Genomic DNA, 67,796 nt, shown 5'->3' with positions numbered 1-67,796 from the left:
GGCCGTTGTGGGCTGGGACGGGCCCTGGTGGGCTGCGACAGGCTGTGGTGGGCTGTGGTGGACTGGGAAGGGCCGTGGTGGGCCGTGGTGTGCTCTGGTGGGCCATGGTGGACCGTGGTTGGCCGTGGTGGGCCGGGACAGGCCGTGGTTAGCCGTGGTGGGCTGAAACAGGCTGGGACGGGCTCTGGTGGGCTGGGACGGGCTGTGGTGGGCTGGGACGGGCCGTGGTGGGCTGGGACGGGCTGTGGTGGGCTGTGGTGGGCTGGGACGAGCTGTGGTCGTCTGGGATGGGTTGTGGTGAGCTGAGACGGGCCGTGGTGGGCTGAGACGGGCCGTGGTGGGCTGAGACGGGCCGTGGTGGGCTGGGACGGGCTGGTACTTGCTGTGGTGGGCTGTTACGGGCTGTGGTGTGCTGTGAGAGGCTGTGGTGGTCTGGGACGAGCTGGGACGGGCTGTGGTGGGCTGGGACGGGCTGTGGTGGGCTGGGACAAGCTGTGGTGGGCTGGGACGGGCTGTGGTGGGCTGGGACGGGCTGTGGTGGGCCGTAGTGGGCTGTGGTGGGCTGGGACGGGCTGTGGTGGGCTCTGGTGGGCTCTGGTGGGCTGGGACGGGCTGTCGTGGGCTGGGACGGGCTGGGACGGGCCGTGGTGGGCTGGGACGGGCTGTGGTGGGCTGGGACGGGCCGTGGTGGGCTGGGACGGGTTGGGATAGGCTGCGGTGGGCCGTGGTGTGCTGTGGTGGGCCGTGGTGGGCTGGGATAGGCTGTGGTGAGCTGAGACGGGCTCTGGAGGTCTGTGGTGGGCTAGGACGGCTTGTGGTGGGCTGGGACGGGCTGTGGTGGGCCGTGGTGGGCTGTGGTGGGCTTTTGTGGGCCGTGGTGGGCTGGGACGGGCTGTGGTGGGCTGGGACGGGCTGCGGTGGGTTGTGGAGAGCTGGGACGGGCTGTGACGGGCTGTGGTGGGCTGCGACGGGCTCTGGGACAGGCTTGGACGAGCTGGGACAGCCTGGGACAGGCTGTGGTGGGCTAAACGGGCTGTGGTGGGCTGGGACGGGCTCTGGTGGTCTGGGACATACTGTGGTGGGCTGGGACGGGCTGGGACGGGCTGTGGTGCTCTGTGGTGGGCTGGGACGTGCCGTGGTGGACCGTGGTGGGCTTGGATGGGCCGTGGTGGGCTTGGATGGGCCGTGGTGGGCTGTGGTCTGCCGTGGTGGGCTGTGGTCGGCCGTGGTGGGCTGTGGTCGGTTGTGGTGGGCTGGGACGGGCTGTGGTGGGCTGAGATGGGATGTGGTGGTCTGGGACAGGCTGTAATGGGCTGGGATGGGCTGTGGTTTGCCTTGGTGGGCTGTGTTGGGCCCGGATGGGCCGTGGTGGGCTGTGGTGGGCTGGGACGGGCTGTGGTGCGCTGGGACGGGCCGTGGTTGGCTGGGACGGGCTGTGGTGGGCTGTGGTGTGATGGGACGGGCTGTGGTGGGCTGGGATTGGCTGGGATAGGCTGTGGTTGGTTATGGTGGGCTGGGAAGAGCTGTGGTGGTCTGGGACAAGCTGTGGTGGGCTGTGGTGGGCTGGGACGGGCTGTGGTAGGCTGCGATGGGCTGTAGTGGGCTGAGGCGGGCTGTGGTGGGGTGGCACGGGCTGTGTTGGGCTGTGGTGGTCTGTGGTGGCCTGGGACGGGCTGTGGTGGGCTGTGGTGGGTTCTGAAGGGCTGTGGTGGGCTGTGGTGGGTTGGGACACGCTGTGGTGGGTAGGGACGGGCTGTGGTGGGCTGTGGTGTGTTGTGACGGGTTGGCACGGGCTGGGACGGGCCGTGGTGGGCTGGGATGGGCTGCGGTGGGCTGTGGTGGGCTGGGACAGGCTGTGGTGAGCTGAGACGGGCTCTGGAGGGCTGTGGTGGGCTGGGACGGGCTGTGGTGAACTGTGGTGGGCCGTGGTGGGCTTTCGTGGGCTGTGGTGGGCTGGGACGGTCTGTGGTGGGCTGTGGTAAGCTGGGACGGGCTGTGGTGGGTTGTGGAGAGCTGTGACGGGCTGTGGTGGGCTGCGACGGGCTCTGGTGGTCTGGGACGGGCTGGGAGGGGCTGGGACGGGCTGTGGTGGTCTGGGAGGGGCTGGGACGGGCTGTGGTGGGCTGGGACGGGCTGTGGTGGGCCGTGGTGGGCTGTGGTGGGCTTTCGTGGGCCGTGGTGGGCTGGGACGGGCTGTGGTGGGCTGGGACGGGCTGGGAAGGGCTGTGGTGGGTTGTGGAGAGCTGGGACGGGCTGTGACGGGCTGTGGTGGGCTGCGATGGGCTCTGGGGGTCTGGGACAGGCTTGGACGAGCTGGGACAGGCTGTGGTGGGCTGAGACGGGCTGGGAGGGGCTGGGACGGGCTGTGTTGGGTGGGGACGCGCTGTGGTGGGCTGGGACGGGCTGTGGTGGTCCGGGACGGCCTCTGGTGGGCTGTGGTGGGGTGGGACGGGCTGTGGTGAGCTGAGACGGGCTGGGACGGGCTGTGGTGGGCTGGGACGGGCTGTGGTGGGCTAGGACGGGCTGTGGTGGGCTGGGACGGTCTGGGACGGGCCGTGACGGGCTGTGGTGGGCCGTGGTTGGCTGGGACGGGCTGTGGTGGGCTGGGATGGGCCGTGGCAAGCCGTGGTGGGCCGTGGTAAGCTGTGACGGGCCGTGGTGGGCTGGGACGGGCTGTGGTGGGCTGGGACGGGCTGTGGTGGGCTGGGACAGGCTGCGGTGGGGTGTGGTGGGCTGGGACCGTCTGCGGTGAGCTGTGGTGGGCTGGTACTGGCTGTGGTGGGCTGGAATGGGCTGGGATGGGCTGTGGTGGGTGTGGTGGACTGGGACGCGCTGTGGTGAGCTGAGACTAGCTATGGTGGGCTGGGATTTGCTGGGACGGCTGGGACGAGCTGCCGTGGGCTGGGACGGGCTGCGGTGGGCTAGGACGTGCTGCGGTGGCCTGGGACGGGCTGGGACGGGCCGTGGTGAGCTGGGACGGGCCGTGGTGGACTGGGACGGGCTCTGGTGGGCTGGGAGAGGCTGTGGTCGGCTGGGACGTGCCGTAGTACGCCGGGACGAGCCGTGGTGGGCCGGGACGGTCCGTGGTGGGTTGTTATGGGCCGTGGTGGGCTGGGACGGGCTGTGGTGGGCTGTGGTGGACCGCGGTGGGCTGTGATGGGCTGTGGTAAGCTGGGACGGGATGTGGTAAGTTGGGACGGGCTCTGGTGGGTTGGGACGGGCTGTGGTGCGCTGTGGTTGGCGGGGACGGGCTGTGGTGGGCTGTGGTGAGCTGGGACGGGCTCTGGTGGGTTGGCACGGGGCGTGGTGGGCTGTGGTGGGCTGGGACGGGCTGTGGTGGGCTGGGACGGGCTCTGGTGGTCTGGGACATACTGTGGTGGGCTGGGACGGGCTGGGACGGGCTGTGGTGCTCTGTGGTGGGCTGGGACGTGCCGTGGTGGACCGTGGTGGGCTTGCATGGGCCGTGGTGGGCTGTGGTCGGCCGTGGTGGGCTGTGGTCGGCCGTGGTGGGCTGTGGTGGGCTGAGATGGGATGTGGTGGTCTGGGACAGGCTGTAATGGCCTGGGATGGGCTGTGGTGCGCCTTGGTGGGCTGTGTTGGGCCCGGATGGGCCGTGGTGGGCCGTGGTGGGCTGGGACGGGCTGTGGTGGGCTGGGACGGGCCGTGGTTGGCTGGGACGGGCTGCGACGGGCTGTGGTGTGATGGGACGGGCTGTGGTGGGCTGGGATCGGCTGGGATAGGCTGTGGTTGGTTATGGTGGGCTGGGAAGAGCTGTGGTGGTCTGGGACAAGCTGTGGTGGGCTGTGGTGGGCTGGGACGGGCTGTGGTGGGCTGGGACAGGCTGTCGTGGGCTGAGGCGGGCTGTGGTGGGCTGGCACGGGCTGTGGTGGGCTGTGGTGGTCTGTGGTGGCCTGGGACGAGCTGTGGTGGGCTGGGACGGGCTGTGTTGGGCTGTGGTGGGTTCTGAAGGGCTGTGGTGGGCTGTGGTGGGTTGGGACACGCTGTGGTGGGTAGGGACGGGCTGTGGTGAGCTGAGACGGGCTGTGGTGGGCTGGGATTTGCTGGGACGGCTGGGACGGGCTGTGGTGGGCTGGGACGGGCTGCGGTGGGCTGGGACGGGCCGTGGTGGGCTGGGACGGACTGGTACTTGATGTGGTGGGCTGGGACGGGCTGCGGTGGGCTGGGACGGTCTGTGGTGGTCTGGGACAAGCTGGGATAAGCTGTGGTCGGCTGGGACGGGCTGTGGCGGGCTGGGACAGGCTGTGACGGGCTGTCGTGGGCTGGGATGGGCTGGGACAGGCTGTGGTGGGCTGTGACCAGCTGTGGTGGGCTGTGGTGGGCTGGGACGAGCGGGGGACGGGCTGGGACGGGCCGTGGTGGGCTGGGCTTGGCTGTGGTGGGCTGGGACGGGCCGTGGTGGGCTGGGACGGGCCGTGGTGGGCTGGGACGGGCTGTGGTGAGCTCAGATGGGCTGTGGTGGGCTTTGGTGGGCTGGGGTGGGCTCGGACGGGCCGTGGTGGGCTGGGACGGGCTGTGGTGGGCTTCTATGGGCTGGTACTTTATGTGGTGGGCTGGGACGGGCTGTGACGGGCTGTGGTGGGCTAGGATGAGCTGGGACAAGCTGAGGTGGGCCGGGCCGGGCTCTGGTGGGCTGGGACAGGCTGTTGTGTGCTGGGACGGGCTATGGTGGCCTGTGGTGGGCTGGGACGGGCTGTGGTGGGCTGGGATGGGCTGGGACAGGCTGTGGTGCGCCGTGGTAAGCCATGGTGGGCTGTGGTGGGTTGGGACGGGCTGTGGTGGGCTGTGGTGGTTTGGGATGGGCTGTGGTGGGCTGGCACGGTGTGTGGTGGGCTGGAACAGGCTGTGGTGGGCTTGCACCTGCTGTTGTGGTCGAGGATGGGTTGTGGTAGGTCCGGGACGGGCTGTCGTGGTCCAGGACAGGCTGTGGTGGGCGGGGAAGGCCTGGGACGAGCTGGGACGGGCTGTGGTGGGCTGGGACGGGCTGTGGTGGGCGGGGACGGGCTGTGGTGGGCTGGGACAGGCTCTGGTGGTCTCAAACCGGCTGTGGTGGGTTGGGTATGGCTGGAATGGGCTTTGGTGGGTTGGGACGGGCTTTGGTGGGCTGGGACGGGCTGTGGTGGGCTGGGACGGGCTGTGGTGGGCTGGGACGGTCTGGGACAGCCTGTGTAGGGCTGGGAGGGGCTGTGGTGGGCTGTGGGGGGCTGGGAAGGGCTGTGGTGGGCTGGGACGGGCTAGAACGGCTATGGTGGGCTGGGACGGGCTGTGGTGGGCTTGGATGGGCTGTGCTGTGCTGGAACGGTCTGGGACGAGTTGTGGTGAGTGTGGTGGGCTGGGACGGACTGTGTTTAGCTGGGACGGGCTGTGGTGGGCCGTGGTGGGCTGGGACAGGCTGTGGTGAGCTGAGACGGGCTGTGGTGGGCTGTGTCGGGCTGGTACGAGCTGTGATGGGCTGGGACGGGCTGTGGTGGTCTGCGGTAGGTTGTGGTGTGCTGTAGTGGCCTGTGATGGGCTGGGTGGGGCTGTGGTGGGCTGGGACGGGCTGTAGTGGGCTGGGATAAGCTGTGTTGGGCTGGGACGGGCTGTGTTAGGCTGGGATGGGCTGTGGAGGATTGGGACGGGCTATGGAGAGCTGTGGAGAGCTGGGACGGTCTGTGGTGGGCTGGGACAGGCTGTGGTGGGCTTGGACCTGCTGTGGTGGTCGGGGACGGGTTGTGGTAGGTCCGGGATGGGCTGTCGTGGTCCGGGACGGGCTGTGGTGGGCTGGGAAGGCCTGGGACGGGCTGTGGTGGGCGGGGACGGGCTTGGACGAGCTGGGACGGGCTGTGGTGGGCTGCGGTAGGCTGTGGTGTTCTGTAGTGGTCTGTGGTGTTCTGTAGTGGTCTGTGGTGGGCTTGGACGGGCTGTCTTGGTCTGGGATGGGCTGTCGTGGGCTGTGGGGGCCTGGGGCATGCTGGGGTGGGCTGGGAAGGGCTGGGACGAGCTGTGACGGGCTGTGGTGTGTTGTAATTGCCTGTGGTGTGCTGTAGTGGCCTGTGGACGGCTGGGACGGGCTGTGGTGGGCTGGGACGGGCTGTGGTGGGCTGGGACGGGCTGTGGTGGGCTGGGACAGGCTGTGGTGGGCTGGGACGGGCCGTGGCGGGTTGGGACAGGCCGAGACGGGCTGGGACGGGCCGTGGTGGGCTGGGACGGGCAGTGGTGTGGTGGGACGGGCTGTGGTGGGCTGGGACCGGCTGCGGTGGGGTGTGGTGGGCTGGGACCGGCTGCGGTGGGGTGTGGTGGGCTGGGACCGGGCTGCGGTGGGCTGTGGTGGGCTGGATTGGGCTGGGACGGGCTGTGGTGGGTGTGGTGGACTGGGACGCGCTGTGGTGAACTGAGACGGGCTGTGGTGGGCTGGGATTTGCTGGGACAGCTGGAAGGGGCTGTGGTTGGCTGGGACGGGCTGCGGTGGGCCGTGACGGGCTGCGGTGGACTGGGACGGACTGCGGTGGGCTGGGACGGGCTGGGACGGGCTGTGGTGGTCTGGGACGGGCTGTGGTGGGCTGGGACGGGCTGTGGTGGGCTGGGACGAGCTAAGGTTGGCTGGGACGGGCTGGGACGGGCTGCGGTGGGCCGTGACGGGCTGCGGTGGACTGGGACGGACTGCGGTGGGCTGGGACGGGCTGGGACGGGCTGTGGTGGTCTGGGACGAGCCGTAGTAGGCCGGGACGGGCTGTGGTGGGCTGGGACGGGCCGTGGTGGGTTGTTACAGGCCATGGTTGGCTGGGACAGGCTGTGGTGCGCTGTGGTGGACCGTGGTGGGCTGTGATGGGCTATGGTAAGCTGGGACGGGATGTGGTAAGCTGGGACGGGCTTTCGTGGGCGGGGACGGGCTCCGGTGGGCTGGGACGGGCTGTGGTGGGCTGGGACGGGCTGGGGTGGGCTGGGAAGGCCTGGGACGGGCTGGGACGAGCTGTGACGGGCTGGGACGGGCTGCGGTGGGCTGGGAAGGCCTGGGACGGGACGGGACGAGCTGCAACGGGACGGGACAGGCCGGGACGGGCTGTGCTGGGAAGGGACGGGACGGGTTGTGGTGGGCTGGGACGGGACGGGCTGTTCTGGGACGGGACGGGACGAGCTGGGACGGGACGAGACGGGCTGGGATGGGCCGGGACTGGCTCTGGTGGGCCGTGGTGGGCCGGGACGGGCCGGGACGGGCCATGGGGGGCCGGGATGGGCCGTGGTGGGGTGGGACGGGCTGTGGTGGGCTGGGACGGGCTGTGGTGGGTGTGGTGGGCTGGGAAGGGCTGTGGTGAGCTGAGACGGGCTGTGGTGGGCTGCGATGGAAAAGATGGTGGAAGACCTGGTAAGGAGGTCTGCCTGCTCTTCCCTTCTACGTGCCTGGATAACCCTGGGGCAAAGCAGAGCTCTACTGGCTTGGGTAGAGCTAAAACACCTCAAGAGGAGGGAGCTGTCGGCGCTGTTTTGGCTGAATGGAGGCAGGGGGTAGTACCTGTTATGGGAAGGCTATAGGGGAACGTCCTTGCCTTTGTTTAGTCTTACAAAAGTCCCTCGTATAGAGAACTTCCTTGGGTCTGTTTTCAAAAGCTCGTTTATCAGAGCTCCTGAAGTCGGGCCTCCCTTGCCACGACAGTGTAATCTTCAGGTCTCCCTTCCTTTCTCCCTTAGGTTGAAAACAGCTTTTCTATTTCTGTCCCCATCTGCAAACAGTTCCACAAGAACATCATAGCGAAAGGAGGTGCCAAAATCAAGAAGGTGAGATACTGTTCCTAACACAGGTGAGCCGGGACGGGCCGCGGTGGGCCGGGACGGGCTGGGACAGGCTGTAACCGGCTGTGGTGGGCTGTGGTGGGCTGTCGTGAGCCATGGCGAGCCATGGTGGGCCGTAGTGGGCTGTGGTGGGCGGGGACGGGCTGTGGTGGGCGGGGACGGGCTGTGGTGGGCGGGGACGGGCTGTGGTGGGCTGGGGCGGGCTGTGGTGGGCTGGGACGGTCTGTGGTGGGCTGGGACGGTCTGTGGTGGGCTGGGACGGGCTGGGACAGGCTGGGATAGGCTGAGACATTCTGTGGTGTGCTGTGGTGGGCTCTGGTGGTCCGGGACGGGCTGTGATTGGGCTGGGACGGGCTGTCGTGGGCTGGGACAAGCTGTGGTTTGCGGGGACAAGCTGTGGTGGGCGGGGACGGGCTGTGGTGGTCCGGGAGGGGCTGTCGTGGTCCGGGACGGGCTGTCGTGGTCCGGGACGGGCTGTGGTGGGCGGGTACGGTCTGTGGTGGGCGGGTACGGTCTGTGGTGGGCTGGGACGGTCTGTGGTGGGCTGGGACGGTCTGTGGTGGGCTGGGACGGTCTGTGGTGGGCTGGGACGGTCTGTGGTGGGCTGAGACATTCTGTGGTGGGCTGTGGTGGGCTCTGGTCGTCTGGAACGGGCTGTGGTTGGGCTGGGACGGGCTGTGGTGGGCTGGGACAAGCTGTGGTTTGCGGGGACGGGCTGTGGTGGGCGGGGACGGGCTGTGGTGGGCGGGGACGGGCTGTGGTGGGCGGAGACGGGCTGTGGTGGGCGGAGACGGCCTGGGACGGTCTGTGGTGGGCTGGGACATTCTGTGGTGGGCTGGGACGGGCTGGGAGGAGCAGGGACGGGCTGTGGTGGGCGGTGAAGGGCTGTGGTGGGCTGGGACGGGCTAGGATAGGCTGAGACAGGCTGTGGTGGCCTGGGACATTCTGTGGTGGGCTGGGACGGGCTCTGGTGGTCTGGGACATACTGTGGTGGGCCGGGACGGGCTGTGGTGGGCCGGGACGGGCTGTGGTGGGCCGGGATGGGCTGTGGTGGGCGGGGATGAGCTGTGGTGGGCAGGGATGGTCTGTGGTGGGCGGAGACGGGTTGTGGTGGGCTGGGGCGGGCTGTGATGGGCTGTGGTGGGCCTGGATGGGCTGTGGTGGGCTGGGATGGGCTGTGGTGGGCCGGGACGGGCTGTGGTGGGCTGGGACATTCTGTGGTGGGCTGGGACGGGCTGGGACGGGCTGTGTTGGGCTGGGACGGGCTGTGTTGTGCGGGGACGGGCTGTGGCTGGCGGTGATGGGCTGTGGTGCGCTGGGACAGGATGTGAAGGGCTGTGGTGTGCGGTGACGGTCTGTAGTGAGCTGGGACAGGCTGGGAAGGGCTGTGGTGGGCTGTGGTGGGCTGGAACGGTTTGTGGTGATCTGGAACGGGCTGTGATGGGCTGGGACGGGCTGGGACGGGCTGGGACGGGCTGTGGTGTGCTGGGAAGGGCTGTGGTGGGCTGGGACGGGCTTGGACAGGCTGGGACGGGCTGTGGTGGGCTGGGACGGGCTGCGGTGTGCTGGGACGGGCTGTGGTTTGCTGGGGTCATGTGTGAATGGCTGGGACGGGCTGTGGTGGACTGCGATAAGCTGTGGTGCGCTGGGACGGGCTGTGGTGCGCTGGGACGGGCTGTGGTGGGCTGGGACGGGCTGTGGTGGGCTGGGACGGGCTGCGGTGGGCTGGGACGGGTTGTGGTTTGCTGGGATCATCTGTGATGGGCTGGGACGGGCTGTGGTGGGCTGTAGTAGGCTGAGATGGGCCGTGGTGGCCTGTGGTGGGCTGTGGTGGTCTGTGACGAGCTGTGGTGTGCTGGGATAAGCTGTGGTAGGCTGGGTTGGGCTGTGGAGGGCTGTGGCGGGCTGTGGTGGGGTGTCGTGACCTGTGGTGGGCTGTGAAAGGCTGCGGTGGGCTGGGACGGGTTGTGGTGGGCTGGGACGGGCTGCGGTGGGCTGGGACGGGCTGTGGTGAGCTTGGACGGGCTGCGATGGGCTGGGACGGGTTGCGGTGGGCTGGGACGGGCTGGGACCGGCTGCGGTGGGCTGGGACGGGCTGCGGTGGGTTGGGACGGTCTGTGGTGGGCTGTGGCAGGCTGGGATGGGCTGTGGTGCGCTGGGACGGGCTGTGGTATGCGGGGATGGGCTGTGGTGTGCTGGGACGGGCTGTGGTGGGCAAGGACGCACTGTGGGGGGCCGGGACGGGCTGTGGTGGGCTATGGTGAGCTGGGACGGGCTGTGGTGGGCTGAGATGGTCTGTGGCGGGCTGTGGAGGGCTGGGACATGCTGTGTTGGTCTGGAAGGGGCCGTGGTGGGCCGTGGTGGGCTGTGGGTGGCCGTGGTGGGCTGTGGGTGGCCGTGGTGGGCTGTGGTGGGCTGTGCTGGGCTGGGACGGGCTGTGCTGGGCTGGGACGGGCTGTGCTGGGCTGGGACGGACTGCGGTGGGCTGTGGTGGGCCGTGGTGGGCCGGGATGGTCTGTGGTGGTCTGGGAAAGGCTGGGACGGGCTGTGGTGGGCCGGGACGGGCTGGGACGTGCTGGGACGGGCTGTGGTGGGCTGTGGTGGGCTGGGACGAGCTGTGGTGGTCTATGGTAAGATGGGACGGGCTGGGACGGGATGTGGTGGGCCGCAATGGACTGGGACAGGCTGGGACGGGCTGTGGTGGGCTGGGACAGGCTGGGACGGGCTGTGGTGGGCTGGGACGAGTTGTGGTGGGCTGGGACAGGCTGACATGGGCTGGGACGGGCTGGGACGCCTTGGACGGGTTGTGGTGGGCGGTGACGGGTTGTGGTGGGCGGGGAAGGGCTTTGGTGGGCTGGAACGGGCTTTGGCGGGCTGGGCCGTGCCGTGGTGTGCCGGGACCGGTCTTGGTTGGCTGGGACGGGCCGTGGTGGGCCGGGAAGGGCAGTAGTGGGTGGGGACAAGTTGTGGTGGGCGGGGACAAGTTGTAGTTGGCAGGGACGGGCTGTGGTGGGCGGGGACGGGCTGTGGTGGGCGGGGACGGGGTGTGGTGAGCGGGGACGGGCTTTGGTGGGTTGTGGTGAGCTGGGACGGGCTATGGTGGGCTGGGACAGGCTGCGGTGGGCTGGGACGGACTGCGGTGGGCTGGGACAAGCTGTGGTGGGCTCTGGTGGGCTGGGACGGGCTCTGGTGGGCTGGGATGGGCTGTGGTGGTCTGTGGTGGGCTGAAACGGGCTGTGGTGGGCTGGGATGCGCTGTGGTGGGCTGGGATGCGCTGTGGTGGGCTGGGACAGGCTGTGGTGGGCTGGGAAGGGCTGGGACGGGCTGTGGTGGGCTGGGACGGGCTGTGGTTGGCTGTGGTGGGCTGTGGTGGGCTGGGACGGGCTGTGGTGGGCTGGGACGGACTGTGGTGTCCTGGGACGGGCTGTGGTGGGCTGGGACGGACTGTGGTGGGCTGGGACAAGCTGTGGTGGGCTGGGAAGGGCTGGGACGGGCTGTGGTGGGCTGGGAAGGGCTGGGACGGGCTGTGGTGGGCTGGGACGGGCTGTGGTTGGCTGGGATGGGCTGTGGTGGGCTGGGACTGGCTCTGGTGGGCCGGGACGTGCTGTGGTAGGCTGTGGTGTGCTGGGATGGGCTGTCGTGGGCTGGGACGGGCTGTGGTGGGCTGGGACGGGCTGTGGTGGGCTGGGACGGGCTGGGACGGGCTGGGAAGGGCTGGGACGGGCTGTGGTGTGCTGGGACGGGCTGTGGTGGGCTGGGACGGGCTGTGGTGGGCTGGGACAAGTTGGGGTGGACTGTGGTGGGCTGAGACGGGCTGTGGTGGGCTGGGACGGGCTCTGGTTGGCTCGGACAAGCTGTGGTGGGCTGTGGTGGGCTGAAAAGGGCTGTGGTGGGCTGCGACGGGCTGTGGTGGGCTGGGACGGGCTGTGGTGGTCTGGGACGGGCTGTGGTGGGCTGGGACGGGATGCGGTGGGCCGTGGTGGGCTGTGGTGGGCCGTGGTGGGCTGGGACAGCCTGTGGTGGGCTATGACGTGCCGTGGTGTTCCGTGGTGAACTGTGGTGGGCTGTGGTAAGCCGTGGTGGGTTGTGGTGGGCCGTGGTGGGCTGTGGTCGGACGTGGTGGGCTGGGACAAGCTGTGGTGGGCTGGGACGGGCCGTGGTGGGCCAGGACCGGCCTTGGTTGGCCGTGACGGGCTGTGGTGGGCCGGGCCGGGCTGTAGTGGGCGGGGACAAGTTGTGGTGGGCGGGGACAGGCTGTGGTGAGCAGGGAAGGGCTGTGGTGGCCTGGGACGGGCTGGGATGGGCTGTGGTGAGCGGGGACGGGCTTTGGTGGGCTCTGGTGGGCTGGAACGGGCTCTGGTAGGCTGGGACGGGCTGTGGCAAGCTGTAATGGGCTGTGGTGGGCTTGGACGGGCTGTGGTGGGTTGTGGTGAGCTGAGATGGGCTGGGACGGGCTGGGACGGGCTGTGGTGGGCTGTGGTGGGACGGGACAGGCTGTGGTGGGCTGGGACGGGCTGTGGTGGTCTACGGTAGCCTGTGGTGTGCTGTAGTGGCCTGTGGTGGGCTGGGACGGGCTGTGGTGGGCTGGGACGGGCTGTGGTGGGCTGTGGTTGGACGGGACGGGCTGCGGTGAGCCAGGACAGGCTGTGGTGTGCTGAGACGGGCTCTGGTGGGCCGGGACGGGCTGTGGTGGGCCGGGATGGGCTATGGTGGGCCGGGACAAGCTGTGGTAGGTTGGGACGGGCTCTGGTGGACTGGGACGGGCTCTGGTGGGCTGGAACAGGCCGTGGTGGGCTGGGATGGGCTGTGGTGGGGTGTGGTGAGCTGAGACGGTCTGGGAGGGGCTGAAACGGGCTGGGCCGGCTCTGGGGGTCTGGGAGGGGCTGGGAAGGCCTGTGGTGGGCTGGGACGAGCTGGGACGGGCTGGGACGGGCTGTGGTGGGCTGGGACGGGCAGTGGTGGGCTGGGACGGGCTGTGGTGGGCTGGGACGGGCTGTGGTGGGCTGGGACGGGCTGTGGTGGGCTGGGACGCGCTGTGGTGTGCTGGGACGCGCTGTGGTGGGCTGGGACGCGCTGTGGTGGGCTGGGAAGGGCTGAGACGGGCTGTGGTGGGCTGGGACGGGTCGTGGTGGGCCAGGACCCGCCTTGGTTGGCCGTGACGGGCTGTGGTGGGCCGGGCCGGTCTGTAGTGGGCGGGGACAAGTTGTGGTGGGCGGGGACAAGCTGTGGTGTGCTGGGAAGGGCTGTGGTGGGCTGGGACGGGCTGTGGTGGGCTGGGATGGGCTGTGGTGGGCTGGGACAGGCTCTGGTGGGCCGGTACGTGCTGTGGTAGGCTGTGGTGTGCTGGGATGGGCTGTCGTGTGCTGGGAAGGGCTGTGGTGGGCTGGGACGGGCTGTGGAGAGCTGGGACGGGCTGTGGTGGGCTGTTACGGGCTGGGACGGGCTGTGGTGGTCTGGGACAAGCTGTGGTGGGCTCTGGTGGGATGGGACGGGCTGTCGTGGGCTTTGGTGGGCTGGGACTGGATGTGGTGGGCTGGGAAGGGCTTTGGTGGGCTGGGACAGGCTGGCACGGGCTGTGGTGGGCTGGTATTGGCTGGCACGAACTGGGACGGGCCGTGGTGGGCTGGGACGGGCCGTGGTGGGCTGGGACGGGCCGTGGTGGGCTGGGACGGGCTGTGGTGGGCCGCGGTGGGCCGTTGTGGGCTGGGACGGGCCGTGGTGAACTGTGGTGAGCTGTGGTGTCCTGGGATGGGCTGTGGGGGGCTATGACGGGATGTGGTGAGCTGGGACGGGCTGTGGTGAGCTGGATCGGGCTGAGACGGGCTGTGGTGGGCCGGGACGGGCTGGGACGGGCTGTAGTGGGCTGTGGTGGGATGGGACGAGCTGTGGTGGTCTATGGTGGGATGGGACGGGCTGGGACGGGATGTGGTGGGCCGCAATGGACTGGGACAGGCTGGGACGGGCTGTGGTGGGCGGGGACGAGTTGTGGTGGGCTGGGACGGGCTGACATGGGCTGGGACGGGTTGGGACGCCTTGGACGGGTTGTGGTGGGCGGTGACGTGTTGTGGTGGGCGGGGACGGGCTTTGGTGGGCGGGGACGGGCTTTGGTGGGCTGTGGTGGGCTGGAACGGGCTTTGGTGGGCTTGGACGGGCTGTGGTGGGCTGGGACGAGCTGTGGTGGGCTGGGACGAGTTCTGGTGGTCTGGGACGGGCTGAGATGGGCTGGGACGGGCTGGGACGCCTTGGACGGGCTGTGGTGGACGGTGATGGGTTGTGGTGGGCGGTGACGGGTTGTGGTGGGCTGGGACGGGCTTGGGTGTGCTGTGGTGGGCGGGCACGGTCTGTGGTGGGCTGGAACAGGCTGTGGTGGGTTGGGATGGGCTGTGGTGGGCCGGGACCGGTCTTGGTTGGCTGGGACGGGCCGTGGTGGGCCGGGATGGGCCGTAGTGTGTGGGGACAAGTTGTGGTGGGCAGGGACGGGCTGTGGTGGGCGGGGACGGGCTGTGGTGGGCTGGGACGGGCTGTGGTGGGCGGGGACAGGATTTGGTGGCCTGTGGTGGGCTGGGACGAGCTGTGGTGGGCTGGGACGGGCTGTGGTGGGCTGTGGTGGGCTGGGACGGACTGTGGTGTCCTGGGACGGGCTGTGGTGGGCTGGGACGGGCTGTGGTGGGCTGGGACAAGCTGTGGTGGGCTCTGGTGGGCTGGGACGGGCTGTGGTGGGGTGGGACGGGCTCTGGTGGGCTGGGACAAGCTGTGGTGGGCTGTGGTGGGCTGGGATGCGCTGTGGTGGGCTGGGATGCGCTATGGTGGGCTGGGATGCGCTGTGGTGGGCTGGGACGCGCTGTGGTGGGCTGGGAAGGGCTGGGACGGGCTGTGGTGGGCTGGGACGGGCTGTGGATGGCTGGGATGGGCTGTGGTGGGCTGGGACTGGCTCTGGTGGGCCGGGACGTGCTGTGGTAGGCTGTGGTGTGCTGGGATGGGCTGTGGTGGGCTGGGACGAGCTGTGGTGGGCTGGGACGGGCTGTGGTGGGCTGGGACGGGCTGGGACGGGCTGGGATGGGCTGTGGTGTGCTGGGATAGGCTGTGGTGGGCTGGGACGGACTGTGATGGGCTGGGACAAGCTGTGGTGGGCTGTGGTGGGCTGAGACGGGCTGTGGAGGGCTGGGACGGGCTGTGGTGGTCTGGGACGGGCTGTGGTGGGCTGGGACGGGATGCGGTGGGCCGTGGTGGGCTGGGACAGGCTGTGGTGGGCTATGGCGTGCCGTGGTGTGCCGTGGTGAACTGTGGTGGGCTGTGGTAAGCCGTGGTGGGTTGTGGTGGGCCGTGGTGGGCTGTGGTCGGACGTGGTGGGCTGGGACAGGCTGTGGTGAGCAGGGAAGGGCTGTGGTGGGCTGGGACGGGCTGGGACGGGCTGTGTTGGGCGGGGACGGGCTTTGGTGTGCTCTGGTGGGCTGGAACGGGCTCTGGTGGGCTGGGACGGGCTGTGGTAAGCTGTAATGGGCTGTGGTGGGCTTGGACGGGCTGTGGTGGGTTGTGGTGAGCTGAGATGGGCTGGGACGGGCTGGGACAGGCTGTGGTGGGCTGTATTGGGCTATGGTGGGCTGGGACGGGCTCTGGTGGGCCGGGACGGGCTGTGGTGTGCTGAGACGGGCTCTGGTGGGCCAGGACGGGCTGTGGTGGGACGGGATGGGCTATGGTGGGCCGGGACAAGCTGTGGTAGGTTGGGACGGGCTGTGGTGGACTGGGACGGGCTCTGGTGGGCTGGAACATGCCGTGGTGGGCTGGGATGGGCTGTGGTGGGGTGTGGTGAGCTGAGACGGTCTGGGAGGGGCTGGAACGGGCTGGGCCGGCTCTGGGGGTCTGGGAGGGGCTGGGAAGGCCTGTGATGGGCTGGGACGAGCTGGGACGGGCTGGGACGGGCAGTGGTGGGCTGGGACGGGCAGTGGTGGCCTGAGGTGGGCCGCGGTGGGCCGGGACGGACCATGGTGGGCCGGGATGGGCGGTGATGGGCCTGGACGGGCCGTGGTGGACTGTAGTGGGCTGGGACGGGCTTTGGTGGGCTATGATGTGCTGTTGTAGGCTGTGGTGTGCTGGGACGGGCTGTGGTGGGCTGGGACGGGCTGTGGTGGGCTGGGACGGGCTGTGGTGGGCTGGCACGCGATGCGGTGGGCTGGGAAGGGCTGGGACGGGCTGTGGTGGGCCAGGACCAGCCTTGGTTGGCCATGACGGGCCGTGGTGGGCCGGGCCGGGCTGTAGTGAGCGGGGACAAGTTGTGGTGGGCGGGGACAGGCTGTGGTGAGCAGGGAAGGGCTGTGGTGGCCTGGGACGGGCTGGGACGGGCTGTGGTGAGCGGGGACAGGCTGTGGTGGGCGGGGACGGTCTTTGGTGGGCTCTGGTGGGCTGGAACGGGGTCTGGTGGGCTGGGACGGGCTGTGGTAAGCTGTAATGGGCTGTGGTGGGCTTGGACGGGCTGTGGTGGGTTGTGGTGAGCTGAGACGGGCTGTGGTGGGCTGTATTGGGCTGTGGTGGGCTGTATTGGGCTGTGGCAGGCTGGGACGGGCTGTGGCAGGCTGGGACGCGCTGTGGTGGGCTGTGGTGGGCTGGGACGGGCTGTGGTGGTCTACGGTAGCCTGTGGTGTGCTGTATTGGGCTGTGGTGGGCTGTATTGGGCTGTGGTGGTCTGGGACGGGCTTTGGTGGGCTGTGGTGGGACGGGATGGGCTGTGGTGGGCTGGGACGGGCTGTGGTGTGCTGAGACGGGCTCTGGTGGGCCGTGACGGGCTGTGGTGGGCCGTGACGGGCTGTGGTGGGCCGGGACGGGCTGTGGTGGGCCGGGACGGGCTGTGGTGGGACGGGACGGGCTGTGGTGGGACGGGATGGGCTGTGGTGTGCCGGGACGAGCTGTGGTGGGCTGGGACGCGCTGTGGTGCACTGGGACGAATTGTGGTGGGCTGGGACGGGCTGTGGTGAGCCGTGGTGGACCGTTGTGGGCTGGGACGGGCCGTGGTGAACTGTGGTGGGTTGGGACGGGCTGTGGGGGGCTGGGTCGGGCTAAGACGGGCTGTGGTGGGCTGGGACGGGTTGCAGTGGGCTGGGACGGGCTGTGGCGGGCTGGGACGGGCTATGGTGGGCCGGGACAAGCTGTGGTAGGTTGGGACGGGCTCTGGTGGACTGGAACGGCCTCTGCTGGGCTGGAACAGGCCGTGGTGGGCTGGGATGGGCTGTGGTGGGGTGTGGTGAGCTGAGACGGTCTGGGAGGGGCTGAAACGGGCTGGGCCGGCTCTGGGGGTCTGGGAGGGGCTGGGAAGGCCTGTGGTGGGCTGGGACGAGCTGGGACGGGCTGGGACGGGCAGTGGTGGGCTGGGACGGGCAGTGGTGGGCTGGGACGAGGTGGGACGGGCTGGCACGGGCTGTGGTGGGCTGAGGTGGGCCGCGGTGGGCCGGGACGGACCATGGTGGGCCGGGACGGGCGGTGATGGGCCTGGACGGGCCGTGGTGGACCGTAGTGGGCTGGGACGGGCTTTGGTGGGCCGGGACGTGCTGTTGTAAGCTGTGGTGTGCTGGGACGGGCTGTGGTGGGCTGGGACGGGCTGTGGTGGACTGGGACGGGCTCTGGTGGGCTGGAACATGCCGTGGTGGGCTGGGATGGGCTGTGGTGGGGTGTGGTGAGCTGAGACGGTCTGGGAGGGGCTGGAACGGGCTGGGCCGGCTCTGGGGGTCTGGGAGGGGCTGGGAAGGCCTGTGATGGGCTGGGACGAGCTGGGACGGGCTGGGACGGGCAGTGGTGGGCTGGGACGGGCAGTAGTGGCCTGAGGTGGGCCGCGGTGGGCCGGGACGGACCATGGTGGGCCGGGATGGGCGGTGATGGGCCTGGACGGGCCGTGGTGGACTGTAGTGGGCTGGGACGGGCTTTGGTGGGCTATGACGTGCTGTTGTAGGCTGTGGTGTGCTGGGACGGGCTGTGGTGGGCTGGGACGGGCTGTGGTGGGCTGGGACGGGCTGTGGTGGACTGGGACGCGCTGTGCTATTATGGGACGCGCTGTGGTGGGCTGGGACGGGCTGTGGTGAGCGGGGACAGGCTGTGGTGGGCGGGGACGGTCTTTGGTGGGCTCTGGTGGGCTGGAACGGGCTGTGGTAAGCTGTAATGGGCTGTGGTGGGCTTGGACGGGCTGTGGTGGGTTGTGGTGAGCTGAGACGGGCTGTGGTGGGCTGTATTGGGCTGTGGTGGGCTGTATTGGGCTGTGGCAGGCTGGGACGGGCTGTGGCAGGCTGGGACGCGCTGTGGTGGGCTGTGGTGGGCTGGGACGGGCTGTGGTGGTCTACGGTAGCCTGTGGTGTGCTGTATTGGGCTGTGGTGGGCTGTATTGGGCTGTGGTGGTCTGGGACGGGCTTTGGTGGGCTGTGGTGGGACGGGATGGGCTGTGGTGGGCTGGGACGGGCTGTGGTGTGCTGAGACGGGCTCTGGTGGGCCGTGACGGGCTGTGGTGGGCCGTGACGGGCTGTGGTGGGCCGGGACGGGCTGTGGTGGGCCGGGACGGGCTGTGGTGGGCCGGGACGGGCTGTGGTGGGACGGGACGGGCTGTGGTGGGACGGGATGAGCTGTGGTGTGCCGGGACGAGCTGTGGTGGGCTGGGACGCGCTGTGGTGCACTGGGACGAATTGTGGTGGGCTGGGACGGGCTGTGGTGAGCCGTGGTGGACCGTTGTGGGCTGGGACGGGCCGTGGTGAACTGTGGTGGGTTGGGACGGGCTGTGGGGGGCTGGGTCGGGCTAAGACGGGCTGTGGTGGGCTGGGACGGGTCGCAGTGGGCTGGGACGGGCTGTGGCGGGCTGGGACGGGCTATGGTGGGCCGGGACAAGCTGTGGTAGGTTGGGACGGGCTCTGGTGGACTGGAACGGCCTCTGCTGGGCTGGAACAGGCCGTGGTGGGCTGGGATGGGCTGTGGTGGGGTGTGGTGAGCTGAGACGGTCTGGGAGGGGCTGAAACGGGCTGGGCCGGCTCTGGGGGTCTGGGAGGGGCTGGGAAGGCCTGTGGTGGGCTGGGACGAGCTGGGACGGGCTGGGACGGGCAGTGGTGGGCTGGGACGGGCAGTGGTGGGCTGGGACGGGCAGTGGTGGGCTGGGACGAGGTGGGACGGGCTGGCACGGGCTGTGGTGGGCTGAGGTGGGCCGCGGTGGGCCGGGACGGACCATGGTGGGCCGGGACGGGCGGTGATGGGCCTGGACGGGCCGTGGTGGACCGTAGTGGGCTGGGACGGGCTTTGGTGGGCCGGGACGTGCTGTTGTAAGCTGTGGTGTGCTGGGACGGGCTGTGGTGGGCTGGGACGGGCTGTGGTGGGCTGGGACGGGCTGTGGTGGGCTGTGGTGGGCTGTGGTGGGCTGGGACGCGCTGTGGTGGGCTGGGAAGGGCTGGGACGGGCTGTGGTGGGCTTGCCGTGGTGGGCTGGGACGGGCGGTGATGGGCCTGGACGGGCCGTGGTGGACCGTAGTGGGCTGGGACGGGCTTTGGTGGGCCGGGACGTGCTGTTGTAAGCTGTGGTGTGCTGGGACGGGCTGTGGTGGGCTTGGACGGGCTGTGGTGGGCTGGGACGGGCTGGGACGGGCTGGGACGGGCTGTGGTGGGCTGGGACGCGCTGTGGTGGGCTGGGACGGGCTGTGGTGGGCTGGGACGCGCTGTGGTGGGCTGCGACGCGCTGTGGTGGGCTGCGACGCACTGTGGTGGGCTGGGACGGGCTCTGGTGGGCCGGTACGTGCTGTGGTAGGCTGTGGTGTGCTGGGATGGGCTGTGGTGGGCTGGGACGGGCTGTGGTGGGCTGGGACGGGCTGTGGTGGGCTGGGACGGGCTGTGGTGGGCTGGGACGGGCTGTGGTGGGCTGAGGTGGGCTGTGGAGGGCTGGGACGGGCTGTGGTGGGCTGGGACGGGCTGTGGTGGTCTGCGGTAGGCTGTGGTGTGCTGTAGTGTCCTGTGGTGGGCTGGGACGGGCTGTGGTGGGCTGGGACAAGCTGTGGTGGGCTGGGACGGGCTGTGGTGGGCCGTGTTTGGCTGTGGTGGGTTGTGGTGGGCTGGGACAGGCTGTGGTGAGTTGAGACGGGCTGTGGTGTGCTGGGACACGATTTGGTGGGCTGGGCCGGGCTGTGGTGGGTTGGGATGGGCTCTGGTGCACTGTGTTGGGTTGTGATGAGCTGAGACAGTCTGTGGTGGGTTGGGGCGTGCTGTGGAGAGATGTGGAGGGCTGTGGTGGGCTTGGACAGGCTGTGGTGGGTTGTGATCTGTCGTGGTGGGCCGTGGTGTGCTGGGACGGGCCGTGGTGGGCCGGGACGGGCCGTGGTGGGCCGGGACGGGCTATGGTAATCAGGGACGGGCCGTGGTGGGCTGGGACGGGCTGTGATGGGCTGGGACGAGCTGTGACGGGCTGGGACCGGCTGTGGTGGCCTGGGATGGGCTGTGGTGGGCTGGGACGGGCCGTGGTGGGCTGGAACGGGCTTTGGTGGGCCGGGACGTGCTGTTGTAAGCTGTGGTGGGCCGGGACGGGCCGTGGTGGGCCGGGACCGGCCGTGGTGGGCTGGGACGGGCTCTGGTGGGCTGGGACGGGCCGTGGTGGGCCGGGCCGGGCCGTGGTGGGCCAGGACGGGCCGTGGTGGGCTGGGACGGGCCGTGGCGGGCTGGGACGGGTTGTGGAGGACTGGGACGAACTGTGGTGGGCTGGGACGGGCCGTGGTGGGCTGGGACGGGCTGGGACGAGCTGTGCCGGGCTGGGACTGGCTGTGGTGGGCTGCGGTAGGCTGTGGTGTGCTGTAGTGGTCTGTGATGGGCTGGGACGGGCTGTGGTGGGCTGGGACGGGCTGTGGTGGGCTGGGACGGGCTGTCGTGGGCTGGGACGGGCTGCCGTGGGCTGTGGGGGCCTGGGACATGCTGTGGTGGGCTGGGAAGGGCTGGGAGATGCTGTGACGGGCTGGGACGAGCTGTGACGGGCTGTGGTGTGCTGTAGTGGCCTGTGGTGTGCTGTAGTGGCCTGTGGTGGGCTGGGACAAACTGTGGTGGGCTATGGTGGGCTGGGATGAGCTGGGACAGGCTGGGACGTGTTGTGGTGGGCTGTGGTGGGCTGGGACGGGCTGTGGTGCGCTGGGATGGGCTGTAGTGGGCTGTGGTGTGCTGTGGAGGGCTGGGACGGGCTGTGATGTGCCGTGGTGGGCTGGGACGGGCCGTGGTGGGCTGGGATGGGCTAGGACGGGCTGTGGTGGGCTGGGACGGGCTGGGACTGGCTGTGGTTGGCTGTGGTGGGCTGGGACGCGCTGTGGTGGGCTGCGACAAGCTGGGACGGGCCATGGTGGGCTGGCACGGGCTGTGGTGGGCTGGGACGGGCTGTGGTGGGCTGGTACGGGCTGTGGCGGGCTGGAGCGGGCTGTGGTGGGTTGTGGTGAGCTGGGACGGGCTGACACGGGCTGTGGTGGGCTGTGGTAAGCTGGGACGGGTTGTGGTGGGCTGGGATGGGCTGGGACTTTCTGTGGTGAGCTGCGACGGTCTGTGGTGGGCTGGAACGGGCTGTGGTGGGCTGGGAAAGGCTGTGGTGGCCCGGGACGGGCCGTGGTGGGCCGGGACGGGCCGTGGTGGGCCGGGACGGGGCGTAGTGGGCCGGGACGGGCCGTGGTGGGCCGGGACGGGCCATGGTGGGCTGGGACGGGCCGTGGCGGTTTGGGACGGGTTGTGGCGGGCTGGGACGAACTGTGGTGGTCTGTTGTGGGCTGGGACGGGCCGTGGTGGGCTGGGACGGGCTGGGACGAGCTGTGACGGGCTGGGACGAGCTGTGACGGGCTGGGACGGGCTGTGGTGGGCTGCGGTAGGCTGTGGTGTGCTGTAGTGGTCTGTGGTGGGCTGGGACGGGCTGTCGTGGGATGGGACGGGCTGTCGTGGGCTGGGACGGGCTGTCGTGGGCTGTGGGGGCCTGGGACATGCTGTGGTGGGCTGGGAAGGTCTGGGACGAGCTGTGACGGGCTGGGGCGAGCTGTGATGGGCTGGGACGGGCTGCGGTGGGCTGGGACATGCTGGGACGGGCTGTGGTAGGCTGAGACAGGCTGGTACGTGCTGTGGTGAGCGGAGACGGGCTGTGGTGGGCTGGGACGGGCCGTGGTGGGCTAGGACGGACTGGTACTTGATGTGGTGGGCTGGTACGGGCTGTGGTGGGCTGGGACGGGCTGTGGTGGTCTGGGACAAGCTGGGACTGGCTGTTGTGGGCTGGGACGGGCTGTGACGGGCTGTCGTGGGCTGGGATGGGCTGGGATGGTCTGGGACGGGCTGTAGTGGGCTGTGGTGGTTTGTGGTGAGCTGTGTTGGGCTGGGATTGTCTTTGGTGGGCGGGGAGAGATTTTGCTGGGCGGGGACAGGCTGTGGTGGGCGAGGACAGGTTGTGGTGGGCGGAGACGGGCTGTGGTGGGCTGTGGTGGGCTGGGACAGGCTGTGGTGGGCTGGGACGGGCTGTGGTGGGCTGTGGTGGGCTGTGGTGGGTAGGCACGGGCTGTGGTGGGCTGGGACGGGCTGGGACGGGTTGGCACGGGCTGGGACGGGCTGTGACGGGCTGTGGTGGGCTGGGACGGGCTGTGGTGGGCTAGGACGGGCTGTGGTGTGCTGGGACAAGTTGTGGTGGGTTGTGGTGCGCCGTGGTGGGCCGGACAGGGCTGTGGTGGGCCGGGACGGGCTGTGGTGGGCTGGGAAGGCCTGGGACAGGCTGGGACGAGCTGTGCTGGGCGGGGACGGGCTCTTCTGCGCGGGGACGGGCTCTGCTGGGCGGGGACGGGCTGTGGTGGGTTGTGGTGAGCTGGGACGGTCTGGGACGGGCTGACACGGGCTGTGGTGGGCTGGGATGGACAGGTACGACCTGTGGAGGGCTTGGACGTGTTGTGGTGGGCTGGGACTGGCTCTGGTTGGCTGGGACGGGCTGTGACGGGCTGTGGTGGGCTGGGACGGGCTGTGGTGGGCTGGGACGGGCTGTGGTGGGCTGGGACGGGCCGTGGTGGGCTGGGACAGGCTGTGGTGGGCCGTAATGGGCTGTGGTCGGCCGTGTTGGGACGGGACGAGCTGTGGTGAGCCGGGACGGGCTGTGGTGGGCTGGGACGGGCTGTGACGGGCTGTGGTGGGCTGGGACGGGCTGCGCTGGGCTGGGACGGGCTGCGCTGGGCTGGGACGGGGTGCGGTGGGCTGGGACGGGCTGCGGTGGGCTGAGACAGGCTGGTACGTGCTGTGGTGAGCAGAGACGGGCCGTGGTGGGCTGGGACAAGCCGTGGTGGGCTAGGACGGACTGGTACTTGATGTGGTGGGCTGGTACGGGCTGTGGTGAGCCGGGACGGGCTGTGGTGGGCTGGGACGGGCTGGGACGGGTTGCGGTGGGCTGGGACGGGCTGCGCTGGGCTGGGACGGGCTGCGCTGGGCTGGGACGGGCTGCGCTGGGCTGGGACGGGCTGCGGTGGGCTGGGACGGGCTGCGATGGGCTGGGACATTCTGGGACGGGCTGTGGTAGGCTGAGACAGGCTGGTACGTGCTGTGGTGAGCAGAGACGGGCCGTGGTGGGCTGGGACAAGCCGTGGTGGGCTAGGACGGACTGGTACTTGATGTGGTGGGCTGGTACGGGCTGTGGTGGGCTGGGACGGGCTGTGGTGGGCTGGGACGGGCTGGGACTGGCTGTTGTGGGCTGGGACGGGCTGCGGTGGGCTGGGACGGGCTGGGACAGGCTGTCGTGGGCTGGGATGGGCTGGGATGGTCTGGGACGGGCTGTGGTGGGCTGTGGTGGTTTGTGGTGAGCTGTGGTGGGCTGGGATGGGCTGTGGTGGGCGGGGAGAGATTTTGCTGGGCGGGGACAGGCTGTGGTGGGCGAGGACAGTTTGTGGTGGGCGGAGACGGGCTGGGACGGGCTGTGGTGGGCTGTGGTGGGCTGGGACGGGCTGTGGTGTGCTGGGACGAGCTGTGGTGTGCTGGGACGGGCTGTGGTGGGCTGGCACGGGCTGCGCTTGGCTGGGACGGGCTGCGCTGGGCTGGGACGGGCTGTGGTGGGCTGGGACGGGCTGTGGTGGGCTGGGACGGGCTGCGGTGGGCGGGGACGGGCTGTGGTAGGCTGAGACAGGCTGGTACGTGCTGTGGTGAGTGGAGACAGGCCGTGGTGCGCTGGGACGGGCCGTGGTGGTCTGGGACGGGCCGTGGTGCGCTGGGACGGACTGGTACTTGATGTGGTGGGCTGGTACGGGCTGTGGTGGGCTGGGACGGGCTGTGGTGGTCTGGGACAAGCTGGGACTGGCTGTGGTGGGCTGTGACGGGCTGTCGTGGGCTGGGATGGGCTGGGACAGGCTGTGGTGGGCTGTGGTGGGCTGGGACGGGCTGTGACTGGCTGCGGTGGGCTGGGACGGGCTGTGGTAGGCTGGGACGGGCTGGGACGGGTTGTGGTGGGCTGGGACGGGCTATGGTGGGTTGTGGTGGTCTGGGACGGGTTGTGGTGGGCTGGGACGGGCTGTGGTGGGCTGGGACGGGTTGTGGTGGGCTGGGATGGGCTGTGATAAGCTGTAACCGGCTGTGGTGGGCTGTGGTGGTCTGGGACGGGCCGTGGTGGGCTGGGACGGGCTGTGGTGGGCTTCTATGGGCTTGTACTTTATATGGTGGGCTGGGACGGGCTGTGACGGGCTCTGGTGGGCTGGGACGGGCTGTGGTGGGCTGGGACGGGCTGTGGTGGCCTGTGGTGGGCTGGGACGGGATGTTGTGGTCTGGGATGGGCTGGGACGGGCTCTGGTGGGCTGAGACGTGCCGTGGTGGGCTGGGATGGGACGTGGTGAACTGTGGTGGGCTGTGGTGGGCAGTGGTGGGCTGGGACGGGCCGTGTTGGGCTGTGGTGGGGCGTGGTGGGTTCTGGTGAGCTTGAGTCGGGCTGTGGTGGGCTGGGATGGGCTGGGACAAGCTGTGGTGGGCTGGGACGGGCTGTGGTGGGCTGTGGTGGGCGGGGACGGGCTGTGGTGGGCGGGGACGGGCTGTGGTGGGCGGGGACGGGCTGTGGTTGGCGGGGACGGGCTGTGGTGTGCTAGGCCGGGCTGGGACGGGCTGGGACGGGCTATGGTGGGTTGTGGTGAGCTTGGACGGGCTATGGTGGGCTGGGACAAGCTGTGGTGGGCTGGTACGAGCTGGGACGTGCTGTGATGGGCTGTGGTGGGCTGGGACAGGCTGGGATGCACTGTGGTGGGCTGTGGTGGGCTGTGGTGGGCTGTGGTCGGCGGGGACGTGCTGTGGTGGGCAGGGACGTGCTGTGGTGGGCTTGGACGGGCTGTGGTGGGCTGGGAAGGGCTGCGGTCAGCCGTGGTGGGCTGGGACGGGCCGTTGTGGTTTCGGACGGGCTCTGGTGGGTTGGGACGGGCTGTGGTGGGCTGTGGTGGGCTGTGGCGGTCTTTGTTTGGCTAGGACGGGCTCGGAAGGATTGGGACGGTCTGGGACGTGCTGTGGTGGGCTGTGGTGGGCTGTGGCTGGCTGGGGTGGGCTGGGATGGGCTGCGGTGGGCTGTGGCTGGCTGGGACGGGCTGTGATGTGCTGGGACAAGCTGTGGTGGGCTGGGACGGTCTGTGGTGGTCTGGGATGGGCTGTGGTGGGCTGGGACAGGCCGTGGTGAACTGGGACGGGCCGTGGTGGGCTGCGGTGGTCCGTGGTGGGCTGGGAAGGGCCGTGGTGAACTGTGATGGGCTGTGGTGGGCCGTGGTGGCCTGGCACGGGCTGTGGTCAGCCGTGGTGGGCTGGCACGGGCTGTGGTGGGCTGGGACGAGCTGTGGTGGGCTGGGACAGGCTGTGATGTGCTGGGACGGGCTGTGGTGGGCCGTGGTGGGCCGGGACCGGCCGTGGTGGGCTGGGACGGGCTCTGGTGGGCTGTGGTGGGCTGGCACCGGCTGTAGTGGGCTGGGACAGGCTGTGGTCAGCCGTGGTGGGCTGGGACGGGCCGTGGTGGCTTGGGGCGGGCTCTGGTGGGCCGGGACGGGCTCTGGTGGGCTGTGGTGGGCTGTGGTGGGCTGTGCCGGGCTGTGGTGGGCTAGGACGGGCTGGGAAGGGCTGGGACAGGTTGGGACGGTCTGTGGTGGGCCTTGCCGGGCTGTGGTGGGCTGTGCCGAGCTGGGACGGGCTATGCCGGGCTAGGACGGGCTGTGCCAGGCTGTGGTGGGCTGTGACGGGCTGTTGTGGGCCGGGACGGGCTGTGGTGGGCCGGGACGGCCTGTGGTGGGCTGGGACGAGTTGTGGTGGGCCGGGACGGGCTGTGGTGGGCTGTGGTGGGTTATGGTGAGCTTAGACGGGCTGTGGTGGGTTGGGACGGTCTGTGGTTGGTTGTGGTGGGCTGGGACGGGCTGTTGTGGTCAGGGACGGGCTGTGGTGGACCGGGACGGGCTGTGGTGGGCTGTGACAGGCTGTGGTGGGCTGGGTCGGGCTGTGGCAGGCTGGGATGGGCTTTGGCGGGCCGGGACAGTCTGTGGCGGGCTGTGGCGGGCCGTCGTTGGCCGTGGTGGGCTGTAGTGGGCCGTGGTGAGCCGTGGTGGGCTGTGGTAGGCTGGGACGGGCTGTGGTGACCTGGGACGGGCTGTGGTGGGCTGTGGAGGGCTGGGACGGGCTGTGGAGGGCTGGGACGGGCTGTGGTGGGCTCGACGGGCTGTGGTTGGCTGGGACCGTCTGTTTTGGGCTGGGATGGCCTGCGGTGGCCTGTGGTGGGCTGTGGTGGGCTGGGACGGGCTGTGGTGGGTTGGGACGGGCTGTGGTGGGCTGTGGTAAGCTGGGACGGGCTGTGGTGGGCTGTGGTGTGCTGGGACGGGCTGTGGTGGGCCGGGACAAGCCGTGGTGGGCTGTGGTGCGCCGTGTTTATCTGGGACGAGCTGTGGTGGGCCATGGCGGGCCGTGGTGGGCTGGGACGGGCCGTGGTTTGCCGTGGTGGGCTGAAACAGGCTGTGGTGACCTGTGGTGGGCTGTGGTGACCGGTGGTGGGCTGTGGTGACCTGGGACGGGTTGCGGTGGGCTGGGACGGGTTTCGGTGGGCTAGGACGGGCTGCGGTGGGCTCGGATAAGCTGTGTCGGGCTGCGACGGGCTGTGGTAGGCTGGGATGAGCTGTGGAGGGTTGGGACGGGCTGTGGAGGGTTGTGGAGGGCTGTGCTGGGCTTGGACAGGCTGTGGTGGGCTGAGATGGGCCGTGGTGGTCCGTGGTTGGCTGGGACGGGCCGTGCTGGGCTAGGACGGGCTGTGGTGAACTGCGGTGGGCTGTGACGGGCCGTGGTGGGCTGGGACGGGCCGTGGTGGGCTCGACGAGCTGTGGTTGGCCATGACCGGCTGTTTTGGGCTGGGATGGCCTGCGGTGGCCTGTGGTGGGCTGTGGTGGGCTGGGACGGGCTGTGGTGGGTTGGGACAGGCTGGGACGGGCTGGGACAGGCAGTGGTGGGTTGGGACGGGCAGTGGTGGGCTGGGACGGGCTGTGGTGGGCTGGGACGGGCTGTGGTGTGCTGGGACGGTCTGTGGTGGGCTGTGGTAAGCTGTGACGGGCTGTGATGGGCTGCGGTGGCCTGTGGTGTGCTGGGACGGGCTTTGGAGGGTTTGGACGGGCTGGGACGGGCTGGGACGGGCAGTGGTGGGCTGGGACGGGCTGTGGTGGGCTGGTACTTGCTGTGGTGGGCTGTGAGAGGCTGTGGTGGGCTGGGACGGTCTGTGGTGGGCTGGGACGGTCTGTGGTGGGCTGTGGTGTGCTGGGACGGGCTGTGGTGGGCTGTGATGGGCTGTGGTGGGCTGTGGTGTGCTGGGACAAGCTGTGGTGGGCCGGGACGGGCCGTTGTGGGCTGTGGTGTGCCGTGTTTATCTGGGACGAGCTGTGGTGGGCCATGGCGGGCCGTGGTGGGCTGGGACGGGCCGTGGTTTGCCGTGGTGGGCTGAAACAGGCTGTGGTGACCTGTGGTGAGCTGTGGTGACCGGTGGTGGGCTGTGGTGACCGGTGGTGGGCTGTGGTGACCTGTGGTGGGCTGTGGTGGGCTGGGACGGGTTGCGGTGGGCTGGGATGAGCTATGGAGGGTTGGGACGGGCTGTGGAGGGTTGTGGAGGGCTGTGCTGGGCTTGGACAGGCTGTGGTGGGCTGAGATGGGCCGTGGTGGTCCGTGGTGGGCTGGGACGGGCCGTGCTGGGCTAGGACGGGCTGTGGTGAACTGCGGTGGGCTGTGACGGGCCGTGGTGGGCTGGGACGGGCCGTGGTGGGCTCGACGAGCTGTGGTTGGCCATGACCGGCTGTTTTGGGCTGGGATGGCCTGCGGTGGCCTGTGGTGGGCTGTGGTGGGCTGGGACGGGCTGTGGTGGGTTGGGACAGGCTGGGACGGGCTGGGACAGGCAGTGGTGGGTTGGGACGGGCAGTGGTGGGCTGGGACGGGCTGTGGTGGGCTGGGACGGGCTGTGGTGTGCTGGGACGGTCTGTGGTGGGCTGTGGTAAGCTGTGACGGGCTGTGATGGGCTGCGGTGGCCTGTGGTGTGCTGGGACGGGCTTTGGAGGGTTGGGACGGGCTGGGACGGGCTGGGACGGGCAGTGGTGGGCTGGGACGGGCTGTGGTGGGCTGGTACTTGCTGTGGTGGGCTGTGAGAGGCTGTGGTGGGCTGGGACGGTCTGTGGTGGGCTGGGACGGTCTGTGGTGGGCTGTGGTGTGCTGGGACGGGCTGTGGTGGGCTGTGATGGGCTGTGGTGGGCTGTGGTGTGCTGGGACAAGCTGTGGTGGGCCGGGACGGGCCGTTGTGGGCTGTGGTGTGCCGTGTTTATCTGGGACGAGCTGTGGTGGGCCATGGCGGGCCGTGGTGGGCTGGGACGGGCCGTGGTTTGCCGTGGTGGGCTGAAACAGGCTGTGGTGACCTGTGGTGAGCTGTGGTGACCGGTGGTGGGCTGTGGTGACCGGTGGTGGGCTGTGGTGACCTGTGGTGGGCTGTGGTGGGCTGGGACGGGTTGCGGTGGGCTGGGACGGGTTGCGGTGGGCTAGGACGGGCTGCGGTGGGCTGGGACAGGCTGCGGTGGGCTAGGATAAGCTGTGTTGGGCTGCGACGGGCTGTGGTAGGCTGGGATGAGCTGTGGAGGGTTGGGACGGGCTGTGGAGGGTTGTGGAGGGCTGTGCTGGGCTTGGACAGGCTGTGGTGGGCTGAGATTGGCTGTGGTGGTCCGTGGTGGGCTGGGACGGGCCGTGCTGGGCTAGGACGGGCTGTGGTGAACTGTGGTGGGCTGGGACGGGCCGTGGTGGGCTGGGACGGGCCGTGGTGGGCTGGGACGGGCCGTGGTGGGCTGGGACGGGCCGTGGTGGGCTGGGACAGGCTGTGGTGGGCTGTGGTGGGCTGGGACGGGCCGTGGTGGGCCGTGGTGTGCTCGGGTGGGCCATGGTGGACCGTGGTTGGCCGTGGTGGGCCGGGACAGGCCGTGGTTAGCCGTGCTGGGCTGAAACAGGCTGGGACAGGCTCTGGTGGGCTGGGCTGGGCTCTGGTGGGCTGGGACGGGCTCTGGTGGGCTGTGGTGGGCTGTGGTGGGCTGGGACGGGCTGTGGTGGGCTGTGGTGGGCTGGGACGGGCTGTGGTCGTCTGGGACGGGTTGTGGTGAGCTGAGACGGGCCGTGGTGGGCTGAGACGGGCCGTGGTGGGCTGGGACGGGCTGGTACTTGCTGTGGTGGGCTGTTACGGGCTGTGGTGTGCTGTGAGAGGCTGTGGTGGTCTGGGACGAGCTGGGACGGGCTGTGGTGGGCTGGGACGGGCTGTGGTGGGCTGGGACGGGCTGTGGTGGGCCGTAGTGGGCTGTGGTGGGCTGGGACGGGCTGTAGTGGTCTGTGACAAGCTCTTGTGGGCTGTGGTGGGCTGGGACGAGCTGTGGTGGGCTCTGGTGGGCTGTGGTGGGCTGGGACGGGCTGTCGTGGGCTGGGACGGGCGGTCGTGGGCTGGGACGGGGTGGGACGGGCCATGGTGGGCTGGGACGGGCTCTGGTGGGCTGGGACGGGCCGTGGTGGGCTGGGACGGGTTGGGATAGGCTGCGGTGGGCCGTGGTGTGCTGTGGTGGGCCGTGGTGGGCTGGGATAAGCTGTGGTGAGCTGAGACGGGCTCTGGAGGTCTGTGGTGGGCTAGGACGGCTTAGTGGTGAGCTGGGATGGGCTGTGGTGGGCTGTGGTGGGCTTTCGTGGGCCGTGGTGGGCTGGGACGGGCTGTGGTGGGCTGGGACGGGCTGCGGTGGGTTGTGGAGAGCTGGGACGGGCTGTGACGGGCTGTGGTGGGCTGCGACGGGCTCTGGGGGTCTGGGACAGGCTTGGACGAGCTGGGACAGGCTGGGACAGGCTGTGGTGGGCTGAGACGGGCTGGGAGGGGCTGGGACGGGCTGTGGTGGGCTGGGACGGTCTGTGGTGGGCTGTGGTAAGCTGGGACGGGCTGTGGTGGGCTGACACGGGCTGGGAGGGGCTGGGACGGGCTGTGGTGGGCCGGGACGGGCTGTGGTGGGCTGTGGTGGGCTGGGACGAGTTGTAGTGGGCCGGGACGGGCTGTGGTGGGCTGTGGTAAGCTGGGACGGGCTGTGGTGTGCTGGGATTGTCTGTGGGGGGCTGGGAGGGGCTGTGGTGCTCTGGGACGGGCTGTGGTGTGCTGGGACGAGCTGTGGTGTGCAGGGACAGGCTGGGACGGGCTGGGACGGGCTGGCACGTGCTGGGACGGGCTGTGGTGGGCTGGGACTCGGTGTGGTGGAATGGGACGGGCTGGGACAGGCTGTGGTGGGCTGGGACATGGTGTGGTGGGCTGGGACGGGCTGTGACGGGCTGTGATGGGCTGGGACGGGCTGTGACGGGTTGTGGTGGGCTGGGACGGGCTGTGGTGGGTTGTGGTGGTCTGGGACGGGTTGTGGTGGGCTGGGACGGGCTGTGGTGGGCTGGGACGGGTTGTGGTGGGCTGGGACGGGCTGTGATAAGCTGTAACCGGCTGTGGTGGGCTGTGGTGGTCTGGGACGGGCCGTGGTGGTCTGGGACGGGCTGTGGTGGGCTGGGACGGGCTGTGATGGGCTGGGACGGGCTGTCGTGGGCTGGGACGGGCTGTGGTGGGCTGGGACGGGCTGTCGTGGGCTGTGGGGGCCTGGGACATGCTGTGGTGGGCTGTGGTGGGCTGGGAAAAGCTGTGACGGGCTGGGACGAGCTGTGACGGGCTGTGGTGTGCTGTAGTGGCCTGTGGTGTGCTGTAGTGGCCTGTGGTGGGCTGGGACGGGCTGTGGTGGGCTGGGACAAACTGTGGTGGGCTTTGGTGGGCTGGGATGAGCTGGGACAGGCTGGGACGGGTTGTGGTGGGCTGTGGTGGGCGGGGAGAGATTTTGCTGGGCGGGGACAGGCTGTGGTGGGCGAGGACAGTTTGTGGTGGGCGGAGACGGGCTGGGACGGGCTGTGGTGGGCTGTGGTGGGCTGGGACGGGCTGTGGTGTGCTGGGACGAGCTGTGGTGTGCTGGGACGGGCTGTGGTGGGCTGGCACGGGCTGCGCTGGGCTGGGACGGGCTGCGCTGGGCTGGGACGGGCTGTGGTGGGCTGGGACGGGCTGTGGTGGGCTGGGACGGGCTGCGGTGGGCGGGGACGGGCTGTGGTAGGCTGAGACAGGCTGGTACGTGCTGTGGTGAGTGGAGACAGGCCGTGGTGCGCTGGGACGGGCCGTGGTGGTCTGGGACGGGCCGTGGTGCGCTGGGACAGACTGGTACTTGATGTGGTGGGCTGGTACGGGCTGTGGTGGGCTGGTACGGGCTGTGGTGGTCTGGGACAAGCTGGGACTGGCTGTGGTGGGCTGTGACGGGCTGTCGTGGGCTGGGATGGGCTGGGACAGGCTGTGGTGGGCTGTGGTGGGCTGGGACGGGCTGTGACTGGCTGCGGTGGGCTGGGACGGGCTGTGGTAGGCTGGGACGGGCTGGGACGGGTTGTGGTGGGCTGGGACGGGCTATGGTGGGTTGTGGTGGTCTGGGACGGGTTGTGGTGGGCTGGGACGGGCTGTGGTGGGCTGGGACGGGTTGTGGTGGGCTGGGATGGGCTGTGATAAGCTGTAACCGGCTGTGGTGGGCTGTGGTGGTCTGTGACGGGCCGTGGTGTGCTGGGACGGGCTGTGGTGGGCTTCTATGGGCTTGTACTTTATATGGTGGGCTGGGACGGGCTGTGACGGGCTCTGGTGGGCTGGGACGGGCTGTGGTGGGCTGGGACGGGCTGTGGTGGCCTGTGGTGGGCTGGGACAGGATGTGGTGGTCTGGGATGGGCTGGGACGGGCTGTGGTGGGCTGAGACGGGCCGTGTTGGGCTGTGGTGGGGCGTGGTGGGTTCTGGTGAGCTTGAGTCGGGCTGTGGTGGGCTGGGACGGGCTGGGACAAGCTGTGGTGGGCTGGGACGGGCTGTGGTGGGCTGTGGTGAGCTGGGACCGGCTGTGGTGGGCGGGGACGGGCTGTGGTGGGCGGGGACGGGCTGTGGTTGGCGGGGACGGGCTGTGGTGGGCTAGGCCGGGCTGGGACGGGCTGGGACGGGCTATGGTGGGTTGTGGTGAGCTTGGACGGGCTATGGTGGGCTGGGACAAGCTGTGGTGGGCTGGGACGAGCTGGGACGTGCTGTGATGGGCTGTGGTGGGCTGGGACAGGCTGGGATGCACTGTGGTGGGCTGTGGTGGGCTGTGGTCGGCGGGGACGTGCTGTGGTGGGCAGGGATGTGCTGTGGTGGGCTTGGACGGGCTGTGGTGTGCTGGGACGGGCTGTGGTGGGCTTCTATGGGCTTGTACTTTATATGGTGGGCTGGGACGGGCTGTGACGGGCTCTGGTGGGCTGGGACGGGCTGTGGTGGGCTGGGACGGGCTGTGGTGGCCTGTGGTGGGCTGGGACGGGATGTGGTGGTCTGGGATGGGCTGGGACGGGCTGTGGTGGGCTGAGACGGGCCGTGTTGGGCTGTGGTGGGGCGTGGTGGGTTCTGGTGAGCTTGAGTCGGGCTGTGGTGGGCTGGGACGGGCTGGGACAAGCTGTGGTGGGCTGGGACAGGCTGTGGTGGGCTGTGGTGAGCTGGGACCGGCTGTGGTGGGCTGGGACGGGCTGTGGTGGGCGGGGACGGGCTGTGGTGGGCGGGGACGGGCTGTGGTTGGCGGGGACGGGCTGTGGTGGGCTAGGCCGGGCTGGGACGGGCTGGGACGGGCTATGGTGGGTTGTGGTGAGCTTAGACGGGCTGTGGTGGGTTGGGACGGTCTGTGGTTGGTTGTGGTGGGCTGGGACGGGCTGTTGTGGTCAGGGACGGGCTGTGGTGGACCGGGACGGGCTGTGGTGGGCTGTGACAGGCTGTGGTGGGCTGGGTCGGGCTGTGGCAGGCTGGGATGGGCTTTGGCGGGCCGGGACAGTCTGTGGCGGGCTGTGGCGGGCCGTCGTTGGCCGTGGTGGGCTGTAGTGGGCCGTGGTGAGCCGTGGTGGGCTGTGGTAGGCTGGGACGGGCTGTGGTGACCTAGGACGGGCTGTGGTGGGCTGTGGAGGGCTGGGACGGGCTGTGGAGGGCTGGGACGGGCTGTGGTGGGCTCGACGGGCTGTGGTTGGCTGGGACCGTCTGTTTTGGGCTGGGATGGCCTGCGGTGGCCTGTGGTGGGCTGTGGTGGGCTGGGACGGGCTGTGGTGGGTTGGGACGGGCTGTGGTGGGCTGTGGTAAGCTGGGACGGGCTGTGGTGGGCTGTGGTGTGCTGGGACGGGCTGTGGTGGGCCGGGACAAGCCGTGGTGGGCTGTGGTGCGCCGTGTTTATCTGGGACGAGCTGTGGTGGGCCATGGCGGGCCGTGGTGGGCTGGGACGGGCCGTGGTTTGCCGTGGTGGGCTGAAACAGGCTGTGGTGACCTGTGGTGGGCTGTGGTGACCGGTGGTGGGCTGTGGTGACCTGGGACGGGTTGCGGTGGGCTGGGACGGGTTTCGGTGGGCTAGGACGGGCTGCGGTGGGCTCGGATAAGCTGTGTCGGGCTGCGACGGGCTGTGGTAGGCTGGGATGAGCTATGGAGGGTTGGGACGGGCTGTGGAGGGTTGTGGAGGGCTGTGCTGGGCTTGGACAGGCTGTGGTGGGCTGAGATGGGCCGTGGTGGTCCGTGGTTGGCTGGGACGGGCCGTGCTGGGCTAGGACGGGCTGTGGTGAACTGCGGTGGGCTGTGACGGGCCGTGGTGGGCTGGGACGGGCCGTGGTGGGCTCGACGAGCTGTGGTTGGCCATGACCGGCTGTTTTGGGCTGGGATGGCCTGCGGTGGCCTGTGGTGGGCTGTGGTGGGCTGGGACGGGCTGTGGTGGGTTGGGACAGGCTGGGACGGGCTGGGACGGGCAGTGGTGGGTTGGGACGGGCAGTGGTGGGCTGGGACGGGCTGTGGTGGGCTGGGACGGGCTGTGGTGTGCTGGGACGGTCTGTGGTGGGCTGTGGTAAGCTGTGACGGGCTGTGATGGGCTGCGGTGGCCTGTGGTGTGCTGGGACGGGCTTTGGAGGGTTGGGACGGGCTGGGACGGGCTGGGACGGGCAGTGGTGGGCTGGGACGGGCTGTGGTGGGCTGGTACTTGCTGTGGTGGGCTGTGAGAGGCTGTGGTGGGCTGGGACGGTCTGTGGTGGGCTGGGACGGTCTGTGGTGGGCTGTGGTGTGCTGGGACGGGCTGTGGTGGGCTGTGATGGGCTGTGGTGGGCTGTGGTGTGCTGGGACAAGCTGTGGTGGGCCGGGACGGGCCGTTGTGGGCTGTGGTGTGCCGTGTTTATCTGGGACGAGCTGTGGTGGGCCATGGCGGGCCGTGGTGGGCTGGGACGGGCCGTGGTTTGCCGTGGTGGGCTGAAACAGGCTGTGGTGACCTGTGGTGAGCTGTGGTGACCGGTGGTGGGCTGTGGTGACCGGTGGTGGGCTGTGGTGACCTGTGGTGGGCTGTGGTGGGCTGGGACGGGTTGCGGTGGGCTGGGACGGGTTGCGGTGGGCTAGGACGGGCTGCGGTGGGCTGGGACAGGCTGCGGTGGGCTAGGATAAGCTGTGTTGGGCTGCGACGGGCTGTGGTAGGCTGGGATGAGCTGTGGAGGGTTGGGACGGGCTGTGGAGGGTTGTGGAGGGCTGTGCTGGGCTTGGACAGGCTGTGGTGGGCTGAGATTGGCTGTGGTGGTCCGTGGTGGGCTGGGACGGGCCGTGCTGGGCTAGGACGGGCTGTGGTGAACTGTGGTGGGCTGGGACGGGCCGTGGTGGGCTGGGACGGGCCGTGGTGGGCTGGGGCGGGCCGTGGTGGGCTGGGACGGGCCGTGGTGGGCTGGGACAGGCTGTGGTGGGCTGTGGTGGACTGGGAAGGGCCGTGGTGGGCCGTGGTGTGCTCGGGTGGGCCATGGTGGACCGTGGTTGGCCGTGGTGGGCCGGGACAGGCCGTGGTTAGCCGTGCTGGGCTGAAACAGGCTGGGACAGGCTCTGGTGGGCTGGGCTGGGCTCTGGTGGGCTGGGACGGGCTCTGGTGGGCTGGGACGGGCTGTGGTGGGCTGGGACGGGCTGTGGTGGGCTGTGGTGGGCTGGGACGGGCTGTGGTCGTCTGGGACGGGTTGTGGTGAGCTGAGACGGGCCGTGGTGGGCTGAGACGGGCCGTGGTGGGCTGGGACGGGCTGGTACTTGCTGTGGTGGGCTGTTACGGGCTGTGGTGTGCTGTGAGAGGCTGTGGTGGTCTGGGACGAGCTGGGACGGGCTGTGGTGGGCTGGGACGGGCTGTGGTGGGCTGGGACGGGCTGTGGTGGGCCGTAGTGGGCTGTGGTGGGCTGGGACGGGCTGTAGTGGTCTGTGACAAGCTCTTGTGGGCTGTGGTGGGCTGGGACGAGCTGTGGTGGGCTCTGGTGGGCTGTGGTGGGCTGGGACGGGCTGTCGTGGGCTGGGACGGGCGGTCGTGGGCTGGGACGGGGTGGGACGGGCCGTGGTGGGCTGGGACGGGCCGTGGTGGGCTGGGACGGGCCGTGGTGGGCTGGGACGGGTTGGGATAGGCTGCGGTGGGCCGTGGTGTGCTGTGGTGGGCCGTGGTGGGCTGGGATAAGCTGTGGTGAGCTGAGACGGGCTCTGGAGGTCTGTGGTGGGCTAGGACGGCTTAGTGGTGAGCTGGGATGGGCTGTGGTGGGCTGTGGTGGGCTTTCGTGGGCCGTGGTGGGCTGGGACGGGCTGTGGTGGGCTGGGACGGGCTGCGGTGGGTTGTGGAGAGCTGGGACGGGCTGTGACGGGCTGTGGTGGGCTGCGACGGGCTCTGGGGGTCTGGGACAGGCTTGGACGAGCTGGGACAGGCTGGGACAGGCTGTGGTGGGCTGAGACGGGCTGGGAGGGGCTGGGACGGGCTGTGGTGGGCTGGGACGGTCTGTGGTGGGCTGTGGTAAGCTGGGACGGGCTGTGGTGGGCTGACACGGGCTGGGAGGGGCTGGGACGGGCTGTGGTGGGCCGGGACGGGCTGTGGTGGGCTGTGGTGGGCTGGGACGAGTTGTAGTGGGCCGGGACGGGCTGTGGTGGGCTGTGGTAAGCTGGGACGGGCTGTGGTGTGCTGGGATTGTCTTTGGGGGGCTGGGAGGGGCTGTGGTGCTCTGGGACGGGCTGTGGTGTGCTGGGACGAGCTGTGGTGTGCAGGGACAGGCTGGGACGGGCTGGGACGGGCTGGCACGTGCTGGGACGGGCTGTGGTGGGCTGGGACTCGGTGTGGTGGAATGGGACGGGCTGGGACAGGCTGTGGTGGGCTGGGACATGGTGTGGTGGGCTGGGACGGGCTGTGACGGGCTGTGATGGGCTGGGACGGGCTGTGACGGGTTGTGGTGGGCTGGGACGGGCTGTGGTGGGTTGTGGTGGTCTGGGACGGGTTGTGGTGGGCTGGGACGGGCTGTGGTGGGCTGGGACGGGTTGTGGTGGGCTGGGACGGGCTGTGATAAGCTGTAACCGGCTGTGGTGGGCTGTGGTGGTCTGGGACGGGCCGTGGTGGTCTGGGACGGGCTGTGGTGGGCTGGGACGGGCTGTGATGGGCTGGGACGGGCTGTCGTGGGCTGGGACGGGCTGTGGTGGGCTGGGACGGGCTGTCGTGGGCTGTGGGGGCCTGGGACATGCTGTGGTGGGCTGTGGTGGGCTGGGAAAAGCTGTGACGGGCTGGGACGAGCTGTGACGGGCTGTGGTGTGCTGTAGTGGCCTGTGGTGTGCTGTAGTGGCCTGTGGTGGGCTGGGACGGGCTGTGGTGGGCTGGGACAAACTGTGGTGGGCTTTGGTGGGCTGGGATGAGCTGGGACAGGCTGGGACGGGTTGTGGTGGGCTGTGGTGGGCGGGGAGAGATTTTGCTGGGCGGGGACAGGCTGTGGTGGGCGAGGACAGTTTGTGGTGGGCGGAGACGGGCTGGGACGGGCTGTGGTGGGCTGTGGTGGGCTGGGACGGGCTGTGGTGTGCTGGGACGAGCTGTGGTGTGCTGGGACGGGCTGTGGTGGGCTGGCACGGGCTGCGCTGGGCTGGGACGGGCTGCGCTGGGCTGGGACGGGCTGTGGTGGGCTGGGACGGGCTGTGGTGGGCTGGGACGGGCTGCGGTGGGCGGGGACGGGCTGTGGTAGGCTGAGACAGGCTGGTACGTGCTGTGGTGAGTGGAGACAGGCCGTGGTGCGCTGGGACGGGCCGTGGTGGTCTGGGACGGGCCGTGGTGCGCTGGGACAGACTGCTACTTGATGTGGTGGGCTGGTACGGGCTGTGGTGGGCTGGTACGGGCTGTGGTGGTCTGGGACAAGCTGGGACTGGCTGTGGTGGGCTGTGACGGGCTGTCGTGGGCTGGGATGGGCTGGGACAGGCTGTGGTGGGCTGTGGTGGGCTGGGACGGGCTGTGACTGGCTGCGGTGGGCTGGGACGGGCTGTGGTAGGCTGGGACGGGCTGGGACGGGTTGTGGTGGGCTGGGACGGGCTATGGTGGGTTGTGGTGGTCTGGGACGGGTTGTGGTGGGCTGGGACGGGCTGGGATGCACTGTGGTGGGCTGTGGTGGGCTGTGGTGGGCTGTGGTCGGCGGGGACGTGCTGTGGTGGGCAGGGACGTGCTGTGGTGGGCTTGGACGGGCTGTGGTGGGCTGGGAAGGGCTGCGGTCAGCCGTGGTGGGCTGGGACGGGCCGTTGTGGTTTCGGACGGGCTCTGGTGGGTTGGGACGGGCTGTGGTGGGCTGTGGTGGGCTGTGGCGGTCTTTGTTTGGCTAGGACGGGCTCGGAAGGATTGGGACGGTCTGGGACGTGCTGTGGTGGGCTGTGGTGGGCTGTGGCTGGCTGGGGTGGGCTGGGATGGGCTGCGGTGGGCTGTGGCTGGCTGGGACGGGCTGTGATGTGCTGGGACAAGCTGTGGTGGGCTGGGACGGTCTGTGGTGGTCTGGGATGGGCTGTGGTGGGCTGGGACAGGCCGTGGTGAACTGGGACGGGCCGTGGTGGGCTGCGGTGGTCCGTGGTGGGCTGGGAAGGGCCGTGGTGAACTGTGATGGGCTGTGGTGGGCCGTGGTGGCCTGGCACGGGCTGTGGTCAGCCGTGGTGGGCTGGCACGGGCTGTGGTGGGCTGGGACGAGCTGTGGTGGGCTGGGACAGGCTGTGGTGGGCTGGGACGGGTTGTGGTGGGCTGGGACGGGCTGTGATAAGCTGTAACCGGCTGTGGTGGGCTGTGGTGGTCTGGGACGGGCCGTGGTGGTCTGGGACGGGCTGTGGTGGGCTGGGACGGGCTGTGATGGGCTGGGACGGGCTGTCGTGGGCTGGGACGGGCTGTGGTGGGCTGGGACGGGCTGTCGTGGGCTGTGGGGGCCTGGGACATGCTGTGGTGGGCTGTGGTGGGCTGGGAAAAGCTGTGACGGGCTGGGACGAGCTGTGACGGGCTGTGGTGTGCTGTAGTGGCCTGTGGTGTGCTGTAGTGGCCTGTGGTGGGCTGGGACGGGCTGTGGTGGGCTGGGACAAACTGTGGTGGGCTTTGGTGGGCTGGGATGAGCTGGGACAGGCTGGGACGGGTTGTGGTGGGCTGTGGTGGGCGGGGAGAGATTTTGCTGGGCGGGGACAGGCTGTGGTGGGCGAGGACAGTTTGTGGTGGGCGGAGACGGGCTGGGACGGGCTGTGGTGGGCTGTGGTGGGCTGGGACGGGCTGTGGTGTGCTGGGACGAGCTGTGGTGTGCTGGGATGGGCTGTGGTGGGCTGGCACGGGCTGCGCTGGGCTGGGACGGGCTGCGCTGGGCTGGGACGGGCTGTGGTGGGCTGGGACGGGCTGTGGTGGGCTGGGACGGGCTGCGGTGGGCGGGGACGGGCTGTGGTAGGCTGAGACAGGCTGGTACGTGCTGTGGTGAGTGGAGACAGGCCGTGGTGCGCTGGGACGGGCCGTGGTGGTCTGGGACGGGCCGTGGTGCGCTGGGACAGACTGGTACTTGATGTGGTGGGCTGGTACGGGCTGTGGTGGGCTGGTACGGGCTGTGGTGGTCTGGGACAAGCTGGGACTGGCTGTGGTGGGCTGTGACGGGCTGTCGTGGGCTGGGATGGGCTGGGACAGGCTGTGGTGGGCTGTGGTGGGCTGGGACGGGCTGTGACTGGCTGCGGTGGGCTGGGACGGGCTGTGGTAGGCTGGGACGGGCTGGGACGGGTTGTGGTGGGCTGGGACGGGCTATGGTGGGTTGTGGTGGTCTGGGACGGGTTGTGGTGGGCTGGGACGGGCTGTGGTGGGCTGGGACGGGTTGTGGTGGGCTGGGATGGGCTGTGATAAGCTGTAACCGGCTGTGGTGGGCTGTGGTGGTCTGTGACGGGCCGTGGTGTGCTGGGACGGGCTGTGGTGGGCTTCTATGGGCTTGTACTTTATATGGTGGGCTGGGACGGGCTGTGACGGGCTCTGGTGGGCTGGGACGGGCTGTGGTGGGCTGGGACGGGCTGTGGTGGCCTGTGGTGGGCTGGGACAGGATGTGGTGGTCTGGGATGGGCTGGGACGGGCTGTGGTGGGCTGAGACGGGCCGTGTTGGGCTGTGGTGGGGCGTGGTGGGTTCTGGTGAGCTTGAGTCGGGCTGTGGTGGGCTGGGACGGGCTGGGACAAGCTGTGGTGGGCTGGGACGGGCTGTGGTGGGCTGTGGTGAGCTGGGACCGGCTGTGGTGGGCGGGGACGGGCTGTGGTGGGCGGGGACGGGCTGTGGTTGGCGGGGACGGGCTGTGGTGGGCTAGGCCGGGCTGGGACGGGCTGGGACGGGCTATGGTGGGTTGTGGTGAGCTTGGACGGGCTATGGTGGGCTGGGACAAGCTGTGGTGGGCTGGGACGAGCTGGGACGTGCTGTGATGGGCTGTGGTGGGCTGGGACAGGCTGGGATGCACTGTGGTGGGCTGTGGTGGGCTGTGGTCGGCGGGGACGTGCTGTGGTGGGCAGGGATGTGCTGTGGTGGGCTTGGACGGGCTGTGGTGTGCTGGGACGGGCTGTGGTGGGCTTCTATGGGCTTGTACTTTATATGGTGGGCTGGGACGGGCTGTGACGGGCTCTGGTGGGCTGGGACGGGCTGTGGTGGGCTGGGACGGGCTGTGGTGGCCTGTGGTGGGCTGGGACGGGATGTGGTGGTCTGGGATGGGCTGGGACGGGCTGTGGTGGGCTGAGACGGGCCGTGTTGGGCTGTGGTGGGGCGTGGTGGGTTCTGGTGAGCTTGAGTCGGGCTGTGGTGGGCTGGGACGGGCTGGGACAAGCTGTGGTGGGCTGGGACAGGCTGTGGTGGGCTGTGGTGAGCTGGGACCGGCTGTGGTGGGCTGGGACGGGCTGTGGTGGGCGGGGACGGGCTGTGGTGGGCGGGGACGGGCTGTGGTTGGCGGGGACGGGCTGTGGTGGGCTAGGCCGGGCTGGGCCGGGCTGGGACGGGCTATGGTGGGTTGTGGTGAGCTTAGACGGGCTGTGGTGGGTTGGGACGGTCTGTGGTTGGTTGTGGTGGGCTGGGACGGGCTGTTGTGGTCAGGGACGGGCTGTGGTGGACCGGGACGGGCTGTGGTGGGCTGTGACAGGCTGTGGTGGGCTGGGTCGGGCTGTGGCAGGCTGGGATGGGCTTTGGCGGGCCGGGACAGTCTGTGGCGGGCTGTGGCGGGCCGTCGTTGGCCGTGGTGGGCTGTAGTGGGCCGTGGTGAGCCGTGGTGGGCTGTGGTAGGCTGGGACGGGCTGTGGTGACCTAGGACGGGCTGTGGTGGGCTGTGGAGGGCTGGGACGGGCTGTGGAGGGCTGGGACGGGCTGTGGTGGGCTCGACGGGCTGTGGTTGGCTGGGACCGTCTGTTTTGGGCTGGGATGGCCTGCGGTGGCCTGTGGTGGGCTGTGGTGGGCTGGGACGGGCTGTGGTGGGTTGGGACGGGCTGTGGTGGGCTGTGGTAAGCTGGGACGGGCTGTGGTGGGCTGTGGTGTGCTGGGACGGGCTGTGGTGGGCCGGGACAAGCCGTGGTGGGCTGTGGTGCGCCGTGTTTATCTGGGACGAGCTGTGGTGGGCCATGGCGGGCCGTGGTGGGCTGGGACGGGCCGTGGTTTGCCGTGGTGGGCTGAAACAGGCTGTGGTGACCTGTGGTGGGCTGTGGTGACCGGTGGTGGGCTGTGGTGACCTGGGACGGGTTGCGGTGGGCTGGGACGGGTTTCGGTGGGCTAGGACGGGCTGCGGTGGGCTCGGATAAGCTGTGTCGGGCTGCGACGGGCTGTGGTAGGCTGGGATGAGCTGTGGAGGGTTGGGACGGGCTGTGGAGGGTTGTGGAGGGCTGTGCTGGGCTTGGACAGGCTGTGGTGGGCTGAGATGGGCCGTGGTGGTCCGTGGTTGGCTGGGACGGGCCGTGCTGGGCTAGGACGGGCTGTGGTGAACTGCGGTGGGCTGTGACGGGCCGTGGTGGGCTGGGACGGGCCGTGGTGGGCTCGACGAGCTGTGGTTGGCCATGACCGGCTGTTTTGGGCTGGGATGGCCTGCGGTGGCCTGTGGTGGGCTGTGGTGGGCTGGGACGGGCTGTGGTGGGTTGGGACAGGCTGGGACGGGCTGGGACGGGCAGTGGTGGGTTGGGACGGGCAGTGGTGGGCTGGGACGGGCTGTGGTGGGCTGGGACGGGCTGTGGTGTGCTGGGACGGTCTGTGGTGGGCTGTGGTAAGCTGTGACGGGCTGTGATGGGCTGCGGTGGCCTGTGGTGTGCTGGGACGGGCTTTGGAGGGTTGGGACGGGCTGGGACGGGCTGGGACGGGCAGTGGTGGGCTGGGACGGGCTGTGGTGGGCTGGTACTTGCTGTGGTGGGCTGTGAGAGGCTGTGGTGGGCTGGGACGGTCTGTGGTGGGCTGGGACGGTCTGTGGTGGGCTGTGGTGTGCTGGGACGGGCTGTGGTGGGCTGTGATGGGCTGTGGTGGGCTGTGGTGTGCTGGGACAAGCTGTGGTGGGCCGGGACGGGCCGTTGTGGGCTGTGGTGTGCCGTGTTTATCTGGGACGAGCTGTGGTGGGCCATGGCGGGCCGTGGTGGGCTGGGACGGGCCGTGGTTTGCCGTGGTGGGCTGAAACAGGCTGTGGTGACCTGTGGTGAGCTGTGGTGACCGGTGGTGGGCTGTGGTGACCGGTGGTGGGCTGTGGTGACCTGTGGTGGGCTGTGGTGGGCTGGGACGGGTTGCGGTGGGCTGGGACGGGTTGCGGTGGGCTAGGACGGGCTGCGGTGGGCTGGGACAGGCTGCGGTGGGCTAGGATAAGCTGTGTTGGGCTGCGACGGGCTGTGGTAGGCTGGGATGAGCTGTGGAGGGTTGGGACGGGCTGTGGAGGGTTGTGGAGGGCTGTGCTGGGCTTGGACAGGCTGTGGTGGGCTGAGATTGGCTGTGGTGGTCCGTGGTGGGCTGGGACGGGCCGTGCTGGGCTAGGACGGGCTGTGGTGAACTGTGGTGGGCTGGGACGGGCCGTGGTGGGCTGGGACGGGCCGTGGTGGGCTGGGGCGGGCCGTGGTGGGCTGGGACGGGCCGTGGTGGGCTGGGACAGGCTGTGGTGGGCTGTGGTGGACTGGGAAGGGCCGTGGTGGGCCGTGGTGTGCTCGGGTGGGCCATGGTGGACCGTGGTTGGCCGTGGTGGGCCGGGACAGGCCGTGGTTAGCCGTGCTGGGCTGAAACAGGCTGGGACAGGCTCTGGTGGGCTGGGCTGGGCTCTGGTGGGCTGGGACGGGCTCTGGTGGGCTGGGACGGGCTGTGGTGGGCTGGGACGGGCTGTGGTGGGCTGTGGTGGGCTGGGACGGGCTGTGGTCGTCTGGGACGGGTTGTGGTGAGCTGAGACGGGCCGTGGTGGGCTGAGACGGGCCGTGGTGGGCTGGGACGGGCTGGTACTTGCTGTGGTGGGCTGTTACGGGCTGTGGTGTGCTGTGAGAGGCTGTGGTGGTCTGGGACGAGCTGGGACGGGCTGTGGTGGGCTGGGACGGGCTGTGGTGGGCTGGGACGGGCTGTGGTGGGCCGTAGTGGGCTGTGGTGGGCTGGGACGGGCTGTAGTGGTCTGTGACAAGCTCTTGTGGGCTGTGGTGGGCTGGGACGAGCTGTGGTGGGCTCTGGTGGGCTGTGGTGGGCTGGGACGGGCTGTCGTGGGCTGGGACGGGCGGTCGTGGGCTGGGACGGGGTGGGACGGGCCGTGGTGGGCTGGGACGGGCCGTGGTGGGCTGGGACGGGCCGTGGTGGGCTGGGACGGGTTGGGATAGGCTGCGGTGGGCCGTGGTGTGCTGTGGTGGGCCGTGGTGGGCTGGGATAAGCTGTGGTGAGCTGAGACGGGCTCTGGAGGTCTGTGGTGGGCTAGGACGGCTTAGTGGTGAGCTGGGATGGGCTGTGGTGGGCTGTGGTGGGCTTTCGTGGGCCGTGGTGGGCTGGGACGGGCTGTGGTGGGCTGGGACGGGCTGCGGTGGGTTGTGGAGAGCTGGGACGGGCTGTGACGGGCTGTGGTGGGCTGCGACGGGCTCTGGGGGTCTGGGACAGGCTTGGACGAGCTGGGACAGGCTGGGACAGGCTGTGGTGGGCTGAGACGGGCTGGGAGGGGCTGGGACGGGCTGTGGTGGGCTGGGACGGTCTGTGGTGGGCTGTGGTAAGCTGGGACGGGCTGTGGTGGGCTGACACGGGCTGGGAGGGGCTGGGACGGGCTGTGGTGGGCCGGGACGGGCTGTGGTGGGCTGTGGTGGGCTGGGACGAGTTGTAGTGGGCCGGGACGGGCTGTGGTGGGCTGTGGTAAGCTGGGACGGGCTGTGGTGTGCTGGGATTGTCTTTGGGGGGCTGGGAGGGGCTGTGGTGCTCTGGGACGGGCTGTGGTGTGCTGGGACGAGCTGTGGTGTGCAGGGACAGGCTGGGACGGGCTGGGACGGGCTGGCACGTGCTGGGACGGGCTGTGGTGGGCTGGGACTCGGTGTGGTGGAATGGGACGGGCTGGGACAGGCTGTGGTGGGCTGGGACATGGTGTGGTGGGCTGGGACGGGCTGTGACGGGCTGTGATGGGCTGGGACGGGCTGTGACGGGTTGTGGTGGGCTGGGACGGGCTGTGGTGGGTTGTGGTGGTCTGGGACGGGTTGTGGTGGGCTGGGACGGGCTGTGGTGGGCTGGGACGGGTTGTGGTGGGCTGGGACGGGCTGTGATAAGCTGTAACCGGCTGTGGTGGGCTGTGGTGGTCTGGGACGGGCCGTGGTGGTCTGGGACGGGCTGTGGTGGGCTGGGACGGGCTGTGATGGGCTGGGACGGGCTGTCGTGGGCTGGGACGGGCTGTGGTGGGCTGGGACGGGCTGTCGTGGGCTGTGGGGGCCTGGGACATGCTGTGGTGGGCTGTGGTGGGCTGGGAAAAGCTGTGACGGGCTGGGACGAGCTGTGACGGGCTGTGGTGTGCTGTAGTGGCCTGTGGTGTGCTGTAGTGGCCTGTGGTGGGCTGGGACGGGCTGTGGTGGGCTGGGACAAACTGTGGTGGGCTTTGGTGGGCTGGGATGAGCTGGGACAGGCTGGGACGGGTTGTGGTGGGCTGTGGTGGGCGGGGAGAGATTTTGCTGGGCGGGGACAGGCTGTGGTGGGCGAGGACAGTTTGTGGTGGGCGGAGACGGGCTGGGACGGGCTGTGGTGGGCTGTGGTGGGCTGGGACGGGCTGTGGTGTGCTGGGACGAGCTGTGGTGTGCTGGGACGGGCTGTGGTGGGCTGGCACGGGCTGCGCTGGGCTGGGACGGGCTGCGCTGGGCTGGGACGGGCTGTGGTGGGCTGGGACGGGCTGTGGTGGGCTGGGACGGGCTGCGGTGGGCGGGGACGGGCTGTGGTAGGCTGAGACAGGCTGGTACGTGCTGTGGTGAGTGGAGACAGGCCGTGGTGCGCTGGGACGGGCCGTGGTGGTCTGGGACGGGCCGTGGTGCGCTGGGACAGACTGGTACTTGATGTGGTGGGCTGGTACGGGCTGTGGTGGGCTGGTACGGGCTGTGGTGGTCTGGGACAAGCTGGGACTGGCTGTGGTGGGCTGTGACGGGCTGTCGTGGGCTGGGATGGGCTGGGACAGGCTGTGGTGGGCTGTGGTGGGCTGGGACGGGCTGTGACTGGCTGCGGTGGGCTGGGACGGGCTGTGGTAGGCTGGGACGGGCTGGGACGGGTTGTGGTGGGCTGGGACGGGCTATGGTGGGTTGTGGTGGTCTGGGACGGGTTGTGGTGGGCTGGGACGGGCTGGGATGCACTGTGGTGGGCTGTGGTGGGCTGTGGTGGGCTGTGGTCGGCGGGGACGTGCTGTGGTGGGCAGGGACGTGCTGTGGTGGGCTTGGACGGGCTGTGGTGGGCTGGGAAGGGCTGCGGTCAGCCGTGGTGGGCTGGGACGGGCCGTTGTGGTTTCGGACGGGCTCTGGTGGGTTGGGACGGGCTGTGGTGGGCTGTGGTGGGCTGTGGCGGTCTTTGTTTGGCTAGGACGGGCTCGGAAGGATTGGGACGGTCTGGGACGTGCTGTGGTGGGCTGTGGTGGGCTGTGGCTGGCTGGGGTGGGCTGGGATGGGCTGCGGTGGGCTGTGGCTGGCTGGGACGGGCTGTGATGTGCTGGGACAAGCTGTGGTGGGCTGGGACGGTCTGTGGTGGTCTGGGATGGGCTGTGGTGGGCTGGGACAGGCCGTGGTGAACTGGGACGGGCCGTGGTGGGCTGCGGTGGTCCGTGGTGGGCTGGGAAGGGCCGTGGTGAACTGTGATGGGCTGTGGTGGGCCGTGGTGGCCTGGCACGGGCTGTGGTCAGCCGTGGTGGGCTGGCACGGGCTGTGGTGGGCTGGGACGAGCTGTGGTGGGCTGGGACAGGCTGTGATGTGCTGGGACGGGCTGTGGTGGGCCGTGGTGGGCCGGGACCGGCCGTGGTGGGCTGGGACGGGCTCTGGTGGGCTGTGGTGGGCTGGCACCGGCTGTAGTGGGCTGGGACAGGCTGTGGTCAGCCGTGGTGGGCTGGGACGGGCCGTGGTGGCTTGGGGCGGGCTCTGGTGGGCCGGGACGGGCTCTGGTGGGCTGTGGTGGGCTGTGGTGGGCTGTGCCGGGCTGTGGTGGGCTAGGACGGGCTGGGAAGGGCTGGGACAGGTTGGGACGGTCTGTGGTGGGCCTTGCCGGGCTGTGGTGGGCTGTGCCGAGCTGGGACGGGCTATGCCGGGCTAGGACGGGCTGTGCCAGGCTGTGGTGGGCTGTGACGGGCTGTTGTGGGCCGGGACGGGCTGTGGTGGGCCGGGACGGCCTGTGGTGGGCTGGGACGAGTTGTGGTGGGCCGGGACGGGCTGTGGTGGGCTGTGGTGGGTTATGGTGAGCTTAGACGGGCTGTGGTGGGTTGGGACGGTCTGTGGTTGGTTGTGGTGGGCTGGGACGGGCTGTTGTGGTCAGGGACGGGCTGTGGTGGACCGGGACGGGCTGTGGTGGGCTGTGACAGGCTGTGGTGGGCTGGGTCGGGCTGTGGCAGGCTGGGATGGGCTTTGGCGGGCCGGGACAGTCTGTGGCGGGCTGTGGCGGGCCGTCGTTGGCCGTGGTGGGCTGTAGTGGGCCGTGGTGAGCCGTGGTGGGCTGTGGTAGGCTGGGACGGGCTGTGGTGACCTGGGACGGGCTGTGGTGGGCTGTGGAGGGCTGGGACGGGCTGTGGAGGGCTGGGACGGGCTGTGGTGGGCTCGACGGGCTGTGGTTGGCTGGGACCGTCTGTTTTGGGCTGGGATGGCCTGCGGTGGCCTGTGGTGGGCTGTGGTGGGCTGGGACGGGCTGTGGTGGGTTGGGACGGGCTGTGGTGGGCTGTGGTAAGCTGGGACGGGCTGTGGTGGGCTGTGGTGTGCTGGGACGGGCTGTGGTGGGCCGGGACAAGCCGTGGTGGGCTGTGGTGCGCCGTGTTTATCTGGGACGAGCTGTGGTGGGCCATGGCGGGCCGTGGTGGGCTGGGACGGGCCGTGGTTTGCCGTGGTGGGCTGAAACAGGCTGTGGTGACCTGTGGTGGGCTGTGGTGACCGGTGGTGGGCTGTGGTGGGCTGGGACGGGTTGCGGTGGGCTGGGACGGGTTTCGGTGGGCTAGGACGGGCTGCGGTGGGCTCGGATAAGCTGTGTCGGGCTGCGACGGGCTGTGGTAGGCTGGGATGAGCTGTGGAGGGTTGGGACGGGCTGTGGAGGGTTGTGGAGGGCTGTGCTGGGCTTGGACAGGCTGTGGTGGGCTGAGATGGGCCGTGGTGGTCCGTGGTTGGCTGGGACGGGCCGTGCTGGGCTAGGACGGGCTGTGGTGAACTGCGGTGGGCTGTGACGGGCCGTGGTGGGCTGGGACGGGCCGTGGTGGGCTCGACGAGCTGTGGTTGGCCATGACCGGCTGTTTTGGGCTGGGATGGCCTGCGGTGGCCTGTGGTGGGCTGTGGTGGGCTGGGACGGGCTGTGGTGGGTTGGGACAGGCTGGGACGGGCTGGGACAGGCAGTGGTGGGTTGGGACGGGCAGTGGTGGGCTGGGACGGGCTGTGGTGGGCTGGGACGGGCTGTGGTGTGCTGGGACGGTCTGTGGTGGGCTGTGGTAAGCTGTGACGGGCTGTGATGGGCTGCGGTGGCCTGTGGTGTGCTGGGACGGGCTTTGGAGGGTTGGGACGGGCTGGGACAGGCTGGGACGGGCAGTGGTGGGCTGGGACGGGCTGTGGTGGGCTGGTACTTGCTGTGGTGGGCTGTGAGAGGCTGTGGTGGGCTGGGACGGTCTGTGGTGGGCTGGGACGGTCTGTGGTGGGCTGTGGTGTGCTGGGACGGGCTGTGGTGGGCTGTGATGGGCTGTGGTGGGCTGTGGTGTGCTGGGACAAGCTGTGGTGGGCCGGGACGGGCCGTTGTGGGCTGTGGTGTGCCGTGTTTATCTGGGACGAGCTGTGGTGGGCCATGGCGGGCCGTGGTGGGCTGGGACGGGCCGTGGTTTGCCGTGGTGGGCTGAAACAGGCTGTGGTGACCTGTGGTGAGCTGTGGTGACCGGTGGTGGGCTGTGGTGACCGGTGGTGGGCTGTGGTGACCTGTGGTGGGCTGTGGTGGGCTGGGACGGGTTGCGGTGGGCTGGGATGAGCTATGGAGGGTTGGGACGGGCTGTGGAGGGTTGTGGAGGGCTGTGCTGGGCTTGGACAGGCTGTGGTGGGCTGAGATGGGCCGTGGTGGTCCGTGGTGGGCTGGGACGGGCCGTGCTGGGCTAGGACGGGCTGTGGTGAACTGCGGTGGGCTGTGACGGGCCGTGGTGGGCTGGGACGGGCCGTGGTGGGCTCGACGAGCTGTGGTTGGCCATGACCGGCTGTTTTGGGCTGGGATGGCCTGCGGTGGCCTGTGGTGGGCTGTGGTGGGCTGGGACGGGCTGTGGTGGGTTGGGACAGGCTGGGACGGGCTGGGACAGGCAGTGGTGGGTTGGGACGGGCAGTGGTGGGCTGGGACGGGCTGTGGTGGGCTGGGACGGGCTGTGGTGTGCTGGGACGGTCTGTGGTGGGCTGTGGTAAGCTGTGACGGGCTGTGATGGGCTGCGGTGGCCTGTGGTGTGCTGGGACGGGCTTTGGAGGGTTGGGACGGGCTGGGACGGGCTGGGACGGGCAGTGGTGGGCTGGGACGGGCTGTGGTGGGCTGGTACTTGCTGTGGTGGGCTGTGAGAGGCTGTGGTGGGCTGGGACGGTCTGTGGTGGGCTGGGACGGTCTGTGGTGGGCTGTGGTGTGCTGGGACGGGCTGTGGTGGGCTGTGATGGGCTGTGGTGGGCTGTGGTGTGCTGGGACAAGCTGTGGTGGGCCGGGACGGGCCGTTGTGGGCTGTGGTGTGCCGTGTTTATCTGGGACGAGCTGTGGTGGGCCATGGCGGGCCGTGGTGGGCTGGGACGGGCCGTGGTTTGCCGTGGTGGGCTGAAACAGGCTGTGGTGACCTGTGGTGAGCTGTGGTGACCGGTGGTGGGCTGTGGTGACCGGTGGTGGGCTGTGGTGACCTGTGGTGGGCTGTGGTGGGCTGGGACGGGTTGCGGTGGGCTGGGACGGGTTGCGGTGGGCTAGGACGGGCTGCGGTGGGCTGGGACAGGCTGCGGTGGGCTAGGATAAGCTGTGTTGGGCTGCGACGGGCTGTGGTAGGCTGGGATGAGCTGTGGAGGGTTGGGACGGGCTGTGGAGGGTTGTGGAGGGCTGTGCTGGGCTTGGACAGGCTGTGGTGGGCTGAGATTGGCTGTGGTGGTCCGTGGTGGGCTGGGACGGGCCGTGCTGGGCTAGGACGGGCTGTGGTGAACTGTGGTGGGCTGGGACGGGCTGTGGTGGGCTGGGACGGGCCGTGGTGGGCTGGGACGGGCCGTGGTGGGCTGGGACGGGCCGTGGTGGGCTGGGACAGGCTGTGGTGGGCTGTGGTGGGCTGGGACGGGCCGTGGTGGGCCGTGGTGTGCTCGGGTGGGCCATGGTGGACCGTGGTTGGCCGTGGTGGGCCGGGACAGGCCGTGGTTAGCCGTGCTGGGCTGAAACAGGCTGGGACAGGCTCTGGTGGGCTGGGCTGGGCTCTGGTGGGCTGGGACGGGCTCTGGTGGGCTGTGGTGGGCTGTGGTGGGCTGGGACGGGCTGTGGTGGGCTGTGGTGGGCTGGGACGGGCTGTGGTCGTCTGGGACGGGTTGTGGTGAGCTGAGACGGGCCGTGGTGGGCTGAGACGGGCCGTGGTGGGCTGGGACGGGCTGGTACTTGCTGTGGTGGGCTGTTACGGGCTGTGGTGTGCTGTGAGAGGCTGTGGTGGTCTGGGACGAGCTGGGACGGGCTGTGGTGGGCTGGGACGGGCTGTGGTGGGCTGGGACGGGCTGTGGTGGGCCGTAGTGGGCTGTGGTGGGCTGGGACGGGCTGTAGTGGTCTGTGACAAGCTCTTGTGGGCTGTGGTGGGCTGGGACGAGCTGTGGTGGGCTCTGGTGGGCTGTGGTGGGCTGGGACGGGCTGTCGTGGGCTGGGACGGGCGGTCGTGGGCTGGGACGGGGTGGGACGGGCCATGGTGGGCTGGGACGGGCTCTGGTGGGCTGGGACGGGCCGTGGTGGGCTGGGACGGGTTGGGATAGGCTGCGGTGGGCCGTGGTGTGCTGTGGTGGGCCGTGGTGGGCTGGGATAAGCTGTGGTGAGCTGAGACGGGCTCTGGAGGTCTGTGGTGGGCTAGGACGGCTTAGTGGTGAGCTGGGATGGGCTGTGGTGGGCTGTGGTGGGCTTTCGTGGGCCGTGGTGGGCTGGGACGGGCTGTGGTGGGCTGGGACGGGCTGCGGTGGGTTGTGGAGAGCTGGGACGGGCTGTGACGGGCTGTGGTGGGCTGCGACGGGCTCTGGGGGTCTGGGACAGGCTTGGACGAGCTGGGACAGGCTGGGACAGGCTGTGGTGGGCTGAGACGGGCTGGGAGGGGCTGGGACGGGCTGTGGTGGGCTGGGACGGTCTGTGGTGGGCTGTGGTAAGCTGGGACGGGCTGTGGTGGGCTGACACGGGCTGGGAGGGGCTGGGACGGGCTGTGGTGGGCCGGGACGGGCTGTGGTGGGCTGTGGTGGGCTGGGACGAGTTGTAGTGGGCCGGGACGGGCTGTGGTGGGCTGTGGTAAGCTGGGACGGGCTGTGGTGTGCTGGGATTGTCTGTGGGGGGCTGGGAGGGGCTGTGGTGCTCTGGGACGGGCTGTGGTGTGCTGGGACGAGCTGTGGTGTGCAGGGACAGGCTGGGACGGGCTGGGACGGGCTGGCACGTGCTGGGACGGGCTGTGGTGGGCTGGGACTCGGTGTGGTGGAATGGGACGGGCTGGGACAGGCTGTGGTGGGCTGGGACATGGTGTGGTGGGCTGGGACGGGCTGTGACGGGCTGTGATGGGCTGGGACGGGCTGTGACGGGTTGTGGTGGGCTGGGACGGGCTGTGGTGGGTTGTGGTGGTCTGGGACGGGTTGTGGTGGGCTGGGACGGGCTGTGGTGGGCTGGGACGGGTTGTGGTGGGCTGGGACGGGCTGTGATAAGCTGTAACCGGCTGTGGTGGGCTGTGGTGGTCTGGGACGGGCCGTGGTGGTCTGGGACGGGCTGTGGTGGGCTGGGACGGGCTGTGATGGGCTGGGACGGGCTGTCGTGGGCTGGGACGGGCTGTGGTGGGCTGGGACGGGCTGTCGTGGGCTGTGGGGGCCTGGGACATGCTGTGGTGGGCTGTGGTGGGCTGGGAAAAGCTGTGACGGGCTGGGACGAGCTGTGACGGGCTGTGGTGTGCTGTAGTGGCCTGTGGTGTGCTGTAGTGGCCTGTGGTGGGCTGGGACGGGCTGTGGTGGGCTGGGACAAACTGTGGTGGGCTTTGGTGGGCTGGGATGAGCTGGGACAGGCTGGGACGGGTTGTGGTGGGCTGTGGTGGGCGGGGAGAGATTTTGCTGGGCGGGGACAGGCTGTGGTGGGCGAGGACAGTTTGTGGTGGGCGGAGACGGGCTGGGACGGGCTGTGGTGGGCTGTGGTGGGCTGGGACGGGCTGTGGTGTGCTGGGACGAGCTGTGGTGTGCTGGGATGGGCTGTGGTGGGCTGGCACGGGCTGCGCTGGGCTGGGACGGGCTGCGCTGGGCTGGGACGGGCTGTGGTGGGCTGGGACGGGCTGTGGTGGGCTGGGACGGGCTGCGGTGGGCGGGGACGGGCTGTGGTAGGCTGAGACAGGCTGGTACGTGCTGTGGTGAGTGGAGACAGGCCGTGGTGCGCTGGGACGGGCCGTGGTGGTCTGGGACGGGCCGTGGTGCGCTGGGACAGACTGGTACTTGATGTGGTGGGCTGGTACGGGCTGTGGTGGGCTGGTACGGGCTGTGGTGGTCTGGGACAAGCTGGGACTGGCTGTGGTGGGCTGTGACGGGCTGTCGTGGGCTGGGATGGGCTGGGACAGGCTGTGGTGGGCTGTGGTGGGCTGGGACGGGCTGTGACTGGCTGCGGTGGGCTGGGACGGGCTGTGGTAGGCTGGGACGGGCTGGGACGGGTTGTGGTGGGCTGGGACGGGCTATGGTGGGTTGTGGTGGTCTGGGACGGGTTGTGGTGGGCTGGGACGGGCTGTGGTGGGCTGGGACGGGTTGTGGTGGGCTGGGATGGGCTGTGATAAGCTGTAACCGGCTGTGGTGGGCTGTGGTGGTCTGTGACGGGCCGTGGTGTGCTGGGACGGGCTGTGGTGGGCTTCTATGGGCTTGTACTTTATATGGTGGGCTGGGACGGGCTGTGACGGGCTCTGGTGGGCTGGGACGGGCTGTGGTGGGCTGGGACGGGCTGTGGTGGCCTGTGGTGGGCTGGGACAGGATGTGGTGGTCTGGGATGGGCTGGGACGGGCTGTGGTGGGCTGAGACGGGCCGTGTTGGGCTGTGGTGGGGCGTGGTGGGTTCTGGTGAGCTTGAGTCGGGCTGTGGTGGGCTGGGACGGGCTGGGACAAGCTGTGGTGGGCTGGGACGGGCTGTGGTGGGCTGTGGTGAGCTGGGACCGGCTGTGGTGGGCGGGGACGGGCTGTGGTGGGCGGGGACGGGCTGTGGTTGGCGGGGACGGGCTGTGGTGGGCTAGGCCGGGCTGGGACGGGCTGGGACGGGCTATGGTGGGTTGTGGTGAGCTTGGACGGGCTATGGTGGGCTGGGACAAGCTGTGGTGGGCTGGGACGAGCTGGGACGTGCTGTGATGGGCTGTGGTGGGCTGGGACAGGCTGGGATGCACTGTGGTGGGCTGTGGTGGGCTGTGGTCGGCGGGGACGTGCTGTGGTGGGCAGGGATGTGCTGTGGTGGGCTTGGACGGGCTGTGGTGTGCTGGGACGGGCTGTGGTGGGCTTCTATGGGCTTGTACTTTATATGGTGGGCTGGGACGGGCTGTGACGGGCTCTGGTGGGCTGGGACGGGCTGTGGTGGGCTGGGACGGGCTGTGGTGGCCTGTGGTGGGCTGGGACGGGATGTGGTGGTCTGGGATGGGCTGGGACGGGCTGTGGTGGGCTGAGACGGGCCGTGTTGGGCTGTGGTGGGGCGTGGTGGGTTCTGGTGAGCTTGAGTCGGGCTGTGGTGGGCTGGGACGGGCTGGGACAAGCTGTGGTGGGCTGGGACAGGCTGTGGTGGGCTGTGGTGAGCTGGGACCGGCTGTGGTGGGCTGGGACGGGCTGTGGTGGGCGGGGACGGGCTGTGGTGGGCGGGGACGGGCTGTGGTTGGCGGGGACGGGCTGTGGTGGGCTAGGCCGGGCTGGGACGGGCTGGGACGGGCTATGGTGGGTTGTGGTGAGCTTAGACGGGCTGTGGTGGGTTGGGACGGTCTGTGGTTGGTTGTGGTGGGCTGGGACGGGCTGTTGTGGTCAGGGACGGGCTGTGGTGGACCGGGACGGGCTGTGGTGGGCTGTGACAGGCTGTGGTGGGCTGGGTCGGGCTGTGGCAGGCTGGGATGGGCTTTGGCGGGCCGGGACAGTCTGTGGCGGGCTGTGGCGGGCCGTCGTTGGCCGTGGTGGGCTGTAGTGGGCCGTGGTGAGCCGTGGTGGGCTGTGGTAGGCTGGGACGGGCTGTGGTGACCTAGGACGGGCTGTGGTGGGCTGTGGAGGGCTGGGACGGGCTGTGGAGGGCTGGGACGGGCTGTGGTGGGCTCGACGGGCTGTGGTTGGCTGGGACCGTCTGTTTTGGGCTGGGATGGCCTGCGGTGGCCTGTGGTGGGCTGTGGTGGGCTGGGACGGGCTGTGGTGGGTTGGGACGGGCTGTGGTGGGCTGTGGTAAGCTGGGACGGGCTGTGGTGGGCTGTGGTGTGCTGGGACGGGCTGTGGTGGGCCGGGACAAGCCGTGGTGGGCTGTGGTGCGCCGTGTTTATCTGGGACGAGCTGTGGTGGGCCATGGCGGGCCGTGGTGGGCTGGGACGGGCCGTGGTTTGCCGTGGTGGGCTGAAACAGGCTGTGGTGACCTGTGGTGGGCTGTGGTGACCGGTGGTGGGCTGTGGTGACCTGGGACGGGTTGCGGTGGGCTGGGACGGGTTTCGGTGGGCTAGGACGGGCTGCGGTGGGCTCGGATAAGCTGTGTCGGGCTGCGACGGGCTGTGGTAGGCTGGGATGAGCTATGGAGGGTTGGGACGGGCTGTGGAGGGTTGTGGAGGGCTGTGCTGGGCTTGGACAGGCTGTGGTGGGCTGAGATGGGCCGTGGTGGTCCGTGGTTGGCTGGGACGGGCCGTGCTGGGCTAGGACGGGCTGTGGTGAACTGCGGTGGGCTGTGACGGGCCGTGGTGGGCTGGGACGGGCCGTGGTGGGCTCGACGAGCTGTGGTTGGCCATGACCGGCTGTTTTGGGCTGGGATGGCCTGCGGTGGCCTGTGGTGGGCTGTGGTGGGCTGGGACGGGCTGTGGTGGGTTGGGACAGGCTGGGACGGGCTGGGACGGGCAGTGGTGGGTTGGGACGGGCAGTGGTGGGCTGGGACGGGCTGTGGTGGGCTGGGACGGGCTGTGGTGTGCTGGGACGGTCTGTGGTGGGCTGTGGTAAGCTGTGACGGGCTGTGATGGGCTGCGGTGGCCTGTGGTGTGCTGGGACGGGCTTTGGAGGGTTGGGACGGGCTGGGACGGGCTGGGACGGGCAGTGGTGGGCTGGGACGGGCTGTGGTGGGCTGGTACTTGCTGTGGTGGGCTGTGAGAGGCTGTGGTGGGCTGGGACGGTCTGTGGTGGGCTGGGACGGTCTGTGGTGGGCTGTGGTGTGCTGGGACGGGCTGTGGTGGGCTGTGATGGGCTGTGGTGGGCTGTGGTGTGCTGGGACAAGCTGTGGTGGGCCGGGACGGGCCGTTGTGGGCTGTGGTGTGCCGTGTTTATCTGGGACGAGCTGTGGTGGGCCATGGCGGGCCGTGGTGGGCTGGGACGGGCCGTGGTTTGCCGTGGTGGGCTGAAACAGGCTGTGGTGACCTGTGGTGAGCTGTGGTGACCGGTGGTGGGCTGTGGTGACCGGTGGTGGGCTGTGGTGACCTGTGGTGGGCTGTGGTGGGCTGGGACGGGTTGCGGTGGGCTGGGACGGGTTGCGGTGGGCTAGGACGGGCTGCGGTGGGCTGGGACAGGCTGCGGTGGGCTAGGATAAGCTGTGTTGGGCTGCGACGGGCTGTGGTAGGCTGGGATGAGCTGTGGAGGGTTGGGACGGGCTGTGGAGGGTTGTGGAGGGCTGTGCTGGGCTTGGACAGGCTGTGGTGGGCTGAGATTGGCTGTGGTGGTCCGTGGTGGGCTGGGACGGGCCGTGCTGGGCTAGGACGGGCTGTGGTGAACTGTGGTGGGCTGGGACGGGCCGTGGTGGGCTGGGACGGGCCGTGGTGGGCTGGGGCGGGCCGTGGTGGGCTGGGACGGGCCGTGGTGGGCTGGGACAGGCTGTGGTGGGCTGTGGTGGACTGGGAAGGGCCGTGGTGGGCCGTGGTGTGCTCGGGTGGGCCATGGTGGACCGTGGTTGGCCGTGGTGGGCCGGGACAGGCCGTGGTTAGCCGTGCTGGGCTGAAACAGGCTGGGACAGGCTCTGGTGGGCTGGGCTGGGCTCTGGTGGGCTGGGACGGGCTCTGGTGGGCTGGGACGGGCTGTGGTGGGCTGGGACGGGCTGTGGTGGGCTGTGGTGGGCTGGGACGGGCTGTGGTCGTCTGGGACGGGTTGTGGTGAGCTGAGACGGGCCGTGGTGGGCTGAGACGGGCCGTGGTGGGCTGGGACGGGCTGGTACTTGCTGTGGTGGGCTGTTACGGGCTGTGGTGTGCTGTGAGAGGCTGTGGTGGTCTGGGACGAGCTGGGACGGGCTGTGGTGGGCTGGGACGGGCTGTGGTGGGCTGGGACGGGCTGTGGTGGGCCGTAGTGGGCTGTGGTGGGCTGGGACGGGCTGTAGTGGTCTGTGACAAGCTCTTGTGGGCTGTGGTGGGCTGGGACGAGCTGTGGTGGGCTCTGGTGGGCTGTGGTGGGCTGGGACGGGCTGTCGTGGGCTGGGACGGGCGGTCGTGGGCTGGGACGGGGTGGGACGGGCCGTGGTGGGCTGGGACGGGCCGTGGTGGGCTGGGACGGGCCGTGGTGGGCTGGGACGGGTTGGGATAGGCTGCGGTGGGCCGTGGTGTGCTGTGGTGGGCCGTGGTGGGCTGGGATAAGCTGTGGTGAGCTGAGACGGGCTCTGGAGGTCTGTGGTGGGCTAGGACGGCTTAGTGGTGAGCTGGGATGGGCTGTGGTGGGCTGTGGTGGGCTTTCGTGGGCCGTGGTGGGCTGGGACGGGCTGTGGTGGGCTGGGACGGGCTGCGGTGGGTTGTGGAGAGCTGGGACGGGCTGTGACGGGCTGTGGTGGGCTGCGACGGGCTCTGGGGGTCTGGGACAGGCTTGGACGAGCTGGGACAGGCTGGGACAGGCTGTGGTGGGCTGAGACGGGCTGGGAGGGGCTGGGACGGGCTGTGGTGGGCTGGGACGGTCTGTGGTGGGCTGTGGTAAGCTGGGACGGGCTGTGGTGGGCTGACACGGGCTGGGAGGGGCTGGGACGGGCTGTGGTGGGCCGGGACGGGCTGTGGTGGGCTGTGGTGGGCTGGGACGAGTTGTAGTGGGCCGGGACGGGCTGTGGTGGGCTGTGGTAAGCTGGGACGGGCTGTGGTGTGCTGGGATTGTCTTTGGGGGGCTGGGAGGGGCTGTGGTGCTCTGGGACGGGCTGTGGTGTGCTGGGACGAGCTGTGGTGTGCAGGGACAGGCTGGGACGGGCTGGGACGGGCTGGCACGTGCTGGGACGGGCTGTGGTGGGCTGGGACTCGGTGTGGTGGAATGGGACGGGCTGGGACAGGCTGTGGTGGGCTGGGACATGGTGTGGTGGGCTGGGACGGGCTGTGACGGGCTGTGATGGGCTGGGACGGGCTGTGACGGGTTGTGGTGGGCTGGGACGGGCTGTGGTGGGTTGTGGTGGTCTGGGACGGGTTGTGGTGGGCTGGGACGGGCTGTGGTGGGCTGGGACGGGTTGTGGTGGGCTGGGACGGGCTGTGATAAGCTGTAACCGGCTGTGGTGGGCTGTGGTGGTCTGGGACGGGCCGTGGTGGTCTGGGACGGGCTGTGGTGGGCTGGGACGGGCTGTGATGGGCTGGGACGGGCTGTCGTGGGCTGGGACGGGCTGTGGTGGGCTGGGACGGGCTGTCGTGGGCTGTGGGGGCCTGGGACATGCTGTGGTGGGCTGTGGTGGGCTGGGAAAAGCTGTGACGGGCTGGGACGAGCTGTGACGGGCTGTGGTGTGCTGTAGTGGCCTGTGGTGTGCTGTAGTGGCCTGTGGTGGGCTGGGACGGGCTGTGGTGGGCTGGGACAAACTGTGGTGGGCTTTGGTGGGCTGGGATGAGCTGGGACAGGCTGGGACGGGTTGTGGTGGGCTGTGGTGGGCGGGGAGAGATTTTGCTGGGCGGGGACAGGCTGTGGTGGGCGAGGACAGTTTGTGGTGGGCGGAGACGGGCTGGGACGGGCTGTGGTGGGCTGTGGTGGGCTGGGACGGGCTGTGGTGTGCTGGGACGAGCTGTGGTGTGCTGGGACGGGCTGTGGTGGGCTGGCACGGGCTGCGCTGGGCTGGGACGGGCTGCGCTGGGCTGGGACGGGCTGTGGTGGGCTGGGACGGGCTGTGGTGGGCTGGGACGGGCTGCGGTGGGCGGGGACGGGCTGTGGTAGGCTGAGACAGGCTGGTACGTGCTGTGGTGAGTGGAGACAGGCCGTGGTGCGCTGGGACGGGCCGTGGTGGTCTGGGACGGGCCGTGGTGCGCTGGGACAGACTGCTACTTGATGTGGTGGGCTGGTACGGGCTGTGGTGGGCTGGTACGGGCTGTGGTGGTCTGGGACAAGCTGGGACTGGCTGTGGTGGGCTGTGACGGGCTGTCGTGGGCTGGGATGGGCTGGGACAGGCTGTGGTGGGCTGTGGTGGGCTGGGACGGGCTGTGACTGGCTGCGGTGGGCTGGGACGGGCTGTGGTAGGCTGGGACGGGCTGGGACGGGTTGTGGTGGGCTGGGACGGGCTATGGTGGGTTGTGGTGGTCTGGGACGGGTTGTGGTGGGCTGGGACGGGCTGGGATGCACTGTGGTGGGCTGTGGTGGGCTGTGGTGGGCTGTGGTCGGCGGGGACGTGCTGTGGTGGGCAGGGACGTGCTGTGGTGGGCTTGGACGGGCTGTGGTGGGCTGGGAAGGGCTGCGGTCAGCCGTGGTGGGCTGGGACGGGCCGTTGTGGTTTCGGACGGGCTCTGGTGGGTTGGGACGGGCTGTGGTGGGCTGTGGTGGGCTGTGGCGGTCTTTGTTTGGCTAGGACGGGCTCGGAAGGATTGGGACGGTCTGGGACGTGCTGTGGTGGGCTGTGGTGGGCTGTGGCTGGCTGGGGTGGGCTGGGATGGGCTGCGGTGGGCTGTGGCTGGCTGGGACGGGCTGTGATGTGCTGGGACAAGCTGTGGTGGGCTGGGACGGTCTGTGGTGGTCTGGGATGGGCTGTGGTGGGCTGGGACAGGCCGTGGTGAACTGGGACGGGCCGTGGTGGGCTGCGGTGGTCCGTGGTGGGCTGGGAAGGGCCGTGGTGAACTGTGATGGGCTGTGGTGGGCCGTGGTGGCCTGGCACGGGCTGTGGTCAGCCGTGGTGGGCTGGCACGGGCTGTGGTGGGCTGGGACGAGCTGTGGTGGGCTGGGACAGGCTGTGGTGGGCTGGGACGGGTTGTGGTGGGCTGGGACGGGCTGTGATAAGCTGTAACCGGCTGTGGTGGGCTGTGGTGGTCTGGGACGGGCCGTGGTGGTCTGGGACGGGCTGTGGTGGGCTGGGACGGGCTGTGATGGGCTGGGACGGGCTGTCGTGGGCTGGGACGGGCTGTGGTGGGCTGGGACGGGCTGTCGTGGGCTGTGGGGGCCTGGGACATGCTGTGGTGGGCTGTGGTGGGCTGGGAAAAGCTGTGACGGGCTGGGACGAGCTGTGACGGGCTGTGGTGTGCTGTAGTGGCCTGTGGTGTGCTGTAGTGGCCTGTGGTGGGCTGGGACGGGCTGTGGTGGGCTGGGACAAACTGTGGTGGGCTTTGGTGGGCTGGGATGAGCTGGGACAGGCTGGGACGGGTTGTGGTGGGCTGTGGTGGGCGGGGAGAGATTTTGCTGGGCGGGGACAGGCTGTGGTGGGCGAGGACAGTTTGTGGTGGGCGGAGACGGGCTGGGACGGGCTGTGGTGGGCTGTGGTGGGCTGGGACGGGCTGTGGTGTGCTGGGACGAGCTGTGGTGTGCTGGGATGGGCTGTGGTGGGCTGGCACGGGCTGCGCTGGGCTGGGACGGGCTGCGCTGGGCTGGGACGGGCTGTGGTGGGCTGGGACGGGCTGTGGTGGGCTGGGACGGGCTGCGGTGGGCGGGGACGGGCTGTGGTAGGCTGAGACAGGCTGGTACGTGCTGTGGTGAGTGGAGACAGGCCGTGGTGCGCTGGGACGGGCCGTGGTGGTCTGGGACGGGCCGTGGTGCGCTGGGACAGACTGGTACTTGATGTGGTGGGCTGGTACGGGCTGTGGTGGGCTGGTACGGGCTGTGGTGGTCTGGGACAAGCTGGGACTGGCTGTGGTGGGCTGTGACGGGCTGTCGTGGGCTGGGATGGGCTGGGACAGGCTGTGGTGGGCTGTGGTGGGCTGGGACGGGCTGTGACTGGCTGCGGTGGGCTGGGACGGGCTGTGGTAGGCTGGGACGGGCTGGGACGGGTTGTGGTGGGCTGGGACGGGCTATGGTGGGTTGTGGTGGTCTGGGACGGGTTGTGGTGGGCTGGGACGGGCTGTGGTGGGCTGGGACGGGTTGTGGTGGGCTGGGATGGGCTGTGATAAGCTGTAACCGGCTGTGGTGGGCTGTGGTGGTCTGTGACGGGCCGTGGTGTGCTGGGACGGGCTGTGGTGGGCTTCTATGGGCTTGTACTTTATATGGTGGGCTGGGACGGGCTGTGACGGGCTCTGGTGGGCTGGGACGGGCTGTGGTGGGCTGGGACGGGCTGTGGTGGCCTGTGGTGGGCTGGGACAGGATGTGGTGGTCTGGGATGGGCTGGGACGGGCTGTGGTGGGCTGAGACGGGCCGTGTTGGGCTGTGGTGGGGCGTGGTGGGTTCTGGTGAGCTTGAGTCGGGCTGTGGTGGGCTGGGACGGGCTGGGACAAGCTGTGGTGGGCTGGGACGGGCTGTGGTGGGCTGTGGTGAGCTGGGACCGGCTGTGGTGGGCGGGGACGGGCTGTGGTGGGCGGGGACGGGCTGTGGTTGGCGGGGACGGGCTGTGGTGGGCTAGGCCGGGCTGGGACGGGCTGGGACGGGCTATGGTGGGTTGTGGTGAGCTTGGACGGGCTATGGTGGGCTGGGACAAGCTGTGGTGGGCTGGGACGAGCTGGGACGTGCTGTGATGGGCTGTGGTGGGCTGGGACAGGCTGGGATGCACTGTGGTGGGCTGTGGTGGGCTGTGGTCGGCGGGGACGTGCTGTGGTGGGCAGGGATGTGCTGTGGTGGGCTTGGACGGGCTGTGGTGTGCTGGGACGGGCTGTGGTGGGCTTCTATGGGCTTGTACTTTATATGGTGGGCTGGGACGGGCTGTGACGGGCTCTGGTGGGCTGGGACGGGCTGTGGTGGGCTGGGACGGGCTGTGGTGGCCTGTGGTGGGCTGGGACGGGATGTGGTGGTCTGGGATGGGCTGGGACGGGCTGTGGTGGGCTGAGACGGGCCGTGTTGGGCTGTGGTGGGGCGTGGTGGGTTCTGGTGAGCTTGAGTCGGGCTGTGGTGGGCTGGGACGGGCTGGGACAAGCTGTGGTGGGCTGGGACAGGCTGTGGTGGGCTGTGGTGAGCTGGGACCGGCTGTGGTGGGCTGGGACGGGCTGTGGTGGGCGGGGACGGGCTGTGGTGGGCGGGGACGGGCTGTGGTTGGCGGGGACGGGCTGTGGTGGGCTAGGCCGGGCTGGGCCGGGCTGGGACGGGCTATGGTGGGTTGTGGTGAGCTTAGACGGGCTGTGGTGGGTTGGGACGGTCTGTGGTTGGTTGTGGTGGGCTGGGACGGGCTGTTGTGGTCAGGGACGGGCTGTGGTGGACCGGGACGGGCTGTGGTGGGCTGTGACAGGCTGTGGTGGGCTGGGTCGGGCTGTGGCAGGCTGGGATGGGCTTTGGCGGGCCGGGACAGTCTGTGGCGGGCTGTGGCGGGCCGTCGTTGGCCGTGGTGGGCTGTAGTGGGCCGTGGTGAGCCGTGGTGGGCTGTGGTAGGCTGGGACGGGCTGTGGTGACCTAGGACGGGCTGTGGTGGGCTGTGGAGGGCTGGGACGGGCTGTGGAGGGCTGGGACGGGCTGTGGTGGGCTCGACGGGCTGTGGTTGGCTGGGACCGTCTGTTTTGGGCTGGGATGGCCTGCGGTGGCCTGTGGTGGGCTGTGGTGGGCTGGGACGGGCTGTGGTGGGTTGGGACGGGCTGTGGTGGGCTGTGGTAAGCTGGGACGGGCTGTGGTGGGCTGTGGTGTGCTGGGACGGGCTGTGGTGGGCCGGGACAAGCCGTGGTGGGCTGTGGTGCGCCGTGTTTATCTGGGACGAGCTGTGGTGGGCCATGGCGGGCCGTGGTGGGCTGGGACGGGCCGTGGTTTGCCGTGGTGGGCTGAAACAGGCTGTGGTGACCTGTGGTGGGCTGTGGTGACCGGTGGTGGGCTGTGGTGACCTGGGACGGGTTGCGGTGGGCTGGGACGGGTTTCGGTGGGCTAGGACGGGCTGCGGTGGGCTCGGATAAGCTGTGTCGGGCTGCGACGGGCTGTGGTAGGCTGGGATGAGCTGTGGAGGGTTGGGACGGGCTGTGGAGGGTTGTGGAGGGCTGTGCTGGGCTTGGACAGGCTGTGGTGGGCTGAGATGGGCCGTGGTGGTCCGTGGTTGGCTGGGACGGGCCGTGCTGGGCTAGGACGGGCTGTGGTGAACTGCGGTGGGCTGTGACGGGCCGTGGTGGGCTGGGACGGGCCGTGGTGGGCTCGACGAGCTGTGGTTGGCCATGACCGGCTGTTTTGGGCTGGGATGGCCTGCGGTGGCCTGTGGTGGGCTGTGGTGGGCTGGGACGGGCTGTGGTGGGTTGGGACAGGCTGGGACGGGCTGGGACGGGCAGTGGTGGGTTGGGACGGGCAGTGGTGGGCTGGGACGGGCTGTGGTGGGCTGGGACGGGCTGTGGTGTGCTGGGACGGTCTGTGGTGGGCTGTGGTAAGCTGTGACGGGCTGTGATGGGCTGCGGTGGCCTGTGGTGTGCTGGGACGGGCTTTGGAGGGTTGGGACGGGCTGGGACGGGCTGGGACGGGCAGTGGTGGGCTGGGACGGGCTGTGGTGGGCTGGTACTTGCTGTGGTGGGCTGTGAGAGGCTGTGGTGGGCTGGGACGGTCTGTGGTGGGCTGGGACGGTCTGTGGTGGGCTGTGGTGTGCTGGGACGGGCTGTGGTGGGCTGTGATGGGCTGTGGTGGGCTGTGGTGTGCTGGGACAAGCTGTGGTGGGCCGGGACGGGCCGTTGTGGGCTGTGGTGTGCCGTGTTTATCTGGGACGAGCTGTGGTGGGCCATGGCGGGCCGTGGTGGGCTGGGACGGGCCGTGGTTTGCCGTGGTGGGCTGAAACAGGCTGTGGTGACCTGTGGTGAGCTGTGGTGACCGGTGGTGGGCTGTGGTGACCGGTGGTGGGCTGTGGTGACCTGTGGTGGGCTGTGGTGGGCTGGGACGGGTTGCGGTGGGCTGGGACGGGTTGCGGTGGGCTAGGACGGGCTGCGGTGGGCTGGGACAGGCTGCGGTGGGCTAGGATAAGCTGTGTTGGGCTGCGACGGGCTGTGGTAGGCTGGGATGAGCTGTGGAGGGTTGGGACGGGCTGTGGAGGGTTGTGGAGGGCTGTGCTGGGCTTGGACAGGCTGTGGTGGGCTGAGATTGGCTGTGGTGGTCCGTGGTGGGCTGGGACGGGCCGTGCTGGGCTAGGACGGGCTGTGGTGAACTGTGGTGGGCTGGGACGGGCCGTGGTGGGCTGGGACGGGCCGTGGTGGGCTGGGGCGGGCCGTGGTGGGCTGGGACGGGCCGTGGTGGGCTGGGACAGGCTGTGGTGGGCTGTGGTGGACTGGGAAGGGCCGTGGTGGGCCGTGGTGTGCTCGGGTGGGCCATGGTGGACCGTGGTTGGCCGTGGTGGGCCGGGACAGGCCGTGGTTAGCCGTGCTGGGCTGAAACAGGCTGGGACAGGCTCTGGTGGGCTGGGCTGGGCTCTGGTGGGCTGGGACGGGCTCTGGTGGGCTGGGACGGGCTGTGGTGGGCTGGGACGGGCTGTGGTGGGCTGTGGTGGGCTGGGACGGGCTGTGGTCGTCTGGGACGGGTTGTGGTGAGCTGAGACGGGCCGTGGTGGGCTGAGACGGGCCGTGGTGGGCTGGGACGGGCTGGTACTTGCTGTGGTGGGCTGTTACGGGCTGTGGTGTGCTGTGAGAGGCTGTGGTGGTCTGGGACGAGCTGGGACGGGCTGTGGTGGGCTGGGACGGGCTGTGGTGGGCTGGGACGGGCTGTGGTGGGCCGTAGTGGGCTGTGGTGGGCTGGGACGGGCTGTAGTGGTCTGTGACAAGCTCTTGTGGGCTGTGGTGGGCTGGGACGAGCTGTGGTGGGCTCTGGTGGGCTGTGGTGGGCTGGGACGGGCTGTCGTGGGCTGGGACGGGCGGTCGTGGGCTGGGACGGGGTGGGACGGGCCGTGGTGGGCTGGGACGGGCCGTGGTGGGCTGGGACGGGCCGTGGTGGGCTGGGACGGGTTGGGATAGGCTGCGGTGGGCCGTGGTGTGCTGTGGTGGGCCGTGGTGGGCTGGGATAAGCTGTGGTGAGCTGAGACGGGCTCTGGAGGTCTGTGGTGGGCTAGGACGGCTTAGTGGTGAGCTGGGATGGGCTGTGGTGGGCTGTGGTGGGCTTTCGTGGGCCGTGGTGGGCTGGGACGGGCTGTGGTGGGCTGGGACGGGCTGCGGTGGGTTGTGGAGAGCTGGGACGGGCTGTGACGGGCTGTGGTGGGCTGCGACGGGCTCTGGGGGTCTGGGACAGGCTTGGACGAGCTGGGACAGGCTGGGACAGGCTGTGGTGGGCTGAGACGGGCTGGGAGGGGCTGGGACGGGCTGTGGTGGGCTGGGACGGTCTGTGGTGGGCTGTGGTAAGCTGGGACGGGCTGTGGTGGGCTGACACGGGCTGGGAGGGGCTGGGACGGGCTGTGGTGGGCCGGGACGGGCTGTGGTGGGCTGTGGTGGGCTGGGACGAGTTGTAGTGGGCCGGGACGGGCTGTGGTGGGCTGTGGTAAGCTGGGACGGGCTGTGGTGTGCTGGGATTGTCTTTGGGGGGCTGGGAGGGGCTGTGGTGCTCTGGGACGGGCTGTGGTGTGCTGGGACGAGCTGTGGTGTGCAGGGACAGGCTGGGACGGGCTGGGACGGGCTGGCACGTGCTGGGACGGGCTGTGGTGGGCTGGGACTCGGTGTGGTGGAATGGGACGGGCTGGGACAGGCTGTGGTGGGCTGGGACATGGTGTGGTGGGCTGGGACGGGCTGTGACGGGCTGTGATGGGCTGGGACGGGCTGTGACGGGTTGTGGTGGGCTGGGACGGGCTGTGGTGGGTTGTGGTGGTCTGGGACGGGTTGTGGTGGGCTGGGACGGGCTGTGGTGGGCTGGGACGGGTTGTGGTGGGCTGGGACGGGCTGTGATAAGCTGTAACCGGCTGTGGTGGGCTGTGGTGGTCTGGGACGGGCCGTGGTGGTCTGGGACGGGCTGTGGTGGGCTGGGACGGGCTGTGATGGGCTGGGACGGGCTGTCGTGGGCTGGGACGGGCTGTGGTGGGCTGGGACGGGCTGTCGTGGGCTGTGGGGGCCTGGGACATGCTGTGGTGGGCTGTGGTGGGCTGGGAAAAGCTGTGACGGGCTGGGACGAGCTGTGACGGGCTGTGGTGTGCTGTAGTGGCCTGTGGTGTGCTGTAGTGGCCTGTGGTGGGCTGGGACGGGCTGTGGTGGGCTGGGACAAACTGTGGTGGGCTTTGGTGGGCTGGGATGAGCTGGGACAGGCTGGGACGGGTTGTGGTGGGCTGTGGTGGGCGGGGAGAGATTTTGCTGGGCGGGGACAGGCTGTGGTGGGCGAGGACAGTTTGTGGTGGGCGGAGACGGGCTGGGACGGGCTGTGGTGGGCTGTGGTGGGCTGGGACGGGCTGTGGTGTGCTGGGACGAGCTGTGGTGTGCTGGGACGGGCTGTGGTGGGCTGGCACGGGCTGCGCTGGGCTGGGACGGGCTGCGCTGGGCTGGGACGGGCTGTGGTGGGCTGGGACGGGCTGTGGTGGGCTGGGACGGGCTGCGGTGGGCGGGGACGGGCTGTGGTAGGCTGAGACAGGCTGGTACGTGCTGTGGTGAGTGGAGACAGGCCGTGGTGCGCTGGGACGGGCCGTGGTGGTCTGGGACGGGCCGTGGTGCGCTGGGACAGACTGGTACTTGATGTGGTGGGCTGGTACGGGCTGTGGTGGGCTGGTACGGGCTGTGGTGGTCTGGGACAAGCTGGGACTGGCTGTGGTGGGCTGTGACGGGCTGTCGTGGGCTGGGATGGGCTGGGACAGGCTGTGGTGGGCTGTGGTGGGCTGGGACGGGCTGTGACTGGCTGCGGTGGGCTGGGACGGGCTGTGGTAGGCTGGGACGGGCTGGGACGGGTTGTGGTGGGCTGGGACGGGCTATGGTGGGTTGTGGTGGTCTGGGACGGGTTGTGGTGGGCTGGGACGGGCTGGGATGCACTGTGGTGGGCTGTGGTGGGCTGTGGTGGGCTGTGGTCGGCGGGGACGTGCTGTGGTGGGCAGGGACGTGCTGTGGTGGGCTTGGACGGGCTGTGGTGGGCTGGGAAGGGCTGCGGTCAGCCGTGGTGGGCTGGGACGGGCCGTTGTGGTTTCGGACGGGCTCTGGTGGGTTGGGACGGGCTGTGGTGGGCTGTGGTGGGCTGTGGCGGTCTTTGTTTGGCTAGGACGGGCTCGGAAGGATTGGGACGGTCTGGGACGTGCTGTGGTGGGCTGTGGTGGGCTGTGGCTGGCTGGGGTGGGCTGGGATGGGCTGCGGTGGGCTGTGGCTGGCTGGGACGGGCTGTGATGTGCTGGGACAAGCTGTGGTGGGCTGGGACGGTCTGTGGTGGTCTGGGATGGGCTGTGGTGGGCTGGGACAGGCCGTGGTGAACTGGGACGGGCCGTGGTGGGCTGCGGTGGTCCGTGGTGGGCTGGGAAGGGCCGTGGTGAACTGTGATGGGCTGTGGTGGGCCGTGGTGGCCTGGCACGGGCTGTGGTCAGCCGTGGTGGGCTGGCACGGGCTGTGGTGGGCTGGGACGAGCTGTGGTGGGCTGGGACAGGCTGTGATGTGCTGGGACGGGCTGTGGTGGGCCGTGGTGGGCCGGGACCGGCCGTGGTGGGCTGGGACGGGCTCTGGTGGGCTGTGGTGGGCTGGCACCGGCTGTAGTGGGCTGGGACAGGCTGTGGTCAGCCGTGGTGGGCTGGGACGGGCCGTGGTGGCTTGGGGCGGGCTCTGGTGGGCCGGGACGGGCTCTGGTGGGCTGTGGTGGGCTGTGGTGGGCTGTGCCGGGCTGTGGTGGGCTAGGACGGGCTGGGAAGGGCTGGGACAGGTTGGGACGGTCTGTGGTGGGCCTTGCCGGGCTGTGGTGGGCTGTGCCGAGCTGGGACGGGCTATGCCGGGCTAGGACGGGCTGTGCCAGGCTGTGGTGGGCTGTGACGGGCTGTTGTGGGCCGGGACGGGCTGTGGTGGGCCGGGACGGCCTGTGGTGGGCTGGGACGAGTTGTGGTGGGCCGGGACGGGCTGTGGTGGGCTGTGGTGGGTTATGGTGAGCTTAGACGGGCTGTGGTGGGTTGGGACGGTCTGTGGTTGGTTGTGGTGGGCTGGGACGGGCTGTTGTGGTCAGGGACGGGCTGTGGTGGACCGGGACGGGCTGTGGTGGGCTGTGACAGGCTGTGGTGGGCTGGGTCGGGCTGTGGCAGGCTGGGATGGGCTTTGGCGGGCCGGGACAGTCTGTGGCGGGCTGTGGCGGGCCGTCGTTGGCCGTGGTGGGCTGTAGTGGGCCGTGGTGAGCCGTGGTGGGCTGTGGTAGGCTGGGACGGGCTGTGGTGACCTGGGACGGGCTGTGGTGGGCTGTGGAGGGCTGGGACGGGCTGTGGAGGGCTGGGACGGGCTGTGGTGGGCTCGACGGGCTGTGGTTGGCTGGGACCGTCTGTTTTGGGCTGGGATGGCCTGCGGTGGCCTGTGGTGGGCTGTGGTGGGCTGGGACGGGCTGTGGTGGGTTGGGACGGGCTGTGGTGGGCTGTGGTAAGCTGGGACGGGCTGTGGTGGGCTGTGGTGTGCTGGGACGGGCTGTGGTGGGCCGGGACAAGCCGTGGTGGGCTGTGGTGCGCCGTGTTTATCTGGGACGAGCTGTGGTGGGCCATGGCGGGCCGTGGTGGGCTGGGACGGGCCGTGGTTTGCCGTGGTGGGCTGAAACAGGCTGTGGTGACCTGTGGTGGGCTGTGGTGACCGGTGGTGGGCTGTGGTGGGCTGGGACGGGTTGCGGTGGGCTGGGACGGGTTTCGGTGGGCTAGGACGGGCTGCGGTGGGCTCGGATAAGCTGTGTCGGGCTGCGACGGGCTGTGGTAGGCTGGGATGAGCTGTGGAGGGTTGGGACGGGCTGTGGAGGGTTGTGGAGGGCTGTGCTGGGCTTGGACAGGCTGTGGTGGGCTGAGATGGGCCGTGGT

This window comes from Falco cherrug, unplaced genomic scaffold, assembly GCF_023634085.1.
Source record: "Falco cherrug isolate bFalChe1 unplaced genomic scaffold, bFalChe1.pri scaffold_32, whole genome shotgun sequence".
Lineage (NCBI taxonomy): Eukaryota > Metazoa > Chordata > Aves > Falconiformes > Falconidae > Falco > Falco cherrug.
The sequence above is the reverse complement of the archived record's forward strand: the minus strand, read 5'-3'. Positions refer to the sequence as shown.